The 66,902-nt window shown below is 35.3% G+C and overlaps 1 protein-coding gene across 1 annotated transcript; it reads left to right on the top strand.

The window, feature by feature from the left end:
• Positions 1-30,716: 30,716 nt before the first annotated feature.
• LOC138707965 (cytochrome P450 9e2-like) lies at positions 30,717-52,133 on the top strand. The gene is made up of 7 exons (XM_069838060.1): positions 30,717-31,308; positions 35,816-35,977; positions 38,024-38,229; positions 39,928-40,084; positions 43,045-43,266; positions 46,460-46,723; positions 51,943-52,133. The coding sequence occupies exons 1-7, from the start codon at positions 30,915-30,917 to the stop codon at positions 52,104-52,106; spliced, it is 1,569 nt and encodes a 522-aa protein (XP_069694161.1). The 5' UTR covers positions 30,717-30,914; the 3' UTR covers positions 52,107-52,133.
• Positions 52,134-66,902: the final 14,769 nt, after the last annotated feature.

The raw sequence follows: 66,902 nt of genomic DNA, 5'->3' as shown, positions 1-66,902 counted from the left end.
CTGCAGGCTCGATGACCACTATTTCAAACGGTGGACTCAATTAATGGAAAACGAATTTTGCTTGCGTGTCTGTAAAAAATGTCACAGTCGTCCAAATAAAAAAAATATAATATTCAGCAGTTAATTCTAGCGCTGTTTTATTCTCCAATTAGAGCTCAAAATAACACACGGAAAAAAGCAAACATACTTTGATTTATCTGCCAGACAGAAGGATTCGAATATTTGTGATGGGATTGAATTATGGAAGTGTACAATATTTCTGCAGATTTTAATTCAATGGACCGGTTCACATGTCACTGTTCGAAATATAATATATGCATGGAGTCATACGTTGCCCGTTAAGCCAATAATAAAATCCTGCATGTGGCATTGGTTCGGGTAAGTTTGAATCATAGCTATCTCGCATACAAACCTAATTTGAGAGACCGTATCCCAGCTGATACGCGCAGCACAATGTTTACTTAACTAATGAGTTCCACTCGCACCGGCAAATATACAGCCATTAAACATTAAACTGCTTCTGGTTTTGGGAAGAGAGCAGGCTATTTGTCCTTACTCAGCGGAAGCAGACATTTTGTGTTGGTACCATTCTAGCTGCGTTAGTCCAATCTCTCTTATTATGAGCCTATGTAACACGCCAACCTACAAAATCTGCTTTCAGAGTTTTGAGAATGGAACAAAAGGATTTTTGCTGAATACCAAGGCTGCAAGACTATTACTCCATATCACAGAGACGATGATAATAATAATAATAATAATAATAATAATAATAATAATAATAATAATAATAATGCTGTAATAAAAATAATAATAAAGTTGTAATATAAATGAAATTAATAATAATAATAATAATAAAGTAATAATAATAATAATAATAATAATAATAACAACAATAACAATAAATAATAATATTAGGCCTAATAATAAAAATAATAAAAATTAATAATAACAATCATAATCATCAAATTTTACTTGAAGCTAGTCAAGAGATAGGTTTGGAAGTAAATCCCGAAAAGACAAAGTCAAAGTATATGATTATGTCTCGTGACCAGAATATTGTACGAAATGGAACTATAAAAATTGGAGATCCATCCTTCGAAGGGGTGGAAAAATTCAAATATCTTGGAGCAACAGTAACAAATATAAATGACACTCGGGAGGAAATTAAACGCAGAATAAATATGGGAAATGCTGTTATTATTCGGTTGAGAAGCTTTTATCATCCAGTCTACTGTCAAAAAATCTGAAAGTTAGAATTTATAAAACAATTATATTACCGGTTGTTCTGTATGGTTGTGAAACTTGGACTCTCACTCTGAGAGAGGAACATAGGTTAAGGGTGTTTGAGAATAAGGTTCTTAGGAAAATATCTGGGGCTAAGAGCGATTAAGTTACAGGAGAATGGAGAAAGTTACACAACACAGAATGCATTGCATTCTTCACCTGATATACTGTAATTAGGAACATTAAATCCAGACGTTTGAGATGGGCAGGGCACGTAGCACGTATGGGCGTATCCAGAAATGCATATAGAGTGTTAGTTGGGAGACCGGAGGAAAAAAGACCTTTGGGGAGGCCGAGACGTAGATGGGAGTATAATATTAAAATGGATTTGAGGGAGGTGGGATATGATGATAGAGACTGGATTAATCTTGCACAGGATAGGAACCGATGGTGGGCTTATGTGAGGGCGACAATGAACCTTCGGGTTCCTTAAAAGCCATTTGTAAGTAAGTAAGTAAATAATAATAAGAACAATACTTACAAATGGCTTCTAAGGAACCTGAAGGTTCATTGCCGCCCTCACATAACCCCGCCATTGGTCCCTATCCTGAGCAAGATTAATCCACTCTCTATCATCATATCCCACACTCTCAAATCTATTTTAATATTATCTTTCCATCTACGTCTCGGCCTCCCTAAAGATCTTTTTCCCTCCGGCCTCCCAACCAACACTCTGTATGCATTTCTCGATTCGCCCATACGTGGTACGTGCCCTGCCCATCTCAAACGTCTGGATTTAATGTTCCTAATTACAGTATATCAGGTGAAGAATGCAATGCATTCTGTGTTGTGTAACTTTCTCCATTCTCCTGTAACTTAATCGCTCTTAGCCCCAGATATTTTCCTAAGAACCTTATTCTCAAACACCCTTAACCTATGTTCCTCTCTCAGAGTGAGAGTCCGAGTTTCACAACCATAAAGAACAACCGGTAATATAACTGTTTTATAATAATAATAATAATAATAATAATAATAATAATAATAATAATAATAATAATAATAATAATGAAATTAATAATAGTAATAAAATTAATAATAATAATAATACTTCATAAAGTTAATACCTACGTTAACAATATGTCTAAGTTATATACTATTATCAATTTCAAATATAAAATTAATTCTCCCGTTCACCATTCCTTCCAGTGCATCCTTCAGTAGGCAGTTTCTTCTCAGCCAGTGACCCAGCCAATTCCTTTTCCTCTTCCTGATCAGTTTCAGCATCATTCTTTCTTCACCCACTCTTTCCAACACAGCTTCATTTCTTATTTCTGTCTATCCACTTCATACGTTCCATTCTTCTCCATATCCACATTTCAAATGCTTCTATTAGCTTCTCTTCACTTTGTCGTAATGTCCATATTTCTGCCCCATACAGTGCCACACTCCATATAAAGCATATAAACTCTGCCATAGTTATTTTTCCAGACGTCCGCAGAAGATGCTCCTTTATATATATTAAAAGCTCCCTTGGCCATTGCTATCTTCCTTTTGACTTCCTGGCAGCAGCTCATATTACTGCTTATAGGACACCCCAAGTATTTGAAGCTGTCCACTTGCTCTACTGCCTCATTTAGAATTCGCAAGTTTATCTTCTGTATTTTTGTTCCTATGACCATGCTATTCGTCTTATTTGCATTTATCTTCATCCCGTATTGTTCACAGCTGTCATTTAGCGCCAGTAGCATATCCTTTAGTATCATTTCCTCTAAAACAATGCCATATCATCAGAAAATCTGATGTACTTTATTCTTGTTCCTCCTACTATCACTCCTCCCATGTTCTGAAAACCGTTCTTTACTAAATCCTCCAAGTAGATGTTGAACAGGGTAGGTGATAAAGGACATCCTTGACGTACTCCTCTCCCAATTTCACTTCCTTCTGACATTTCTTCTCTTATCCTGACTTCCACCCGTTGTTTCATATAAAGATTACTGATCAGCCTTCTCTCTTTTTCTCTTAAAACAGTAGTGTCAGAGTTGTAAGCCCCGAAACCGTTTGTGGAGCTAGTCGGAGCGTGAACTTACTTATGTCTGTGGAAGCACCGGAGCACGCAACGAGTTATAATGGAGCGCTCCGCTCCGTTTAGGCTCTGTCTGACAACGCTGTTCTAAAATATTAAGTTTTCAATTGTTTGGTTTACAATTCATTTTGAAGGATCAGATAAGTAAATTCTAATATTATTACTAAAAATGTTATAATTCAGTCATGTTATATTAAATTGACAAGTCATATGATTTCAGTTGATTATTTAACGACGCTGTATCAACTACTAGGTTATTTAGCGTCGATGAGATTTGTGATAGCGAGATGATATTTGGCGAGATGAGGCCGAGGATTCGCCAAAGATTACTTTACATTCACATTACGGTTGGGGAAAACCTCGGAAAAAACCCAACCAGGTAATCAGACCAAGCGGGGATCGAACCCGCGCCCGAACGCAACTTCAGACCGCCAGGCAAGCGCCTTAACCGACTGAGCCACGCCGGTGGTCGACAAGTCATATGACTGAAATATAAAATTTCTTAGTAAGAATAGCATTCAATTGCTTGGGTTGTATGAATCTGACGGAGGAATTTAAAATTTGACTGAATATGCCTAAATATTGTGCATTTAAGGGCTATTATGAAAATATCCTTGTACGAGTACTATCACGAAATTACAACAGTCCTTCTAGAGTGCTAAATTTTGTTGTTTATGTATTGTCCTATTGTTTGCTTGTAAATATTGTATAAGTAAATTTCTTTGTGGTAAAAGTGCTGACATATAACTTCCTGAAATCTAAAAATGCATTTACGTTAAAAAACACTATTTTTTTTTTAATTTGAACCTTATTTTTGTACCAAAACCTTAGTATCACGAAATTATCCAAGTCTGTCCTACTCTGGTTTTGATATTTTGTCATTAGTCGTTACTAGGGAACGGAATTTGGAGCAGTAAAAGATAGTATTTGCATCTACACAGTCATTTGTTTACAACCCTTTATACCAAGTCCTCCCCTCCATGCCATACTCGGAGCTCTCTGCACGTCAACAACAGATGAACGGGACAGTTGTCGCATAAGAACCTTAACATGCAGGTTTGCAGTTCAGAGTAGTGAAGTGCAGGTACAATGCCGAAAGTGAAACCAACTAACAATACAGTATTGAAAGACTATATTTTGGAGTATGGAGAAACTGTTTTCATTATTGCAAATGAACAACTATTCTGCCGGCCTTGTAATAGTTACGTGTCATGTGATAGGACTTTCAATGTTAAGCGTCATGTGAACACAAACAAAAATAAAGAAGCTTGTGCGAGAATAGAAGAAAGGTTACAGCAAGGTTCCAGTGCCCTAATGCACTCATTTTATGAAGAAATGCGTGATGCATTTATTAGTGCGTACATTCCCTCAGCGAATTAAAAAATAATTATTCAATTAGAAAAATCAGGAGTAGAACTAGATGAGCAAATAAATATTATGAGGACTATTGTAAATAAACTGAGTGCAGTAGAAGGTGAAGTAGGAAAACGTGTTGGTGAGAAAATGAACAGAGTTTTGATTAAAAATGATGGGTACAGTATTCTTGGTCGGATTTCAGATGTACTAACAAAGAGGTATCCCAATGATGTCATTCAACATGTGAATTTAATTGACGTATCATGTTTCAAGTACTCTCCAATTGTTTCTGCAGATGTAGAGTGGAGTTTTTCCATGTTAAAAAATTTCCTTCCTTGCAACAAAGCAAAGTTGTCTTTTGAAAATTTGAAAATGAAATTTACAATTTATTATAACAAGGCACAGCAGGAATAATTGTTTCATCACCAAAACATAGCATTAATTGAAAATGCTATGTCGTTCGTTTCTACATTTTGTTCATCATTTAATATTACTGTATTAGACTATGTTGTAAATATTGTAGTATATTGTATATATTGTAAATACTGTAGTATACTGTACGTTATATACATATTGTCATATTTCATGATATTGTAAATAAGAGTATTAATTTAACACACTCCTGACAGAAAAACACACATGTTCAGAGGCGAGTTCCATACAGAAGACAATTGTCTATCAACCATCAACATTTCCACTGACTCGCGAGGACGCAGAGATTGATATTTAATTATGTATATTTGTAATGTTGTTTATTAGTGTCTTATGCGTTGCCAAGAAAAACACATGTAGTTCAAAATGAAATGCAGATTATGTATGTGGGCCATTATATGACAAACTATTCCATATAGGTTTATAGCACGTTGCGTGTAAGTTTGTATGAAGTGAACTGTACTCGTCCATGCTCTGTTACGCAGCTCGCTTGACAGTCACTGAGCTACAAATATCTATACTACGTTTCACCATTCGTTATAATACTCCAAATCCCTTTCCCTATCATTACACACAGCCCTTACTCAGTACAATTGACGACAAAACCATACCAAGACTGTCAATAAATGGGTCGTTTATTAAGTATAGCGACACTAAAAAATCTTGGATTATTAATGGACAGAGATCTAAACTGGAATAGTCAAGTAGCTCTCATCTGTAAGAAAATATTTTCATTGCTCCAGTCTCTAAATCACTTACGAAACTGTCTGCCTCTTTCCACAAAAAGAAACATTATTCGATCGCTAGTGATGCCCCATTTTGATTACTGCGATTCTCTCTTGACAAATATAGGCTAACTGTCAATTTAGTTGAAAGACTACAACGTGTCCATAATGTGTGTGTCCGCTTCATCTGCAATACTCGTAAATTTGACCATATAACGCCATCTTTTGAAGTTCTTTCTTGGGTCCGCCTAAAGGAACGTAGAATAGCACAATTACTCACTTCTACTCCTAAATATCTGAGAACTCGCTTTGAATATCTTACAACGCTACGGAATCAACATCAGGCCTTATTATCCATTCCTCGTCTTCTATTCATCCTCTTTCACAGTGTCAGTTTGTTGCCTATGGAACTCCTTACCTCGTCATGTCAGGGATTGCCGAACAGTTAACCAATTTAAATCAAGAATTAGGAATTTTATACTTTTACATGATATTGATTTGTGAGTGTTACCCGATTTTTATAGGCATGGGTGGGCAACTCGTGCTCTCGAACTGTGAACAAACTCAGTCAGGTAGAACGAAGTCTGTGCTAGCTGCAGTGTACGAGGGCCTTGCAACACGAGTGGTTGTTGGTTCGCTTGCTTCTACAGTGATTGGCTGCTTGTAACTGCAACGGCTAAGTATGACCAGTGTTGCCAACATATAAATTGTATCCCCGTCAGCTTAACACCTGAAAATCCGTCAGAATGCGTCAAAATTAAAAAGCAGTAAATAACAGCTACTCAATATATGTATCTATACATAAATAAAAAGCAAATTTTAACACAACTTACCAATCTTGATTAAAATAATAATTCTTCTACCTCTATCTGAAACAGGGGATTGCTTAACATGGTACAGCATGGGCTGATTATTCAAAGAATAAGTAAAATCCCTAAAAAATTAAACAATTGAAAACGACACCAGCTAAAAAGTCAAAAGGCGAAGTAAATCGTAATTTCCGTCACAAAATCCGTCACCCGTCAAAGCCGTTCTTTTCTCGTCCGCTACGTTGAAATTCCGTCAATTTTGACGGAATTCCCGTCCAGTTGGCAACACTGAGTATGACTTTCCTATTTTTGTCATTGTTTCATTATGTATTTTACTTCCGGTAGTGTGGAAGACAAGGCCTCATGGCCTTAACTCTACCAGAATAAATAAATAAAACAATATAGAAATCTAGTTATTCCATGACGATCATAGAATAATTGCATAAGTTCTTTGTAATATATTGCGATACAACAATGGTAAGTGCATTATAACAGAATCGAAGAGGTTAGAAAATACGAGACGAAGTCGAGTCTTTTCTATTTCCGAGATTCTTTAACGCACCCAGCACATGTGTACCTACGCGTGATTCATGTTTTCTAGAATTTTCGAAATAAGTAATGACCCTGTTGACTATTTTCATTGAAATGAATCGATTACAGAACGGGCCAGAAAAGTACAGACTGACTCGGGGAGCAGCCTGTTTAAATATGGCCCTAGCGGACAGATTAGTTAACATTGCACACTGACATAGTTGGCAATCTGTTTCAAGTGCATCGTTTGCACTTCTCTAGTAATTACGCGAGATAATGTGCAGCATTCTTCTTAGAATTTATTATTGTGGTAAGAGGAGTGAATTATCTAGGAATAGCCGGATGTTTTCCGTCCGATGGCATTGTCTTTATTTACAGCAGCTTTATCTCGTGACCAACCCTCTGAACCGAAGCTGAACGTCCTAATGAAACACGCATGAGGTCACACTTTAATTTCCCCGATATTAAGCCGAGGTTGACTGATAACACTGTCGATAAAAGTGATTAAGCGGACATTGACTGTCACCGGAACGTCCGCTATTTGCAGATTAAGGTTTTCTATTCAATATTTCGATCCAAACATTATTTTAAACCTTTTGCGATAAGACTTAAAGCTCATTCACAATGAAAATTAAACATAACGTAAGCGTTAACTTAACATTACAGTAAAATCAAGAAGTCATACCATCATTCACGATGGGAACATAAACATAACAGCAAACATACTTGGTAACCATGGAAACATAACAACGACGCCATTTCCTCATATTCTGTCGTATACTTCAGCGCTCCACGATTGTGTTCTGTTTGTAAATCACGTAAGCATAAGCATGAAAGTTTGGAGTTCGCAAACTTTTATGTTAACGTCTTACGGTAAAGTTTATGTCAATGCTTATGTGAATCATAGTGAATGATCCCATTTGGTAGCCTGGGCGGAAACTTCTGTGTTTATGTTACGGTTATGTTTAATTTTCATTGTGAATGGACCTTTACACTGAATTATGAATTCTGTATATAGAGCTTTTACATATACATTTATGTAGTAAGTTCATACTTGACGCAATTATATAGCCTAATTTGCATAATACCCTAGTAAGTAATTTTAAAATTATTGCCAGTACTGTTCTTCACTACTCTCACTTTGAGAGAGGAACATAGGTTAAGGGTGTTTGAGAATAAGGTGCTTAGGAAAATATTCGGGGCTAAGAGGGATGAAGTTACAGGAGAATGGAGAAAGTTACACAAGACAGAACTGCACGCATTGTATCCTTCATCTGACATAATTAGGAACATTGAATCTAGATGTTTGAGATGGGCAGGGCATGTAGCACATATGGGCGAATCCAGAAATGCATATAGAGTGTTAGATGGGAGGCCGGAGGGAATAAGACCTTCGGGGAGGCCGAGACGTAGATGGGAAGATAATATTAAAATGGATTTGAGGGAGGTGGGATATGATGATAGAGACTGGATTAATCTTGCTCAGGATAGGGACCAATGGCGGGCTTTAGTGAGGGCGGCAATGAACCTCCGGGTCATGTTTGAACCATGACGTCTGTGTTGCATGAGTTAAGTTCGGATCATAATCCAGTACTATAATTACTCTTTCAGCTCACTCTGTTGAAAGGGCAACATCAATCTTTAAATTCTGGATTTTATCTAACTGCACTTGACCCTGTTACTGACACCGAACTTCGTCTTAAGACTCCACGAGATGACGTTGCAGCAGCTACAATAACAAGTATTATACAATATGTTGCAAATCTAGCTATAATCACTGCATTTCGAACTGGCGGATCAAGGTCACGTTCAAACCTCGCACGAGTCACTGAACTGAAACGCTGGTAATCTCGGCTGTCCCAGCTGACTTGATTGAGGAGAATGATCCAGGAGTGGCGTAAACAAGCGTGGCGAATACTATCCATTGCTTGACCTTGATCCGCCAGTTCGAAATGCACTGACAATAGTGAGCTTATCACTGGACACAAAACAAAGAAATATAACAAGTTTCAGACAATTCTCTATATTCATAAACTTAATCAGATAAAATCCCATTGTAAAAAATTGTGGGAGAAAATTGAGTATTCACTTCATAAAACTAATTACAACAGAACAACCAAAAAACTTAAACTTGCATTGAAGTCTTAACATTTTTATTCCTTTGAAAGCTAATTAAAAGCAGTGAATACTCGGGAGGGTTCCTTATGGAGAAAGACTAAGCAAGAGACCAAAGAAAGTGATAGACTCCACCATTAAGAGTTGATGATACAGCTGACATGAAGCTGGGCGTAATTTATTAAGTGAACAGTATACAAATTGCAGCCATGGTTAAATTTGTGAAGAAGTGTTTCGGTGCTTTAGAAAAGTCAAGGTTAATGGTTGCCCGTTTTACGATTTTACCAAAGCTTTTGACTCCATTTCTCACGATATATCTTAAAAAAACTGAAATTTTATGGTTTTAATATTTCTAGTATTATGTTTTTAAATCCTTATCTAACAGGCAGACACCAATCTGTTTATTGTCATGGTGCAATGTCTCAATGTAAATCTGTCAAGTTTGGTGTCCCACAGGGCTCTGTTCTTGGTTCCGTGCTCTTCATTGTATATATTAATGATCTCCCAGCCAGCATTGAGAATGATTGCCTAATACTTTCACGTTTGCTGACGATTTGGCACGATTTCTTAGAAAAATGACATTTTAATGAAAAAACAGCTTTACAACTCATCGTTCACGATAAAAGACTAGTGTGATGCCAATAAACTTAGCATCAACTCTAATAAGACTGGACATATTAAATTTTTGTGCTTTAGAAAAGTTACTGTTAATGGTTGCCCGTTTTACGATTTTACCAAAGCTTTTGACTCCATTTCTCACGATATATCTTACAAAAACTGAAATTGTATGGTTTTAATATTTCTAGTATTATGTTTTTAAATCCTTATCTAACAGGCAGACACCAATCTGTTTATTGTCATGGTGCAATGTCTCATTGTAAACCTGTCAAGTTTGGTGTCCCACAGGGTTCTGTTCTTGGTTCCGTGCTCTTCATTGTATATATTATGGTCTGTCCAAAACAACTTCCGACCTGACAAATGGCGCCTTTAGCATGTTACCATGGCAACCATACAAATCAACCAATCACGAGAGAGGCGTAACCATGGTAACGGGACGGTGTTGCCGTGTCTATGTTTACAAATGCACGTGAATACCACAGCGTAGTGGTAAATGCAGTGCCCGGAATGACTTTGAGTTGGCTGGTTAGTGCGTGCTTTTTGTGAATTAAAAATATTATTTAGTTGTATTATTGGTTTAGTGTACCGGTATTGATAATTATTGTTTCAATTTTATTATACGTATTATCTTCGTTGTTATTGGTCGAGTGTGTGGGTAGTTTGTGTCTTCTAGTTTCTGCGAGAGTTTCTAAACAGGTGACTTGTGCAGTATCGGAAGGAAGGACAGGCAGACAGAGAACAAGGAATATTGTACAAGGTGCCTCGCTAAAAAGTCGAGCGCGAGAGATGGTGTGTTATGTAAGAGAGTATTTTGAGAGGGAAAAAGATAATGGCGGACCTCTTTTACCTTTCGCGCAAGTCGTAACGAGAACTGCTGCTTGTGTTAAAATAATAAGAGAACTGTTATTGATATTGAAAAAGAAAAAGGCAGTGCAGATTTTTAATCATAAATATTTTTACAATTTTTTCAACGCCTTTCTAACAATATTACATTGATTAATAACGACACTCATAAAATTAGGGGATTCGAATTAAATTTGAACCTGTTTTTACAGTCTACAATCCTTTCGACGCTTTTCTAACGGTATTACATAGTAGTAGTAGTAGTAGTAGTAGTAGTAGTAGTAGTAGTAGTAGTAGTAGTAGTAGTAGTAGTAGTAGTAGCAGTAGTAGTAGTAGTATTAGTAGTAGTAGTAGTATTAGTAGTAGTAGTATTAGTATTAGCAGTAGCAGTAGTAGTAGTAGTAGTATTAGTATTATTATTAGTAGTAGTATTAGTAGTATTATTAGTAGTATTAGTAGTAGTAGCAGTATTAGTAGTAGTAGCAGTATTAGTAGTAGTAGTAGTAGCAGTATTAGTAGTAGTAGCAGTATTAGTAGTAGTAGCAGTATTAGTAGTAGTAGTAGTATTAGTAGCAGTAGTAGTAGTATTAGTAGTAGTAGTATTAGTATTAGTAGTAGTAGTATTAGTAGTAGTATAAGTAGTAGTAGCAGTATTAGTAGTAGTAGCAGTATTAGTAGTAGTAGTATTAGTATTAGTAGTAGTAGTATTAGTATTAGTAGTAGTAGTAGTAGTAGTATTAGTATTAGTAGTAGTAGTAGTAATATTAGTAGTATTATTAGCAGTATTAGTAGTAGTAGTATTAGTAGTAGTAGCAGTATTAGTAGTAGTAGCAGTATTAGTAGTAGTAGCAGTATTAGTAGTAGTAGTAGCAGTATTAGTAGTAGTAGCAGTATTAGTAGTAGTAGTAGTAGTATTAGTAGTAGTAGTAGTAGTATTAGTAGCAGTATTAGTAGTAGTAGTAGTATTAGTAGTAGTAGTAGTAGTAGTAGTAGTAGCAGTATTAGTAGTAGTAGCAGTATTAGTAGTAGTAGTAGTAGTAGCAGTATTAGTAGTAGTAGTAGTAGCAGTATTAGTAGTAGTAGTAGTAGCAGTAGTAGTAGTAGCAGTATTAGTAGTAGTAGCAGTATTAGTAGTAGTAGCAGTATTAGTAGTAGTAGTAGCAGCAGTATTAGTAGTAGTAGTAGTATTAGTAGTAGTAGTAGTAGTAGTAGTATTAGTAGTAGTAGTAGTAGTAGTATTAGTAGTAGTAGTATTAGTAGTAGTAGCAGTATTAGTAGTAGTAGCAGTATTAGTAGTAGTAGTAGTAGCAGTATTAGTAGTAGTAGTATTAGTAGTAGTAGTAGTAGTAGTAGTAGTAGTAGTAGTAGTAGTAGTAGTAGTAGTAGTAGTAGTAGTATTAGTAGTAGTAGTAGTAATAATAATAATAATAATACACTAATAAAAGTAATACTGTACACAAATTTTAATGCCTAGTGTTCAACAAATTGGTTAGAAATGTATGTGTTCATGTCAGCCGTTCATTACTGCACTCTATCGGCAGCGCGCTCGCTTACAGGAAAGATGGTAAACATGACAACACTGCTCCCCCTTCTCTGTAAACTGTCAAGTCGGAAGTAGTTTTGGTCAAGGTATAACGATCTCCCAGCCAGAATTGAGGATGACTGCCTCAATACTTTCACGTTTGCTGACGATTTGACACTTGGAATTTTTCATAATAATGACATTTTAATGAAAAGACAGCTTAACAACTCATCGTTCACGATAAAAGACTAGTGTGATGCTAATAAACTTAGCATCAACTCTAATAAGACTGGAGATATTAAATTTTCTTTTAACAGATATATTACTGATTTGTTCTCCTCAGTTAAATTCCTAGGCATTCACTTCAACGCCGGTCTGGGCTGGAGTATACACACAGACTCTTGTTAATAAAATTAATGAAGGAATTTTCATGTTACGAATCCTCAGACAAACATTAATGCTGACTGGACCATTCAGTATAACATCAGCCATATTTCAAGTTCATGATTTCTTTTAAAGAAGTACAAATAGGTCTGCCAAGTATAACTTTGTTAAAAGAATAAAACAAATTTCAATTTATTTCCATTTGTGTTGTTCTCACCTATTTTCATTGGAGTTTGAGTTATATTTCCATAGAAATATGCACTGCAGTAATTCAAGTTTGATATATACAATATTTCGACTGTGATTCCTTTAGTATCTTCGGAAATTGGATGGAAATCTAACTTCATCGTGTCAACTCTGTCGCGCGGAAATAAGGAAGACAGACTGGAATCAAATCACATCGCTTCCGCTTAAGTACGTCTCCGTCGACAATTCCTCGCGGTATTTCTGTTCGTTTCGAGTCTTTACTTAACACTTTCTTTACTGTTTAAGGAGGTTAATATTCTCTAACGGGAACGAATGTTTGTGTAAAAGCATAAATTTAAGCCTACTTCCCTTCTATAGAAGAGAAATGAATGCTTGCAGGTTCTCGCACTTGAATGTTTTTTTTTTTTTTTTTTTTTATTCTTGGGGAATTTGAATCGAATGTTGAAATTTTATAAACTGTGTTATAACTAGAACCCGGATTTCCATGTACTATCAAATGTTGAAACCTGCATGAATTCATGCACTATCATATGTCAAAACATGCACAATGAAGCGTAAAAATAGTAAAAATATGCTCTATCAAAATTGACTTCTAAATTATTTTACATTTTTATCATCCAGTCTGCTGTCAAAAAATCTGAAAGTTGGAATTTATAAAACAGTTATATTACCGGTTGTTCTGTATGGTTGTAAAACTTGGACTCTCACTTTGAGAGACGAACATAGGTTAAGGGTATTTGAGAATAAGGTGCTTAGGAAAATATTTGGGGCTAAGGGGGATGAAGTTACATGTATTGTATTGTATTGTATTGTATTTATTAACATTCCATGGTATTCATACATGCTTACAGCTAGAATATGGAACAAGTCAAAAAACTTAATACTATTATAAAATCTTAATTTATAGTCACAGTCTAGATGAAATATATACAGATCAGATTTACAATATAGTCTACTAGTACAACACATAGTTTTAGTATCAATTTCATGAAGTGTTATTGAATGTCATGAATTCACCCACAGAATAGAAGGCGTGAGAAATTAGGTACTTCTTTAATTTGGCCCTAAATAATTTTATGTTTTGAGTTTCATTTTTTATGTCGATAGGGAGGCTATTAAAAATTTTTACTGCCATATAACGCACTCCTTTTTGATAGCACGATAGACTTGCCGATGGAGTATGAAAGTCATTTTTTGACGTGTATTTATGCTATGAACTGTTGAATGAGAATGGAGAAAGTTACACAACACAGAACTGAACGCATTGTATTCTTCACCTGACATAATTAGGAACATTAAATCCAGACGTTTGAGATGGGCAGGGCATGTAGCACGTATGGGCGAATCCAGAAACGCATACAGAGTGTTAGTTGGGAGGCCGGAGGGGAAAAAGACCTTTGGGGAGGCCGAGACGTAGATGGGAGGATAATATTAAAATGGATTTGAGGGAGGTGGGATATGATGATAGAGAGTGGATTAATCTTGCTCAGGATAGGGGCCGATGGCGGGCTTATGTGAGGGCGGCAATGAACCTCCGGGTTCCTTAAAAGCCAGTAAGTAAGTAAGTAAGTAATTATCATCGTACTTCAGTCGTGGAAGGGAGTAGCAAACGGTGTTTCCGGTTCTCAACCGTTAATCCAAAGGTATAGCCAGGTTAATATTAAACATGTTAGTAAAAATAAAATGATGTCCCTGTACAAGTGGAAGCCACGAGATTCACTTACACAGAGATTAAAAACACTGTCAACACAGATCTCATGCAGTTCGACTTTTTTCACTAGGAGCGGTGCTCACAAAGGCTACTTTTCTTTAAAGTTCCGAGATCTCCCAGAATGACCCTATATTTACTAACGCTCAACTTTTAACAGAGAACACTGACACCAACTGCGATTAGGCTACACAAGGGTTTAGAGCGTTTAGATGAGGTTTCTACAGTGTCTAATATATAACGGTTATAGTTTCGAATCCCGATAAGGTATTGATGTTTTTCCATAGACCAGTCATGTCAATTGATGCCCATAGGAGCAAACGCGCGCTTTAGAGCTCAGGAGAGCCTGAGCGCTTTACAGCGGAAAGGAAAGAGACAGACGAAAGAGGTGGTATATGCCGCTTGGTCGAGCTATATTCAGGAATGGCCAGCACTGATTCAATAGATAAAGGGAAGAGAACTGATTAAAACTGTATCCATGTTAATTTTTAGATTTTCCTGAGAAGTATAAGTGCATTATAAGAATGAAATTTTAATTTTAATGCTCATTTTTCACAAGTTTGATTTTTTTTATTCAAAAGAAATATTTTCTCAACTTTTTTAATAGAAAAGTGAAATTTTCAGATATAGGCCTATTTATTTAATAGACTTACAGAATGTTTTCGTAAATCTAATAAACCTAAATACGTATTACTGAAGAGCCGACCCGGGTGGCGCAAGCCGTAGAGGCACGCAATGACTCTACGGCTTGGTCCGAAGGGTTGTGGGTTCGAGTCCCGCCTCGGGCATGGGTGTTGTGTTAGTGTTAGTTAGTAAACAGAAACAGAAAACTGAAAACCTGAAAAACAGAAATATTTCGGAAAATGGCCTCTGGCCGGATGTAGAAAAAAAAAAATAAAAATATAAAAAAAAAAAATAAAAAAAAAAAAGATTGTGTATTGAAAATTTTGAAAATATTCGCATGGTAAAATAATGTTTGTAAGGAAATTAATTAATAAAGCAACTACTGTTACATCATAAGCAAAAGATACGTGCCCATGTGTTGTAAACGTGTCAGCTCTATAGCTTCAGCAGATTTCGAGAAAATAATTTAATATTCTGATGTTAGGAAGTTGCTCACCAATATCACCTTAAAAGCATAATGCGATAAAGAGTTTTGTTATGTAATATTAGTTACACTTAAAACATATACAGCACCTAGGTAACTTTGCTTTGTACTGTAATATTGTTTTGATTAGTTTAGTGATTACTTTTATAAGGCTAAAGGTGCCATCAATATCAATTCCAACTTATCATGTCATAATCAGTTTCTTTTTTGGGATATTACTTTCTTTATGTGTTGTTTCATCCATTTAGTACAGTATAGTTGTAATACTATGGAATTTAAGTGAATATTCCTTCTTAACTCTTTATTATGTTATTAAGATTTAAAACACAACTGCAATATTAAGAAATCAGTGTTAGTACTTTTTTTTACAGACAATATAGATAATACGATTAAAGAGTAATGGAACGGAGAAAAATTCCCTCCGGCGCCGGGATTTGAACCCGGGTTTTCAACTCTACGTGCTGATGCTTTATCCACTAGCCACACCGGATACAACCCCGGCGCCGGATAGAATCGTCTCAGATTAAGCTCCAACTCTTGGGTTCCCTCTAGTGGCCGCCCTCTGCACTACGTCATAGATGTCTATGAACATAGGACCGAAGTCCACACATGTGCTGAGGTGCACTCGTTATGAGTGACTAGTTGGCCGGGCTTAGTGGATAAAGCATCAGCACGTAGAGCTGAAAACCCGGGTTCAAATCCCGGCGCCAGAGGGAATTTTTCTCCGTTCCATTACTCTTTCATCGTATGATGACGCAGAATATCTCCATGGAAATATCATATGTACTTCGGTACATTAAAATAATATATATGATATGCGTAAATCACTTCGTGATTTAAGACGGCGCTTATTCCGTCGGATCCCGGCCAACTAGTCACTCATAACGAGTGCACCTCAGCACATATGTGGACTTCGGTCCTACGTTCATAGACATCTATGACGTGGTGCAGAGGGCGGCCACTTGAGGGAACCCAAGAGTTGGAACTTAATCTGAGACGATCTATCCGGCGCCGGGGTTGTATCCGGTGTGGCTTAGTGGATAAAGCATCAGCACGTAGAGCTGAAAACCTGGGTTCAAATCCCGGCGCCAGAGGGAATTTTCTCTGTTCCATTACTCTTTCATCGTATGATGACGCAGAATATCTGCATGGAAATATCATATGTACTTCGGTACATTAAAATAATATATACAATAAAATATAGATAATATCAAACAGAAAGAAGACATATAAAAATAACGACATAAAATTTCACGTTCCGTCTAAAGTTTGTGCATCACTGTTTTCTTAATTCAACAGGCTGCTTATTCATATACACAACCCTTCCCCTTTCCATACTTAGCGCTTGATGCCCGCGCACCACGTCAAGGTCAGAAAAATGTGCCTGCTTTGACAACACTGCCATAGGCCTTTATATGTTGTGTCCAGCATTACTTTGTTGAAGTTCAGGTGTAATTCTGACCCAAACTACGGACGGGTTAGAAACCTGCCAGGGAGAGAAGGGGGACGAAAGAAAGGAGCAGTAACACACCGTCAACTGCTGTCGCAATACATTTCACACTGAAAATAATTCCCACCATGAATTGCAGGTAACGAATTCTTAGTACCCTTAAATAGCGTAGTGTGCATTCATGCATAAAATATGAAAGAAATTTACAGCGCTTTTAGAAATTTCCCCCCTAACAAAAAGAAAGGAAAGAAGAATAATGTATTCCTTAACCTACGCTTAAAAAGGCGTGCATGCATGGCGGTGAATTGCTTTTATTGCACATCTAAGTATATTGCATTAGGCTTTCAACCAAATTGGAATTTAATTGAATAAAAGAAACGTATACACTAGGAGGGAAGTTGGACTGCTCTATGCGGCTAAATACTTGGTATGAGCTTGTGCAGGCTCTCTCACATCCAATAACCGTTAACGGGATGCTACACAGAGCCATTAGGAATTAGAGTAGAAGAAGCTTCTAATGTACGATGCAGTAACAGAAACTCAGGGAGATACAGAACACGAGAATCCAACAAAATCATCGACATAAATAGTCTATACGGTAGAAGTTTTCCAGTTGTATACTAATAAGATGGAAAATTTAATATAATTATATTATATAAGGGAAAAATGTTTTCTAATTAGCTTGGTACTAGAGGCGTGTTAGTTTAGCTTTGGGCATTTCAATCCATTCCCATTCATGGCGGCTAAAACCTTAAAATTACAAAATGGCAGTTAAGTAATCTTCAAATATATTAGTACATTATGCAACGAGCCTATAATGAAGGTAATTAAGAAGTGAGTATGGATATTTATGAAACGAGCGCAAGCGAGTTTCATAATTTTCATACGAGCTTCTTAATTACCATTATAGGCGAGTTTCATACGACTTTTTATGCTCGACCATATTTCTAACTTGATATTATTAATTTTTGAGCAATGTCACGTATGTTGTGAGATGTGCGCAGACGCGAAAGTATTGATTTTTTTCCGAGGAACAGATGTCCACATTGACCTTGCTAGGCCATAAGAACCTACAGAGATAACATTGAAATTAAATTAGACATTGAAAAATGAGATGACAAATTGAATTTATTTGAATATTATTTACAATTAACGCTAATTATTATAGTAACAGAACATAACCTTCTGCGACAGTATTGGATTTCCACCCTCCGTGACTTTTCGCTAATTCTCTTTCGATTGCATATCCGAGAATAATCGATACTTGCGGTTTTATAACGGTGGAAAGCTGACCTGTCATTGGCTGAACAGTTGTAACCTGAGTCGTCATTGGCTGAAAGACCTGACGTTTAATGAGTAGGTGTACTTTAATGACATGCATTAAAGGTATGCTACCACGTGTATAATTACTACATTTCGGCATGGTCGAGCATAAAATAATTTTCAATGCTATACGGATATATACAAATTGGTGTCTAACATTTTGGCGAAGTGTATTGTGTCAGTGAAGTGTGAAGTGTGTAGTGTCAGTAAAGTCTATTGTGTAAGTGAAGTGTGTTTGTGTCAGTGAAGTTCTATAGTTCATAGTGGCTGTGCAAAGTATTTAAACAGTGAAATGGTTTTGAAGTGTTAGTGAAATCAGGACAGAATCAGTGCAGTGAGTGAGTTGACAGCGAAATAAGTGTAGTGCCGAAAGGTACTTGTACAAGTATGAACCTATCACACTCGTGGGTCTTAGTTCGAACTTAAGGTTAAGATACAAATTAGATTTACTTTAAATGTTATTTTAAGTGATCGTGCTTCATTTAATTTAGGATGCTCATTATTATTAGTATTACTATTATTATTATTATTATTATTATTATTATTATTAATTATTCATGTTTTTTATTAGTTGTGTTTATTATTAATTGTCATTATTGAGTGTAATTAGTTACCACTGGCACCAGGTATATAAGCATTTGCAGTGTGAATACATACATACATACATACATACATACATACATACATACATTCATACATACATACATTCATACATATATACATTCATACATACATTACATACACTGTTCAAAATCTACTTGGAGGATTTGGTATTCAGAACATGAAAGGGGTGATAGTAGGAGGAAGAAGAATAAAGTGCTTACGATTTCCTGACGATATGGCTTTGTTAGCAGAAGAGGAGACGATACTAAGGGATATGCTACTGGAGCTAAATGACAGCTGTGAGCAGTATGGGATGAAGATAAATACAAACAAGACGAAAACCATGGAAAAGTAAAGAAGGTGAACTTGCGAATACTACATAAGGCGGTAGAGCAAGTGGACAGCTTCAGATACTTGGAGTGTACTATAAGCAGTAACATGAGCTGCTGCCAAGAAGTCAAAAGGAGGAAAGAAATGGAAAAGGAAATTTTTAATAGAAAGAGGAGCATCTTCTGCGGACCTCTCGAAAAAGAACTAAGGAAAACACTAATGAAATGCTTTGTGAGGAGTGTGGAATTGTATGGGGCGGAAAAATGGACAGTACGACGAAGTGAAGAGATACGACTAGAAGCATTTGAAATGTGGATATGGAGAAGAATGGAGCGTGTGAAGTGGACAGAAGAAATAAGAAATGAAGCTGTGCTAGAAAAAGTGGGTGAAGAAAGATGAGAAAGAGGAAGAAAAATTGGTTGGGCCCCTGGCTGAGAAGAAACTGCCTACTGAAGGATGTACTGAAAGGAATGGTGAAAGGGAGAAAAGTTTTAGGAGAAGAAGATATCAGATAATAGACAACATTAAGATGCAAGGATTATAATTATGCGGAGATTAAGAGGAAGGCCAAAAATAAGGAAAATTGGATAATGCTGGGTTTGCAGTGAAAGACTTGCCCTCGGGCAAAATAATAATAATAATAATAATAATAATAATAATAATAATAATAATAATAATAATAATAATAGTAATAATAATATATATATACTGTATTTATTATTATTATTATTATTATTATTAAGTAAGCTTATTACATGCATTAATATCTGTTCCATTTTCAAATTATTCCCTGTACCATTTAATATACAATCCGAAAGGATGGAATGCCATTTTTCACATCTACAAATCCATGTTCAAAACTGAGCTATTCTTGCTTGATTGAATTTGTGAAGGAAAAATATGGTGCTGGTAGAAATCCAGCATATCTCCATTAATCATCCCCTTGTCTCTGTGGTTGCCATCGCAACCGAAGTTAGCGTGTTAAAAACGACCGAGTGTGTTGGATTTTCAAGAACAACAAAAACCTTATGGAAAGCGAATACAGCTGTGATGCTTTATTCTTGGATAGAAAAGGCTACAAACAAATATTCCCCGATTCAAAATTTCTGGTTCCTGCTTCACGAAGAGGCTTGAAGGTAAATGATCGGCGATCAAAACATCAGCCGTTGGTATCAATATGAAAACAAAATTATTATAGTCTAGAATACAGAATGTGAAATTTGGATAATGACGAACGCTGGGGTGAATCACTGCAAACAGTACAGGCTAAAGTGAAAGTATGTAAGAATAAAGCCTACTGCAACTAGCTACAAGTTGTGATAACGGAAAAATATTAATACTCTTGGTTTTTAGCTAATGGTATTTGCCCTTAATGACAACAAGGCTCAGAATGTTTTATTTTAGTTGCAAAGAGAGGCATATGATGATAACCTTCAACGGGTTAAACTCTTAGGTGTTGTTCTTGATTCCAAGTTAACCTGGGACGGTCATATTAAGGACCTGTGTATCAGATTGTCAAGAGTAATATATTTATTAAGGAGTCTTAGATATCTTGTACCTAAGGAATTTTTTAAAGCCTCATATTGTTATTTCTTTTTAATAGTATAATTATTTATGATATTCATTTGTGGGGAAATTATCATAAAATTGATCAAGTTCTTCTCTTGCAAAAAAAAAAAAAAAAAAAGGCAATACGAATTTTGACTGATTCTTATTTTGATGCTCACTGTAGACCTTTATTTAATTCCGTTTGATTAAAATTAAATCAAATTTAAACAGTTATTATCCACATAGTGATATTTATCATTATTCTACAAGAGCCAATTACCACCTTGTGACTTCTAGGGTTAGATTAGCCAAGTCTAAACAATGGTTTACATCAATTTCATTGCATATGTTTAATAAACTTACTTATAGTGCACATATTTTATGATATAAATTAATTTAAAGAAACTAGTGTTGATGTAATATTTCATTTTTTTTTCTTTTTCACTTTTTCTATGTATCTATTACACCAGTGATGTCAAAGCAAGCGCATTTTTCTGACCTTGACGTTGTGCGCGGGCAGCAAGCGCTAAGCATGGAAAGAGGAAGGGTTGTGTATATGAATAAGCAGCCTGCTGGATTAAGAAAACAGTGGTGCACAAACTTCAAACGGAACGTGAAATTTTATGTCGTTATTTTTATATGGCTTCTTTCTGTTTAATATTATCTATATTGTCTGTAAAACAAAAGTACTAACACTGATTTCTTAATATTGCACTTATGTTTTAAATCTTTATAAAATAATAGAGAGTTAAGAAGGAATATTCACTTAAATTCCATAGTAATATAATGTTATACTGTATTAAGTGGATGAAATACATCATTCATAAAGAAAGTGATATTCCAAAGAAAGAGATTGAGTATGGCATGATAAGTTGGAATTTATTTGGACGGTATCTTTAGCCTTCCAAAAGTAATCAATAAACTAATGCAAAAAATATTACAGTACAAAGCAAAGTTACCTAGGTACTGTATCTGTTTTAAGTGCAACTAATATTACATAACAAAACTCTTATCGCATTATGCTTTTAGGGTGATATTTGTGAGCAACTTCCTATCATCAGAATATTAAATTATTTTCTCCAAATCTGCTGGAGCTATAGAGCTGACATTTTTACAACACATGGGCACGTATCTTTTGCTTATGATGTAAAAGTACTTGCTTTGTTAATTCATTTTCTTACAAATATTTTCCATGCGAATATTTTCAAAATTTTCAATACACTATCTTCAGTAATACGTATATACGGTATATTAGATTTACGAAAACATTCTGTAAGGCTACTAAATAAATAGGCCTATTTCTGAAAATTTTACTTTTCTATACGAAAAGTTGATAAAATATTTCTTTTGAATAAAAAAATCAAACTTGTGAAAAATGAGCATTAAAATTAAAACGTACATTCTTATAATGCACTTATACTTCTCAGGCAAATCTAAAAATTAACATGGTTACAGTTTTAATAAGTTCTCTTCTCTTTATCTATTGGATCAGTGCTGGCCATCCCTGAATATAGCTCGACCAAGCGGCATATACCACCTCTTTCGTCTGTCTCTTTCCTTTCTGCTGTAAAGCGCTCAGGCTCTCCTGGGCTCTAAAGCGCGCGCTTGCTCCTGTGGGCATCAATTGACATGCATCCATTACACGAAGACTGTTTTTATCAATAAATCACTAAAAAGAAAGTGCTACTGTACAAGTTAAAGGCCTATGTACCCCCGTATAAGGCAAGAGAAAAAAAAACAAGTTTTTCATGACGTTCTATGAAAAATGAAATAGGCATATTTAGAGAAATAGTATTCATTTAAATTGAAAAAGACCTTGAAGAATGTGTCACAAATGCCACAATCACTTGATTGAAGGTTATTAATATGTTTACAGAAATAAATACAGACTTACAGAAGATACGCGGAGTGCAAGAGGTCAACGTTCATTGATAGCTTATGTAACTGTAAACAAAAAGACTGATCTGATGCGAAAGACACTACACTACAGCATATATACTGCTGCGGCTCACGAGAAGGAGAGCGGAAGGAATGCGTGACGTAATACTAGAGCCAACATTTATGGACCGTCAAATTGTTAAAAAAAAAAAATGTTATATTTTATTTAACGACGCTCGCAACTGCAGAGGTTATATCAGCGTCGCCGGATGTGCCGGAATTTTGTCCCGCAGGAGTTCTTTTACATGCCGGACAGTAAATCTACTGGCATGAGCCTGTCGCATTTAAGCACACTTAAATGCCATCGACCTGGCCCGGGATCGAACCCGCAACCTTGGGCATAGAATGCCAGCGCTATACCAACTTGCCAACCAGGTCGACCGTCAAATTGTTATCTATCCAGAGTTCATCAATATATATTATACGGCGATGTTGCTCCCTGAATCGCCGTATTGCCCTGAGATACATACAACGCCAATCAATAATATGTGGGCGTTCAATAAATATTTTCCTCCCATTCTGACATTTTTTCCATTTAAAACCCATATTTCTCAAAACCCTTCTCAAAGAATGTACCCCCCATGGAAAATTTATTTTTTCTTTCAATGCTGGCAACAGTTTTGGACATGTGGCCACCTGTTTTCTAAGTAAATTCATTAATGGTATCTCGACTAACTTTACCGAACATAGTGCCTGTAGTGTACACGCTATCCTGTATGCAGCAGAAACGATTTGGCCATATTCCTAACATCCTAACATTCTTTTGTCCTTCATGTTTTGACAACTTACTGTTGGGAATCCAGTTACCTTCAAACTCATTCAACCACAAAATATTTACAAGGAAAGTAAATCCAGAATAAATAACCGGAAGCAAACAAAATCTGTTGCCATTATTGATATAAAACGGGTGGATAATAAATAGGCCTATTTGGAGAATTTTTACAACGATTAGTAACGTAATATCTCCAAAATTATGCTTTTAAACCAAAAAATGGATAAATATGATTCAACATTAAAACATGGTATAATATGAATTTATATGACCTATAATAACAGAATCATCATGTATTTGCAGCTGCCTATTTGTAGGAGTTTCATTTTTCAAAACAAAATTAATGATTCAATAAACTTGTAACAGCCACCGCCGTAGCTCAGTCGGCTAAGTCGCTTGCCTGTTGACCCGGAGTTACGTTCGGACGCGGGTTCGATCCCCGCTTGGGCTGATTACCTGGTTGGGTTTTTCCGAGATTTTTCCCAGCCGTAAGACGAATGTCAGGTAATCTATGGCGAATCCTCGGCCTAATCCCGCCAAATACCATCTCGCTATCACGAATTCCATCGACGCTAAATAACCCCGTAGTTGATACAGCGTCATTATATAACCAAGTAAAAGAAAAAAAGAACGTGTAATCATATTTTTATATGCTTAAAATTACTTGTCCTTTGTGACAGGTCACAAATGTGAGGAGATTTCTAAAATTAAACTAAACACGAGTTTAATTTAACTTGAGTCTGTAAAAAGAGACCACCGTGGCTAACGACAAAGAGAGGCTTCGGCACGAATTGGAGTCACGTGATTATCATGGTCTAGTCACGGCCATCTGACAATCGCCTAATATAAATACATGTTCAAAGTTCTAAAAAACAAAGGAATTGCTATATTAAACGTGCATTTATATACAAACTTGTTCAATGTTGGCCATGTTATGACTAAGAATGTGACGTGCCGCCATAGCCTGTCTTTCTCGTTAGCCACGAGAGACCACAATATGACGTCACAGAAATCCGAGTCCTAGCGATCTGTATGATTCCAGGATTACATCAGAGATTGCCGTGAATTACATACAAAACGAAAAAAATGTGTTCACATAAATTGCCACATGACTTAAGGTCCATACTTAATACTGATTACAGAGCGTGTTTATCAATAATTAATTTAAAGAGCAAGATCACATTATTACCGCTTCTAATATGTTTACGTCAACAAAGAAATATAATTCTCTGGAAAGTGGAATATCAACAAAACATACACTAAGAAAATCCTTTACAGATACTCAACAAACAACGTCTCTTGCAGCATTAAATTATTTTCCTTTGCCTGCCGGAACCACAATAACCGCCATGCCCAGAAAAACTATTACGTGCCAAGTGGCCCATCATTTATTTGTGTTCCCCTCAGAAAAACACTACATATCCCAGCCGTCGGACGCAGCTAAACCCGGGGTGAAATAACACACAAAATCCCTGGCAGACATTCCTCTCCGGCAAATCTTCAGTCTGTAAATGGATACAAGGGGCGAGATTCCTGAGCGAAGTTCCTCGGGGATTACAGCTGCACGCACGGGTGCTTCCAGGAGCAGAGTCTGCAACCTGCAGCTTTAGACCGTCACGGCCAACTATGCAAACTTCCGACGCCAAGATGTGAAAAAGATAAGACGAGGGCAGACGTCTTTAATAAACATATCTTTGTTAATCCAGACTAAACAGAGACATAAGCCTACTGCACGTTGGCAGTAATCGCGGCAGCAGTTTGGAAGGATATAAAGGATGTCATTAATTTATACGGGCTATTCCATCTCAAATCGACCGAAATATAGAGAAAATTGACCTTGCAATTTTTAAATACAATGAAACTTTTTCTGTCCGTTGACAACTGTGATACAATGCTTTGTGCAAAGTTTGAGGCATCAGAACTTCATAGTGTTTAAATTAAAAATATTTTAATTTATCGTATTTTCATAAAATTAGCAACATTAAACTGTTGTGGCTCCGAAACTCTTTCACCCAATGATCAAAATCTTGATTTATTTCCACGCTGAGAAATTAAAGTTTATATTGACATGTAAACAGTTTTTCTTACTTTTTATGGAAATGGAGAAATTTAGATTTTTCTTTATTAAGACACCTTTGGCCACGAAAAAATATTTTAAAAATATATGGTTAGATTCCGCATTGAAAGTACAAACAAACATATATTTTTTACTGGTGCAACGTTGATAAGAAAGTATTGAAAATATCAAATAAAGAAAATAAATAGTACGCGCGTGAGCTAACCAGCTGACTGTTAGGCGGGAGCTAGACGAGGCAAGCAAGGCCAGGAGACAAACACGTGATGTTTCGTCTAGTAGCGCGTAGCTGGGCTAGCTTTATCACAAGTTTTCATAAACACAGGAATAAAATGACGCCCAGCGCTCGCTTATCTTCATCTCTCGGCCAGTGCGTGCTGTACTGCGCCGTTGAAGTCTAGGCGTGTGAAAATAATTTATTTAATACCCTCGAAACTTATTGCCGAGCCACTAAGCAAACAATGCCGAATCCCTCTTAATAATGCAAGGTTTTTTCTCAATATTTTTTACATTTTTACGAATGGGCAAAAAAGAATAAAAGTAAGTAAAATCAGATTATCTGTCTCTCTGTGTACAATAAAAATAAGGATTAATTCTTATCATAACCTACTAAATGTCAGCTTCAAAATGAGCTCCCGTTCAATGTTCTGCAGTAAATGGTTCCAGAGTTCTGAGCGCTGAAAGAGGCTTGTTTTTCTAAAATACGCTAAATTTGTCGCTCAATAGTACGAAAAGCGTTTGACTTTCGTAGGGAAAAAATTTGAATATTAAAAAATGCGAGTTTTTTTACTGATCGATTTCATATGGAATAGCCCATACATGTTTTATCATTACATTCTCCGTATTCGATGGCTAAGTGGTAACTATGCCAGCCGTCGGGTCAGAGGTTTGTTGTCAAATTGTTAAGAGAGTGATGGCTTTTGAAGTCGATAAATATTTAGTGGGGCTTCCTCCGAGCTGTGGATCTCATGTCGTAGAAATGCGACACATAAAAAAGCACTTCCTGTTAAAAATAAAATTGTTCCGTCATTTTTCGCTCGCGTCGATTTTGGATTGTGAATAACCTCCAAGTTGAAAGTGTCGTTCAGTGAACCAGCACCACCACCGTAATGCTTAGTTCGGTATAAGCATGGATGGGCAACTCGTGCTCCCAAAGTGCTAAAAAACCTTGAAAGAGAGAAAGGCAGACGGAGCCAGCCGCAGCCGTTACAAGTTGGTTGTAGTTTCGCTGCAAAAGCCACGGTGCGCTCTGGCGGCTCATGCAGGTGGTCGTGATATCTATTCCAAGATTTGAATTTCAGAATGACGCAGGATACAACAATTATAGTAATTATAGACAGACTATACCTGAACACTTAACAAACTTATATTATTTTGTAGCTTTAAATTAGTTTAGTACTGGAAACACAAACTGAATACAACATTTTCAAGATACAACAAATATAGCTGCAACACTTATTTATTATTACACTATTTGTTAATATTTCTTATTATATGTCTTATTTGAAACGTAGAACGCTAGAATTTACAAGTATTTATACATTAAAGAGTATTCCTCTGTTCTCAGAAAGGTAATAGTCTGTATTCGCAAACAATAACAAATTCAAGGAAGTATTTTTTACATGTCACGGCAGATGAAATAAGCTTACTTCCGAGCTCTTTCTTTACTTTGAGAGCTTTTACACTTCTTTCTTGTATTAAACTCCGCCTCGAGCACATACAGTATATATGGAAGCAAAGAGTATATTTGGAAATTCTGACTTAGGCAACATTACGAACAGTTCGATTCCTGATTTTGCTGGAATCTGAGTGGCGTGATGTTCTGTAGATTTATTAATTCAAGCTATAAATTTTCAGGATTTTCTATCGGCGTAAGCCAAAAAGATTTCTGAAAAATTTCGATTCCTTGTCAATTGTCACTGTTTCTCCAAACTTAGCAGTGAATTCTGCTGTAGGTCTTGAAGTAGGGTCCTATATTTGATAATATTTTCTTATCACTCTTCAAGATAGTTTATAGTGAAAGAAAGTGAAGTTTTCTATGTTCTACATGATACTACCACATTTCAAATTTATCCATAAATGTCCTTAGCTAGTGGATTATATGTCGTGCAATTCTGTAACTCGCACGCACAACGTGCTAATGATATTTGATATTAGTCTCACCTTGTTGATATCTCATTTTTACCTTTAACTGTTCTAAAGCAGATGCAGACAGTATTCTTTACTAAAACCTTCACTGTTTATTTTTAACATAAAATGTCATGTGTAAGAAAGTGTAATAGAATACAAGCTTTACCTCTCTTCTTAATAAAAAAAATTCTCTCTTTACTCGTAACTAAAGGGAAATGATCTGGGAATTATATTGTTTCTCACTTAAAACGAGCCGCCACTTACTGCAGACGCGATCGAACTTGTGTCTTGAAAGAACCGCACACAGACAGTACAGCTAGTACAGAGTCCGTTCTACCTGCACTGAGATTGTGTTGACACTTTGAGAACACGAGTTGCCCAACCATGGGTATAAACGATCGATTTTGCACTCCCTTAAAAAAATAAAAAATGTTTAATAGGCCTAGGCCTAAATGGTAAAAAATTAAATATTATAGAACTTTCCCGGTCTACAAGGACTGTGAAATTTGCCTGTGAAATCATTAGCTACTGGAATACAAACATTTAAATTTTGTGAATTTTTTGGCTCACTGTGAATAATGCAATACGAATTGAAATGTGTTGTGGCTGTGACGAAAGTGTTGAAAATTGCTTTATAGCACCACATTGGCAATGATGAAAGTGTGCAGTATTCGTTACCTTGTCCCATACATGAAATAGATTTCTCATACGGCATATCTTTTCCGTAAAGCGGACTAAAATATGAAATCTTCTATATATATAATTTGAACTGGTAATGGAAATTACGGGAAAACGGCTGAACGGATTTTAATAAATGGCCCCTCATTTTGAAGCTTGGAACCCAAAGTTTTTCGAAAACATAGTACTTTCAGTGAAATGTCAATTTTACTACACAATTTTCCTATTTTCCAAAATCCATCTGTCGTCAGTTTTGAGAACTAGCTAATTGCATTCAGGAGAAGCGAAGCGAGCATCAAGTCGGCCGTGTTGCATTTCAGAATAAAACAAAACACACACTACAGTAAACAATATTACACGAAGGCCATGATCTGCAAGATGCTGACATATTATTTAGAGCTCAAATTAAATTGGTTATTAAAAACTTAACTTACTAAAATTAATTTACAGGTTCGATTCTGAGGTGTGTAATTTTCTGGGTACAGCTGTGTATTGGATATTAAAAACTACAAAACTTGAGGTGGTTTGTTGACATTATTACTATTAGAAATGAAATATTATTGTAGTTAATGCCGTGATGTGAACATTTTTAATTAATTATACACTTTAATGCTATATTGATGATATGAAAGTGAAACGTTTTGGGGTTATATAAGTAGATGTAGAGAATAACTTAAATTAGATTTTTATTTCTATATGTTACTGAGTGGCGGCTATATAGTATATATGGTATATGTTACTGAAAGCTATAAAACTTACGTAAGATAATAATATTATTAAAAATCAAATATTTTTATAGTTATTAATCAAGTGGGGTTGGGTCTTTTTCATATATTTAATGGCGGTGTGGTGTAGATATTTATATGCGTGGTTCTCTTCAGTATTGGCTCGAGAGAGCGCAAAAATTACAGTTCCTAAGGAAAGACCAAAAGATATTACTTACTGATAAAATAAGAGGCCTACAAAATTTTGTAGTTTCCCGATCATTTCAGCAAGATCTCTTAGCAGGATAAAATGATTCTATCCTCTACATTTCAAGCTCTCCATGCAGCAGCAATACCAAGATGCTATGTGTATTGTTCGAAAGCATAGCAAACTTGACATTTTTTAAACTTTCGCGTACAATATGACCTGAAATAGCTATTGCTTTACTCCCACATGAAAAACCCACTGATCGTCCTGACATTGTTACTTGCGTTTTCGCGTTGAAACTCAAAACCTGAAGGTGGATAGGTTCAAGAAAAAGTATTTCGTATAAAAACCCATTCAGAGGGAGTATGTTTCATTATGTCTGGTTTTCTTTTGAAAATAAATCTGAACAACTTTTATTTGAACTTCTTATGGACTTAGTTTGCAGTATTTGCTGCACAAGCCATTAGTATGCTATAATTTTAATAGCACAATAGAGAAAAAATTGGTAGGAAAATTAAGTTTCACGATACTATTATATTGTACAACATATAAAATATGGACATTGCGATAGTTGTTTTCTTTACAGTCCGACACGGTTTAATAAACTAGTGTGAGAAATGAAGTTTTGCCAATTTAAGGATTAAGGCCGGTATTCATGGTCAAGATATGTCATACTTATATATAAGTCGAACTTAAATCTCGTCTCAATTGCAGATTTCGGTCCAAATAAGTAGTGCTTATTTTATAAGCTTTACTTTACAAAGTCTGACTTCATGAAGTTGAACTTATTGCAATTCATAGTGACTCAAGTGCGACTTATGTTATGAAATAAGTTAAAAACCATTCAGAGAGAGTATCTTTCATTATTATGGAAGCAAATAACTTTCAGAATGTCTGGTATTCTTAATTGAAAATTAATCTGAAAAATGTTTATTTGAAGGTCTAATGAACTTAGTTTGCAGCATTTGCTGCACAAGCCACTAGTATGATATAATTCAGCTAACAAATAAACGTAAAGAAATTGGAACATATAGGCCTACACTAAAGCAAGGAAAAGAAGAACCGGAACATTAAGATATCAAGTAATCGGTTCACCTTTTGTCTCCAATGCGGATGTATTATGAGCTGATAAAATGTTCCTTTTATCAATACAGTTCAAAGGTTTGTCATATTTACAGATGTGAAGTAAAAATATATTTATTTAATGAATCCTTTTACTTGCTACAACGCCAATGGAATGCCTCCTGATAATAGAGGTCGACCTAGATTAGTACAACAGATTGCAACACACCATTCTGGAAGTTTTTATCCTTGTTTCAGTAAACAAGTCCAAGGAAGAACAATTTCTACAAAACAAGTTTAGTATTCAGTTAATCATAAATCTATGTGCGTGTTTTAGAGTGTCAATTCCAGACTAGAATTTAATTAATTAATGTGATATACAATAAAATATTTATTTTAGCACGTTACTAGTTATATACTAATGTTAATATGTTTGCAGTATACGAATTTTTGCCGGTGATCTCTACTTGGATTTTAATTTCATTAGCTGTTCTCGTTTTGTACTTGGTCGGTACCGTAAACCATGATTTCTACAAGAAAAGAAATATTCCTTATATAAAACCGTTACCATTCTTGGGAAACATTTCGCCATTGTTATTCAGACAAATGTCAGCGTGTGATTTCGTTCTTCATTTGTACAACGAGCTCCGAGGACATCGATATGGAGGATTCTTCACTTTTTCAAACCCTAGATTCATGCTGAGGGATCCAGAGCTGATCAAGGCTGTATGCATCAGGGATTTCGACCACTTCACTGACAGAAACACACTGCTGAATGCAGACATGGAGCCAATAGCCGGGAGGGTACTGGCCTCTCTTAACGGTGAGTAACAACTTGGAATAGTAACAATGTAACTGGTGTGTGTTGAAGTCAGAAATCTTTCCATTTATAAATGCAGATAAATTTACTTGCTTAAAATTAACATCAACGTAAAAAAATAAAAATAATGACGGATAAACAATAAAATATGTAAGTTAGTTAAAGATCATCATCAACATCACGGGTTCAGCCGGTAGGCCCGTTCCGTCCCCATTAGAATTGTTCTCTCCAACGAAACTTAGGACGTCCAACGTTTCTCCTTCCTCTTGGAGCATACTGGAAAGCTTTCTTGGGAATTCTGTGATCCTCCATTCTTTCTAGATGTTCCATCCACCTATTTCGTTGATTTGTTAACTTTTGTGTTAGTCCCTCTATCCCTAATTCTTTTCTGATGTCTGCATTCCTCTTGTGTTGTAATAAAGAATATCCCGCCACTGATCTTAGGAATCTCATTTCTGAGGCTTCTAGTCTCTTTCCGTTAAGGTCCATGTCTCTGCTCCGTAAAGTAGTACTGGAAGGGCTACTGTTTTGTAGAGTTTTAACTGTGTTTCTTTCGTTGTTCTTTTTTCTAAGCTCCGTCTAATTGTTCAACATATACCTTGAAATCTATGCATCTTTTCTTCCATATCTTTTTTTTTCCACATAAGAAATGTTGCATCCTAAATATTTAAAATTACTAACTTGCTCAATAATTTTGGAGTCAGTAACTATTTTCGACCTTTTATGCTGGGTCCCTATGAAAGCCACTGTTTTTGTTTTAGTGTGTGATATTTTTAAATTATAGCTTTTGGTTATTTGACTCAGTTTATAAGCTGCACCTTGGAGGTTGTATTCTGTATCAGCAATCACCACTTGGTCGTCTGCAAAAAGTAGGCAATTTACAGGTGTTTCATCTAAGATAAAATCACAGTTTAAAATATTCAGCCAGTCATCAATGGCTTCGTTAAGATATATATTAAATAAAGTGGGTGATAGTGGGCACCCTTGTCTAACACCCGCATTAATTTCTGTTGTTAATTTACCTGGACTTTTCCCTTTGTCAATGCAAATATTGGTATTAAGATACATGCTACATAATGTTCTTATCAGATGTTGTGGGTATCCTCTTTTCTCCATTATTTTCCATAATTTTAGTTAAAGATCCGACTTATAACACAGTACACTGCTCAAAACAGTCTAAGGAACAAGTACAGCATTTGCTTCAGTTTATTATTCATAGCAGTGAAATGAATATTACCTGATCTAAGAAATAAACTACACATCTTGATTACACAACTTTTAACACTGTATCACTTCGGAATATGTATGATAAGAACTTTGTGTTAAATTTTAATGTACCTTGTTAACATGTTTCGACCTATTTTCGGTCATCTTCGGAACTGGTCGTTGTTGGTCTTGGCGCCTCTTGTTTCCTGTGAGGGTGCGTTCGTAGTGTAGAGTCAAAGAGTGTATGTGTTTTGAAATTGTGTTGTGTGTTGAGAATATCGTTGGGGTGTGTTTTCGTTTGTCTGTATATTTCATATTGTTCTAGTGTGTTGAGTTTCTGGCTTTTTGATTGGATGTGCAGTATTTCCATGTCTGTGTTGATGTCTCTGTAGATGTGGTTGGCATTTGTGATGTGTTCTGCATATGTGGAGGTGTTTTGTAATTTTGTTATGGCTGTGATGTGTTCTTTGTAACGTGTTTGAAATGATCTGCCTGTCTGTCGTATGTAGAAATTGTTGCAGGTGTTACATTTGAGTTTGTATACGCCTGTGTGGTTGTATTTGTTTGTTTGTGTGTTGAGATGTTTTTGTAGAGTGTTATTTGTTCTATATGCGATGTTTTAGTTTAATTTATTGAATGAGGTTGCAATTTGATGTGTGTTTTTGTTTTCGTATGTTAGTGTGATGTATTTTTTGTGTTCTTGTGTTTGTGTTGTATTCTTCTGTTTTTTTTTGTGGTTTTGTTTGGTCTTACGTATTATGTCGTCTATTAAAGTTCTAATCATATATATTCCGAAATAAATTCCCTTGACTAACAAACAAATCAAGTAAATTTAAATGATTAGTTTTCAACAACAAAAAAAAAAAAAAAAAAAAAATCAAAATAAACAATACCGGTAACTGAAATTCTGCACGTTGAGTAAAATGTTAAAAACATTTTGACAGGAAAAAATTGAATAATACCATACAAATTGAAATGAATCCAATTCTAATTGTCCCTTAGACCATTTTGAGCAGTGTATTAAGGTTGATTCCATTCGAAATATTAGGTAATTAAAAATGAAATCATTGTATTTGTGGAAGTCTTTTTTAGACTACTCCTACTATCCTTGCCAGCATCGAACTATTTCTACACCACCACCACCACCACCACCACCACCACCACCACCACCAATATCCAAATCTGGCTTTCTGGTATAGCCCCCTGTGAAGCTGGCTCGAATAATTTCAAGGGAAAAATTGTTCCGGGGCCGGGTATCGAAACCGAGACCTTTGGCTGAGCGCGCCAACCCTCTACCGATTGAGCTACCCAGGAACTGTGTCAGACACCGGCTCAATTTTTACCTTTATAGCTACATACCTCAAATGGGCTGACAAGACATCAAAGACCCAACATTAAGTGCACACAAATTCTGTGTGTGACTTGAATTGAAGAGTTCAGAACCATAGTGGGCCAAGCGCCACTTACTAAAACCGTAGAAAACTAGAGTTAAAATGAAGTTATTACCATAATTCAATGGAAATGTACAGCAAGTAATATAAAGTATACACATTAAAACTAAATGATATGTCAATCTTCATTAAAGTATGGTATTCACTTAACTGTAACCCTTGCTTTCTCCGTTTTTAATAAATGGTGCTTGGCCCACTACGGTTCTGAACCCTTCAATTGTGGTTTTCTGTTAACAATTAGTGACTATATTATGCACATCTCACTTTCAGGTATAGTTAGCTCCCTTTGAAGCTGACTTGAATAATTTCGAGGGAAAAATTATTCATTATCAATATCATCATCTTTATCAATGACAATGGGCAACGTCTTTAATAGTGTTGTCAACTTTTGTTTGCTGGAATACCGCACAGAAAATAATATTCCTAGAATGCGGGAGGGGTGGATCAGTATTATCAGTGTCGTAGTAACATTAATAGCAAATTTGTAACATTTAAAAATCAAATCCATGAGTCTAATTTAGAACTGTGTCAATTGAAGAATCCAACCGTTAAATAATAGAGATTTATTACTAGTTCTTAGCATTTCCTTCTTGTTTCACGGGACTGCTGCTGTATCTGTGCTCGAAAGGGGAAAATAGAGAAACCGATTTATTTATTTATTTATTGATTTATTGATTTTTTGATTGATTGATTGATTTATTTAATTTTATTTTATTTATTTTATTTGATTTATTTATTTAATTTGATTGATTGATTTAATTTAATTGATTTATTTATTTAATTTGATTGATTTATTTATTTCATTTGATTGATTTATTTATTTCATTTGATTGATAGATTTATTTATTTATTTATTTAATTTGATTGATTGATTTACTTATTTATTTAATTTCATTATTGGTTGATTGATTGATTGATTGATTTATTTAATTTCATTGATTGATTGATTTATTTATTTATTTAATTTGATCGATTGATTGATTGGTTTATTTAATTTTATCGATTGATTGATTTAATTTGATTGATTGACTGATTGATTTAATTTGATTGATTGATAGATTGATTTAATTAGATTTATTTATTTATTTAATTTGATTGATTGATTTTTTATTTAATTTGATTGATTGATTGATTTTTTATTTAATTTGATTGATTGATTTATTTAATTTGATTAATTGATTGATTTATTTATTTAATTTGACTGATAGATTGATTTAATTTGATTGATTGATTGATTTAATTTGATTGATTGATTGATTTAATTTGATTGATTTAATTTGATTGATTGATTTAATTTGATTGATTGATTTAATTTGATTGATTGATTGATTGATTTAATTTGATTGATTGTTTGATTGGTTGATAAATTTATTTATTTATTTATTTATTTATTTATTTATTGATTCTGGTGTAGTTAAGGCCATCAGGCCTAATTCGGAACACTTCTGAAATAGTGACAACATTTTTGAAAAGGCATCGTTTTAAAAGTCACGGTGAAATATTAAGAAGTCTTTTTCTGAGCAGAATCAGTGTGAAAACAAAAGAAGTCTTACGGTTAAAAACATTAGTTATCGGAAAATAGGGGTCTAGGAACACTGGGGAAGTTTTGACTGAAATACTCTGAGTTAACTTTGTTCACATCTAAGTCTAGTATAATAATCCCGAATATATTGAAGTATTCCAATAAGAAATCATTATTATATTTTTAATTTCATACAATAGATTCTATCAAAGATTGAGGAATGTATCGTAAGACTCTCTTGCTCTCTCCGATACACTGCATTTCATCACAATTATTCATTTTAAGTAATTATTTACATGTATATACATAAAACTATAATTACATGTTACAGGGGAGGAATGGCGTTACTTGAGATCAATAGTCTCTCCGGCATTCAGTCCCAGCAAGATAAAGGATCTCTGTCGGGATATGAGTGAGCGGTCACAGAGATTCTTTGATTTTCTGGAGAAACAAGATGGTCAATCTGCTAAATCCGGCCTCAATATTGAGAATGGTATGTTATTATTGTTCTCACTTTTCAGATAAGTAGAATTAGGATATACATTGTAATTTACTTCATTATGTATCATGTTTAGTCAATATAATCAGACGCTTTTCCAATTCACTGCGGGTTAAAGCAAGGAGATACACTATCACCTTTACTTCTTAACTTCGCTCTAGAATATGCCATTAGGAAAGTCCAGGATAACAGAGACCGTTTGGAATTGAACGGGTTACATCAGTTCCTTGTTTATGCAGATGACGTGACTATGTTAGGAGAAAATCCACGAACTATTAGGGAAGACAAGGAAATTTTACTTGACGTAAGCAAAGAGATAGGTTTGGAAGTAAATCCCGAAAAGACAAAGTATAAGATTATGCATCGTGACCAGAATATTGTACAAAATGGAAATTTAAAAATTTGGAAATTTATTCTTTGAAGAAGTGGAAAAATTCAAATATCTTGGAGCAACAGTAAACAATATAAATGACACTAGGACCTCCACGATCTCCAGATTTCAATCCGGCCGACTTTTGGTTGTGTGGTCGTCTTAAAGAACGAGTTTTCCTGACACATCCGACAACTCTACTGCAACTGAAAGATGCCATCTCGCAAGAAGTTGCCAATATTCCAAGACATTATCTGCAAAATGCTGTGCATGGTGTCGCAGACAATGCTGTACGTTGAAGAGAACGACGGACATCTTCCCAATGTTTTGTAAACCTCGTTGTTTGCCCGACACTGTGATGATTTTGTTTTTTTTTCCCCTATCTCAAATATTATAATATTTATAGCGGTTTATTGTTTGAACTGACTTTTGAAATACCCTATATTTTAGAACAGCTTAGCTGCAAGAAAATTATTAATTTTGGGTTAGTTTTATCAACGATGCCTAACGAAGAATGTGCTAGGAGTGTACAGCTTAATCAGTGGGTTGAAGAACATGCAAATTTAGCAACTGATGGTGTCTCATTATTCATATGTATAACAGAAAAACCATCAATAATAGTAAATTGTTTTTTTTTTTTTTTCAATTTTAAGAGTGCATAATTTGTTATTCTTAATGCATATATAGGCCTAGTGATTTTTAAGTTAATACGTGCATGCATATTTTGCCTTTTTTTCAGTGCATATGAATCCGCCTTCTTTATGTTGAAACTGAAAACATCGAATACTCACAGCTATCTTAGGCTTATTTAGCTCAGTGAAGTACATGAGTCAGACAGAGAGAGAGACAGTGACCGGATGTTTTTAATTTCAGCAGTGTGAAGGATTTGTTTTCACACTGATAATGTCTCCACACTTAAGGCCCATTCACAATGAAAATTAAACATAACCGTAACATAAGCACAGAAGTTTGCGGCCAGGTTACCAAATGGGATCATTCACAATGATTCACAATAAACATTGACATAAACATTGCCGTTAGACGTTAACATGAAAGTTTGCAAACTCCAAACTTTCATGCTTATGCTTACGTGATTTGCAAACAGTACACAATCGTGGAGCGCTGATCCATACGACAGAATATGAGAAAATGGCGTCGTTGTTATGTTTCCATGGTTACCAAGTATCTTTGCGGTTATGTTCATGTTTCCATCGTGAATGTTCTTGATTTTACCGTAACATTTACATTTTTAACTTAATGCTTAAGTTATGCTTCATTTTAATTGTGAATGTGCCTTTATCCTTCTTACAAGTCCTCTTCCACGAATCGAAATCATTATCGTAATGGTCTTCAGGATAGGAGATATTCTGTGACCAGTGTACAAGGAGAGTATTGTGGGAATTCAGTTTACTGTAAAAATCAGCCAAAGTTACACTAAGATGATCTGTGCTAACCTTCAAAAGATTTTTAGTTCGCATCAGATTAATCTAATTCACTATACACACAATAGGCCTATTTGGGGGGGGGCGTATTCACAGTGTTATAAGGAGATCAATAGTAGGTCTAATGACACCAAAACGTAAAAGTAGTGTTGGATATCCACTGACATTTGCTAGGTGTAGACGTACTTTTTACCACACTTTCAATAAAACGTATATTCTTCCAAACAGTTGATGGACTACTCCAAGTGGAAATGACAGATTTGGCGAGCAGATATTGCACTGATATTTTGGCAGCCACTGCACTAGGCGTCGATTCGGACTCGTTCAGAAATCCGCACAATGAGCTCTACAAAATGGGTCAACTCATCGGCAACTTCGAGGGAAACGGAGCTCTTATGCTACTGGGGCATTTGTTCAATCCTAAACTTATGAAGGTAAATCTTATTACTAAGAGTAAAGATGCGAATTGAAGAGTTAATGCCATAATATATTATCTGTCAAAGATCTGGTTTGCTGTAATTAAAATACTTTCAAATCAATGGCTGAGGTGTAATATGAAGGCGTCAGCTTGTTTCGCCTCGCATTTAACCAGTATTACGAGTAGTCTGTTCATATGAGTAGTTTGTTCGCACGAGTAGTTTGTTCGCACGAGTAGTTTGTTCGTACGAGTAGTTTGTTCGTACGAGTAGTTTGTTCGTACGAGTAGTTTGTTCGTACGAGTAGTTTGTTCGTACGAATCGTTTGTTCGTACGAGTCGTTCGTTCGTACGAGTCATTTGTTCGTACCAGTAGTTTGTTCGTACGAGTAGTTGTTCGAATTGGTTTTCATAGACATTTCTTACACTTTTTTCTATGAGAACACATCAATTACAAAAATTCTTGTGCAAATGTATTTGAAAATGGGTTTCGAGGAAAAATATTGCTCAGAACGATCAAGAAGATAGATTTGTCGATGGAGTATTAAAGTTATTCTTTTGACGAGTATTTAAGCGTTGATTTAAAATATTTAGTTTTTGTTCGGGTTTAACGAATGCGGATTTCACTAGTTTGTTGATACTTACATATGACTTTTAGAGAACCCGGAGGTTCATTGCCGCCCTCACGTAAGCCCGCCATCAGTCCCTATCCTGAGTAAGATTAATCTAGTCCCTACCATCATATCCCACCTCCCTCAAATACATTTTAATATTATCCTCCCATCTACATCTCGTCCTTCTCAAAGATCTTTTTCCCTCAAGCTTTTCAACTAACACTCTATATGCATTTCTGGATTCGGCCGTAAGAGCTACATGCCCTACCCATCTCAAAGTCTGGATTTAATGTTCCTAATTATCTTAAGTGAAGAATATAATGCGTGTAATTCTACGTTGTGTAACTTTCTCTATTCTTCTGTAACTCCACCCCTCTTGGCCCCATATATTTTCCTAAGAACCTTATTCTCAAATATCCTTAACTTCTGTTACTTAAAGAGTGACAGTCCATGTTTCACAACTATACAGAACAACCGGTAATATAACTGTTTTATAAATTCTAACTTTCAGTTTTTTTTTAGAGCAACCGAACAATAACAGGCATTTTCCAAATTTATTCTGCGTTTAATTTATTTTCGAATGTAATTTATATTTGTTAATGTTGCTCGAAGACATCTGAATTTTTCCACCTCGTCAAAGGATAAATTTTCCATTTTTATATTTACATTTCGTACTATGTTGTCACGAGACATAATCATATATTTCGTTTTTTTTTCTAGACTTACTTGCTTTAAGTGTAATTCCTTTGTTTTCTCTAATAGTTTGTGGATTTTCTCCTAATAAATTCACATCATTCACTAGTTTGTTGATACTGTTGTTTAAATCACTAATGGATTATTTTCTTGGTATCTAGAATTATTTCATCCTTAAACGATACACCTGAGAGTTGCAAAAGTGTAAGCGAAACTCCTTAACTTCACCTCATCTCGCCAAGAAATTATGTAACTCTTGACTTGTTCCGCATCTTATCGTTTTAATGTTAATGTAAGATCTATGTAATTTCTTCATTTAGTTTCATACAGCCATAAATCGCAGTTGTTATATTTATCCCTTATTACTAGCTATGTAAATGTAAGAAGCAGACGTTCTTTTAATATTGCAGTTCCTGGGGCTGCCAATTGTACGGACACGTGCACTGGATTTCTTTCGGGCGCTAACGCAAGATCTGATGTCTTCAAGAAGAAAAGAGAACATCATCAGGCAAGACGTGTTGCAGCTGCTGATACATGCTAGAAACTCTGATGAAGAAAACGCTAAAGGTACCAGAGTGCGATGTAACTTACGTAGGCCTAGTAAATACGCCATGTCTCAAAAAAGGACTTTAAAAATTTATACGTTTATAGAAATATATCTTTAAGAAATGTTCAAGGTGTCATTTTAAAGCAAAACAAATCTAATTTCGACTCACGTAGTGCCGTAGTACCAAATTCAGACACAGGAGCGCCACATCAGTTTCAGTACAAAAAAGGTTACTTTTACTGGTGCGGAACGTGTTTGCCGTGTTTTGGTTTCACTTCCAGAAGATGGAGCACCACCTCACTACCAGTACGATGTTCTTGAGCTACTTTATCGGCGTTTCTCCAGGTCGTTGGATTGGTCATGCAGGACCAACTGCATGGCCACCTCGCTCACCAGATCTGACCCCCCCTCGATTTTTTCCTGTGGGTATTCGTCGAAGATCTTGTGTACGTTTCTCCTTTACTGCCGATCTTGCTGAGCTGAGAACGCGAATTACAGCCGGAGTTGCAGAAGTGACTCCTGATCTGCAGGCTCGTGTGTGGCAAGACATTGGCTTTACGTTGGAAGTCTGCCATATCGTAAACGGAAGTCACATCAAACCAAAATAACTGCTTGGTAGAAACTCGATGTGTTTTTCTTTAAAGTAACACCTTAACCATTTCTGTAAGCTATATGGATAAATTTCTATAAACTTATAAAGTGTGCGTGTGTGTGTGTGTGTGTGTGTGTGTATGTATCCAATGCCCACCCAATTCACTTGCGTGATTCGGGCTCCGCATACTGCGGATAAATAGCAGAACTGTGACCCATTTTCTAGTTGTACACCACTTCGGCGGGTCATGCTGTACATGATGTGTATCTGTGGAGTGTTATGTCGTGTACTATGGTAAGTGTATGTGTAGGTGCTTGTGTAAGTGTAGTGTAGGAAATGAGTGAATATGATGAAGAAGGGAGAAGGGGAAACCCGGTCCCGGCACGTAACCTACTCCTGTCGAATAGCACGAAGGGGGCCGCCAGGCTTAACGTCCCCATCCGACGGACGAATCACTATCAACAGTAACATATGCCTTCTCTTCATATGCACTGCGGAGAGATTTGGGATTTAACCCAGGCATATTGGTGCACAGTCTAGTCATTAGAAGTTGTCCACCGCCATCTCTCCTAGTCCCGAGGAATCGGGAAACGAACCCGGGCCGGCTAGTCTGGAGGTAGACACGCTACCACAGAGCTAACTAAGCTTATAAAGTTGTAAAGTCATTTTTGATACACGGTGTACAGTTCTAAAATGTTACGGAATATGTAATGTCAAGAAATAAAATCATTATGGTTGCTTTTCGTCGTTTAAATCCCTACTGGTCACTGTGAGTTTAGGCTGAGGTATGATCATTTTATGGATGCCCTGGAAACACCATTACGGCATAATTAATTATTCCAAATGTATTGTTTTCATGATCTACTTTTTAACATATATTATTTGTTTGCTTTTCGAAAGGTGAGCATTAACTTTATATGCATTTCTAAATGTTTACTACTCTGCCATTATTTAATGGTAGAACAATTGAAGGAGTCCATAATTGTACCTATTTTTAAGAAGGGGAACAAAACCAACTGTGGTAATTTTCGAAGAATATCACTTTTGTTGACGTCGTACAAAATTTTGTCCAATATTCTTTTGAGAAGATTAACTCCGTACGTAGATGAAATTATTGGGGATCATCAGTGCGGTTTTAGGCGTAATAGATCGACTATTGATCAGATTTTTTGTATTCGACAGATAATGGAGAAAAAATGGGAGTATAAGGGTACAGTACATCAGTTATTCATAGCTTTCAAAACGGCATATGACTCGGTTAAGAGGGAAATATTATATGATATTCTTATTGAATTTGGTATTCCCAAGAAACTAGTTCGATTAATTAAACTGTGTCTCAGTGAAACATACAGCAGAGTCCGTACAGGTCAGTTTCTATCTGATCCTTTTCCAATTCACTGCGGGCTAAAGCAGGGAGATACACTATCACCTTTACTTTTTAACTTCGCGCTAGAATATGCCATTAGGAAAGTTCAGGATAACAGAGAGGGTTTGGAATTGAACGGGTTACATCAGCTTCTTGTCTATGCGGATGAAGTGAATATGTTAGGAGAAAATCCACAAACGATTACGGAAAACACGGAAATTTTACTTGAAGCAAGTAAAGAAATAGGTTTGGAAGTAAATCCCGAAAAGGCAAAGTATATGATTATGTCCCGTGACCAGAATATTGTACGAAATGGAAATATAAAAATTGGAGATCTATCCTTCGAAGGGGTGGAAAAATTCAAATATCTTGGAGCAACAGTAACAAATATAAATGACACTCGGGAGGAAATTAAACGCAGAATAAATATGGGAAATGCGTGTTATTATTCGGTTGAGAAGCTTTTATCATCCAGTCTGCTGTCAAAAAAATCTGAAAGTTAGAATTTATAAAACAGTTATATTACCGGTTGTTCTGTATGGTTATGAAACTTGGATTCTCACTCTGAGAGAGGAACATAAGTTAAGGGTTGTTAAGAATAAGGTGCTTAGGAAAATATTTGGGGCTAAGCAGGATGAAGTTACAGGAGAATGGAGAAAGTTACACAATGCAGAGCTGCACGCATTGTATTCTTCACCTGACATAATTAGGAGCATTAAATCCAGACGTTTGAGATGGGCAGGGCATGTAGCACGTATGGGCGAATCCAGAAATGCATATAGAGTGTTAGTTGGGAGACCGGAGGGAAAAAGACCTTTGGGGAGGCCGAGACGTAGATGGGAAGATAATATTAAAATGGATTTGAGGGAGGTGGGATATGATGATAGAGAATGGATTAATCTTGGACAGGATAGGGACCGATGGCGGGCTTATGTGAGGGCGGCAATGAACCTTCGGGTTCCTTAAAAGCCATTTGTAAGTAAGTAAGTAACAATAATAATTTAAACATTTCCGTTTCTTAGTGTTGGATGACGACACCATAGCTGCGCAAGTGATGTTAGTGTTCATGGCGGGAGTTGAAACCGTGTCCACACTGCTTTGCTTCGTGACTAACCTCCTGGCTGTGCATCAAGATGTACAGGCACGTCTCAAAGAAGAATTGCAATCGTTGGCTGAGAATATTGGACCAGAAGTGGGCTATGAGGACCTCCACAATCTGAAGTATCTCGACATGGTGATCGCAGGTAAGATAAAATCTAGCTTCAAAGATCTTGTACCAACGTTGTAAACACTTTCGATGACGACAAGAACCATTTGTCTTCTTTCCCCGACTCGAATATCAAAGACAGTTGCACTCTATCAGGCATGTAGACACATTTGTGAGCAAAGCAGGGAACTTGTGAGACTAAATGGATGGTGAATGTCACGTGAAGTCCTCGTTATCCGGGGACAACGTTCTTTTACGTGCCGTGAATATACAGTACAAGGAGCGCTCAGATTTACTTCCTTTTTCAAGGAAACAATCTTAATGATTTGTATCGTAGTGGACACAATGCCTAGCACGACAGCCAGACCGTCTAGAGTAGCTAGTTAAGAGAATAACTAAAGAGTGGAATATTCCAGGATCTATTACAGGAGGGAAAGAGCGATTTATTCTTTATCGATTGATAAACAGAAAAGAGAAACAAGGGTATATCACAGTCTAGTATATACAGTCGCGAAGCTCAATACGTAGTAAATATGCAAACATTAGATAGTTGCTCGCCACTAGGGTCGCTAATATCGCCTCATTACAGGCAATGCAAAATAGAACCGTCACAGTCTATTGTTTCTAGCACCCTCAAAACTCAAGCTTCGTGACTGCATATAGTAGACTGTGGGTATATAGTTAGGGTCACATAAGAACAGTTCCTAAACAGCAAATATTGCCGTCTTGTCAGTGTTGCCAACTGTTACCAGATATCATACGATCCTACGTACTAAATTACTTATTTACTTACCGTACTTTATGTTGGAAGGTTATTCTAAATAATTAAAAAATTTGTAACATATTTTCGTAGACAAACTATACGGAAAAGGGATCAACATGTCAAGTATTTTGTCTGGCAATACGAAATTCATTTGTTTGACTAAACAATTGACTCACGAGACCTAACCTAAAAATATATTTTGACCACTTGAAATTATTAGTACTAACTCCGGAAACTTACCTGACTATAGTCTTGAATTATAACCACAACCCAACACATAAAATAACTATTATGTATTAATATTAATACTGATATTAATTAATTATTAGTATGTGCAAATTTCTTTAGCTTCCAGTAACTGGCTCAGAAATCTAGTACAAATTTAATTTCTTGGAACTCCAGTACCGACAAATTTAATATTGTCGATATTTGTCTCGACTACCAACATACCAGTTACAAAATCACTACCATTTCTAGTATTTGTCTGTATCGAAATTCGAAACGAAGTTGGTAAAAGACATTTTTAGCTTCAAAACACTAGCCAATTAAAGAACTGATACTTCTGAATAATTGATTCTGTATTTGTAATACTCTTTTACCCTTAAAACTAAATAAAAAAGTTAATTTACTAACAATGTCAAATTAATGTAACCCTGAAAGTATTGAGATTAGGACAAATGTTTATATGATGGTTTTTGCTCAGAATGTCTTCGGAAGTAAGCTCCGTAAGTGACGGTAAATCCTCGTGAATCACCCTGTATAAACCTTCACATTAAGTTTATCCGCCATCTGCGTAACACGTTAATTTTATTTCCATTTTCTTAATTTGAACTTCATAGCGATTATCTTCTTATATTACATTATCCAACGCAATTAGTTCTAAATTACTTTAAGGTTGTTTATACAGGGACATAATTTTATTTTTACTTCAATTTTTATTGTACCTGAGTTTTTGAATGTACTTCACTCCCACCCCTTCTACTAAGGAAGTTCCAACTCCACACAGAACCAAGACCGCAGATAGTAAGCAGTACTGAGTTACTGAGTATAGTACGTTCCAGAAATATGTTCGCGTTTTCCAGTGACGAAAGAGCTTTCAATATTGAATCATATTTTCGCACAGGTACTGTCCGTTTGCCTACGTCGCATCCCGATTTCCCCCACCTGCTTCTGCTCGCCCCTCTGTAATAGCTGGGTTGTCTTAGCTCTTTTCTGAAAACATTAATTTCTCTTAGGAATTGGACGTTTACGTAATATTATACAGCTGTTTAATTTAACTTAAATAAAAGGGCCTCGTTAAGTAATTAACTGTCACGTGATTTCCTCTCTTTCTACAATCCTGCGGCAAAACCACTTTGACGGACAGTAGATAGCATGTCTGAGTAATTTTATATTTTCGGGTCGGGCAGAAGTGAAGATTGAATTCACAGTACGTAGAGTAGGTACAGAATTATTTCAACATGAGTTACTAGTACGAAGGACGAAACTTGCAATTGGAATTAGATGCAATAGTCTATAGTGCGATAATATGCACAAAAGTACTGAAGCCTGTATCGAAATGAACGGCCACCATTTTCAAAATTGTGTTTAAATATTCATATTATGATTATTTTCCAATTTAACTTCTTTCTCTATATTGTATGCTAATGTGCTGTAGACAGTATAATATACACTGCATAATGAATACGTTCGCATGGATAACTCACTTCGTGAGTAAAAACACTTATTCTTAATACAGTACTGTACTTTGATTAAAGAAAAACCTAATGAAAATTATCAAACTCAAAATCGCGATATTTCCTAGTTTACGTAAACGGATGAACTACTTTTCTTCCTTCCTATACCTAGTAGAGTGATTTGTGTTTTACGCCAGTATCATCGAACTCCAGTCTTGGAGGGGGGAGCAAGCGGTGTTTCCGGTTCTCTAAAGGTATAGACAGGTTAATATTAAAAATGTTAGTAAAAATAAAATGATGTCCCTGTATTTGTCTGTATCGAAATTCGAAACGAAGTTGGCAAAATACATTTTTAGCTTCAAAACACTAGCCAATTAAAGAGATGTTACTTCTGAATAATTGATTCTGTATTTCTAATATTTTTTTACCCTTAAAACTAAATAAAAAAGTTAATTTACTAACAATGTCAAATTAATGTAACTCTGAAAATATTGAGAATTGGATCCATGTTTATATGACATCTTTTGCTCAGAATGTCTTCGGAAGTAAGCTCCGTAAGTGACGGTAAATCCTCGTGAATCACCCTGTATAAACCACATTAAGTTTATCTGCCATCTGCATAACACGTTAATGTTATTTCCATTTTCTTAATTTGACCTTCATATCGATTATCTTCTTATATTACATTATCCAACGCAATTAGTTGTAAATTACTTTAAGGTTGTTTATATAAAGCTAATGCCATCAGTAACGTTAACCAGAATAAAAGTTATTATCTCCCAATTTTTCAGAAACCTTAAGGCTGTACCCTCCTGTCGAAGTAATAGACCGCAAGTGCGTCAAAACCTACACGATTCCAGGAAGCAAGACGTGTGCCGAATTCACATTCCAAGAAGGAGAAGGCCTGATTATTCCAGTGTACTCCATCCAACACGACCCGGACTATTTCGAGAATCCGGGTCGCTTTTTCCCGGAGAGATTCAATGACAAGAACAGGAACCGCATCAGGCCGTTCACTTACTTGCCATTCGGGGTTGGTCCCCGCAACTGTATAGGTATGCACCGTGGACAGGATTTTATACGTTGGAGAACGGCTAGAACAAGCCATTCATTTTTATAACTAGCCATGTAAGACATCCTGACATTTCACCGTAATCTTTCGTTCAGACTACTTACTTACTTACTTACTGGCTTTTAAGGAACCCGGATGTTCATTGCCGTCCTCACATAAGCCCGCCATTGGTCCCTATCCTGAGCAAGATTAATCCATTCTCTATCATATCCCACCTCCCTCAAATCCATTTTAATATTATCTTCCCAACTACGTCTCGGCCTCCCTAAAGGTCTTTTTCCCTCCGGCCTCCCAACTAACACTCTATATGCATTTCTGGATTCGCCCATACGTGCTACATGCCCTGCCCATCTCAAACGTCTGGATTTAATGTTCCTAATTATGTCAGGTGAAGAATACAATGCGTGCAGTTCTGTGTTGTGTAACTTTCTCCATTCTCCTGTAACTTCATCCCTCTTAGCCCCAAATATTTTCCTAAGCACTTTATTCTCAAACACCCTTAATTTATGTTCCTCTCTCAAAGTGAGAGTACAAGTTTCACTACCATAAAGAACAACAGGTAATATAACTGTTTTATAAATTCTAACTTTCAGATTTTTTTGACAGCAGACTGGATGATAAAAGCTTCTCAACCGAATAATAACAGGCATTTCCCTTATTTATTCTGTGTTTAATTTCCTCCCGAGTATCATTTATATTTGTTACTGTTGCTCCAAGATACTTGAACTTCCCCACCTCTTCAAAAAATAAATTTCCAATTTTTATATTTCCATTTCGTACAATATTCTCGTCACGAGTCATAAACATATATACTTTGTCTTTTCGGGATTTACTTCCAAACCTACTTGCTTCGAGTAAAATTCCCGTGTTTTCCCTAATCGTTTGTGGATTTCTATACTGTTTGTAAATGTGAGTTAGGTCTACGTAGTTATCTATGTTTGTTGCATTTGGCAATCTTGCGAAAAAATTTTCTTTAAATTTTTATTTTAAGCTTACATCTATTGTTTAGTCAACTGCCCGAAGACAGGTTTGAACCTCCAACCAGAATGGAGGTATCGTGTGGTTAGCACGATGAGCCCCCCAGCCGTTATAGCTGGGTTTGCGTAACCGGATTTCGCTACGTAACGTAGCTGCCCAAGTCCATCACGATGCTGGATGGGCACCGGTTCCATACACTTCCGTAAGAAAATTTCTTCCCCCATGAGGACTCGAACCAACGCGCATTCCGTAACACGAGTCCTAGGCAGGATGCCTTAGACCACGACGCCACGGCGCGGGACGTAGTCAGAAAAAGTGGTGTTTAATTTTAAATAGAATATATAGCATTAACATCAGTTTGGATTTGTGTCACATTGTTTTTCATTAATTTTTGTGTTAAATCAGATATTCGGATATCTTTTATGCGATTTTATTTTTTACGTAAAAATTTAGGAAATAAACAAAACTCGACTTTGTTTCGTCTTTTCTAAATTTTCCTTCGTTCTGCATCACAGTATACTACGCTGTGTTCACAGAAACATTCCGTGATTATAAACTGTATAATTTTGTAACTATGAGTATTACGAAATTCATACCAGTGACATTAGAAAGAACGGTTCAAAGAATTTCAGAGAATGTGTAATTGTAATTGTTGCCGGAAAACAATAGATGGCACCGTAAGAAAAAAAATCAGAGCAGTGAAAAAAGTAGGGCTCAGAGTTCTGAATTCACAACTGGCCTGCGTCTGTGTTCATTATAGAACGGAGTGGCCCATGAAAATTTTAGCTCTCCTTGGCAACGGTTTGTTCACAGTATACAGTAGAGACAACTCTTGTCGGCACCTTTGATGTTATTGGTACTAAAATCAAGCTCAGGGAAGTCTAGTTCTCAATGAATCTAACCATGTCGCTAGTATCGGCAGAGCTAACAGCTGATTTTAGCGATCAGCTGTTCAGACATGCTAAACTTTCAGATGAAACTTTGTATTAACTGTTGTAATTATTCCTTTGTTCTGTAGTGATATTTGTGTCTTATTTTGTAGGTCTAATGAAAATTCACTTTTTCTTTTCAAAATACATATAAAATTGCAGTGTTCATGATTGACGTAAAACATACTATTAGCGAAGTGCTACCGTTTTATTCTGTTTCTTCATATCCATTGCATTTCATCTTGGAGCACAATATGTTGTAAAATACATACATCAGGGAAACATTTAATAAATAAACAAGAATTCTAGGTAACCTGTTATAATTAAAAATGTGTGTTCACTATATATCCGATGTAGGCTACTAATTGTAGGCCTAACTACCTAGGTGTACAAAGAGGGTCTAATAATTATCTACTGCAACTTTTATCACATAACTACGTACGTAATCCTTAAATAATTATGGATTGCTGCACTTTGTGGACAATTCTTAACTGGCAACAGTTAAATCCCGGTAACTTCTTTCACTTTTCCTTTACAATATTAGGCTACGTTTGAATTACAATATTCTTACCTTCTTCCATTTTCGTAAAATATATATTGCAGTAACAACACATTTGAATTAACAAATTCTTACCTTCTTCCATTCTCGTAAAGGATTTTTTGTAGTCAGTAATACAAATTCTTAACTCCACTCCTAGACACAAGAGCCTACACCAAACCCTAATTACGTCTTATAATTTTGTAATAGTCGAACTCAGAAAATAATTGTCTTGCAAAGTTGGGTTATTACTATGGGCAAAAATCATTATGTATGTAAATTTTGACACTTTTTAACTCCTTCATACGTATACTAATTACTTATCTCTATACAAGCCTCGAATCAGGAAATAATGCATTCACGGAGTTCAAACTACGGCATGTTACTACACTGGCAAGGGTCATTGCTCATATGAATTTTTGTACCTTTTCAACCGCTCTTTCATAGCTAGATCCAAGAGCTAGCTGTACACCAATGTAATCGGGTAATTATTATGTAGCCGAGGTTATGTTTTCTTTCACTTATTTAGAGACATTCTATTCAACCGATACAGTTAGAAATTTTAATGTGTACGTTAATTCCAATTTGGAAACCAAAATCAATATCAATGTACAAAATATTACTGTCAATAATAGGAACACTCATGTAGGTCTAAGCATAACGTTACTGGTATGAAATAATATCCATCACTAATATAATGTTATTAGCTAGACAACAAAATTTTATTATATCCATTGTTGACGTAACTTCATCGAAACGAATGTCGTGATCTATGTAGCTAATGATTCAATACTACGTTACGAGCATAAGCATCTACCAGTAACTAAAATTAGCATCAATTAGTGAATATGTTCATGATGTATACACACGGAAGTAGTTATTATTATGATTATGTTGCCATTCCTTTGCCTCATGTCTTTCAAATTGTTAAAAGATGAGTAATAAATCTTTTCAGTTAATATTAAATTATGCCAGCCTGTCGTAGATGGAGAACCATCTGGTGGAGGTTCCAGACAATACACCCGGTTTCGTGACATGCGCTCTCAGAATTTGTTCCCACGAAATGGGCTAGTTGACCTTACTGTATCTTCTTTATACTGTGGTTTGTTGTTAATTGATTTGTATCTTTCTGACTAGAAATAAAACTTTCTTGAGTTTGATTTTCTTATTATATTGTATTCGCGCTACAAAAAGACGTTGTTCCTGCTCTTTAGTTTGTCGTTATGGCACTGTTGGATAGAATCAAATTCTGTTAAATGGTGTGAATGTTTACATTCCAACTCAGTGTGAATTCTGCAGCATTTAGAGAGTTATGGCGAATCCACATGAACGTAGTTGGTGTGTATGGTACCACCTCAGAAACGTGTTGGTCAGTGTTGCCAAGTCAGCGGTTTTGTAGCTAAATCTGGTGTTTTTAGGACTATGGTCAGCTACAGAATTTTACCGTCAGCGGCTAGCTATTTATTTGTTTTTTTTTATGATTCCAGAGAGATATGTTAAAGTTTTTTTCTGTAAAGATGTTATAATTCTTTATATGTACTTGGGGACAATGTTAGTTAATCATAAACAAGAGTTTAGTATGGTATTAACACACTTTTTCATTGTGCGAGTCTAAAATATCAACTTTTTATGTGAACTCGATTTGGTGCAACCACGTCATTTCCTGCTTCAACCATTGTTGTACAAATAAGGTTATTCGTTAACCTCTTAATCTAATGAATGCATTGTTTTTGTAAATGAATTGATGTATTTAATCATGAAGAATAGATAATGAACTGAATTATTATTTTCATTTACGTGTATTATTCAATTTATCATTTCGCATTACAGTTTATGTACTGGTAACAAAGATATACTTAAAACTTAAAACCGGATTCATTGTTAGCAGGCGCTTCTCCAGCTCAGTGTGAAATCAGATTTCGAACCGACTGGTTTGACTGTGAATGTGATTATTTCCGAAGTGTCCAGTATATTCTTGATCTACTTCATTCAATTTTGAAGAAATATGCCTCATAAGACTATATACGTACAAAAGTTCAGAGATGTGTGAAAAAAAAAAATCTGTTGAAAGATTCGGTGGAAGAAGTTACCGATGATAGTTCGAAAGCTCGGTGTAAATGGTGTTAGGTTATATTAAATGCAAAACATTGGGATTTAATTAAACATGCTAATTATACACACAAAAAAGAGTACCGAGTGTTTTTCTGTTGTTCGACAACATAATATTTCCATTCACAACAAGCTTCTGGGCAGAGGTGAGTGTTACTTCAATTTCCAGAGTATTATAAATATTACAATTTTTTTAAATTTGGAAGCTAAAAATCTCCAGTTCCTATAAAACTATACAGTTTATATTTCAAATTTGAAAATTATGTGTTAAGAAAAATCTGGAGTTTTTTAAGTATACTTTAGCGGTTTTTTTTAAGCTTGTGCAGCGGTAAATGGAATTCTGAGTTGGCAACACTGGTCTTGGTAGTTGGTGCCGCATGTTGAAACTCCCGTCTGAATGCACGCTGAACTTTCATTACACTCCGTGTACTATGGTATTGCAATACACTACGTGAAGTTAACGAACTACTTTTACTTACGGCAGAATAAAATTAGGATGACGCATAAAGAAGCTTAAGGATTGTGATATTAACGACATAATTAGAAATATAAAATAATTTATGGTACATGTATGATTATGTAATTATGAATCTGCTGTGATATAATTACGACTTCAATACAGTTTAAGCAAAATGTCTGTACTTACAGGGATGAAGTTCGCCTTGACTCTCACCAAGCTCACCCTCTTCAATTTATTTCTGCGGTATGATCTGCACGTGGTGGATAGAACTCCGAATCCAATTCGTCTGGCCAAGATGTGCTTCAATAAAAGAGTCGATGGTGGATTTTGGTTAGGGATGAATGCAAGATAAATAAGTACAATAACTCATTTTTTTTTTTCAAATACAAGGTTTCTACTAAAGAACTCCGGGGTTTTAAACATAACATGAGAAATAAGTGAGGTGAAAGCATCTTATGTTTCACGCCTGTTCAGCAACTCAAAATGTTTGGTGCAGTATGAATGGATCGTTAGTTGGCACAACTGGAACGGAAATGTAGAGGCATTTGTTTGTTTTTACATTTCACTGTTCACGATGACAACGCCACAGCAGAAAGAACAGGCTGTAATTTGGATGATTGAAACTTATTGTAACAGTTCAACGGAATTTTCGTCGAGAATACGATGGTGATGCTCCAACTGATACGACTATTCATCAGTGGCTGAAACGTTTCAAAGGAACAGGAAGTGTTTGCAAAGGGAAATCGATCGGCCGGCCACGTGTATCAGAAAAAGGTGTGGAAAGGATTCGTCCTTTTTTGATAGGAGTCCGAAGAAATCATTAAAACGACGCAGTTTAGTGCTGTTAAGTTTCGTGACCTTCTTCAGGATAATTTCAGACATAGCAAACATAACTGCCAACATGCTGGAGCCCACATGGGAAGCGATTGAATATCATTTGGAAGTATAGCTACAGAGCTACGAATAGAGGGCATACTGAAAACTACTAAATGCCAAAAAGAAAAACTTCTGTATGTATACTTTCATGTCATCCATATACAGTAATATGTCTTCTTCTTCTTCTTCTTCTTCTTCTTCTTCTTCTTCTCCAAGCTTTAAGCCTTTTAAGGGTTGTTGCGGCTCCAAATTAATTACACTCATTGATTGAGCCATCTTTACTTAGGTCTACCGATGTTTCTCCTCCCTTTAGGTATATAATGCAATACTCGTAAATTTGACCATATAACATCTTCCCTCCAGTTACTTTCATGGGTGCGTCTGAAGGAACGAAGAACAATACATTCACTGTCTCTTCTATTTAGAATCATGCATACTTCTACTCCGAATTATCTCTTATCGCGCTTTCAATTTCTTACAACTCTTCGAAACCGACATCAAGCACTTCTTTCTATCCCTCATCATAGAACGTCTATATACTCATCCTCCTACACTATAGAAATACCTCGTCTCTGGAATTCGCTACCTAATGATGTCAGGGACTGCCGGACTTTATCACAATTCAAAATTAAATTGGAAAATGTTGTCTTGTTTAATGTTTTTAGATATTGCTAGAAGTGTTGATTTGTGTTTCTTTTAATCCAGATTAAAATCGCAAGTTTCTTGTTTATGTTAGTTAATTAGGATTCAATTAATTATACTTAATCACTCATTTAAAGTTTGTGTGACTGCAACCTGTGTATATTTTTGTGTGACTTTACTTCGTTTATAGTGTTTTTTTTTCCTTTTTATTTCTGTTATTGTATTTGTATTCCTGGTGTTGTGGAAGAGAAGGCCTGATGGCCTTAACTACACCAGAATAAATAAATAAATAAATAAATAAATAAATAAATAAATAAATAAATAAATAAATAAATAAATAAATAAATAATGCATAATTTGTTTGGGATATCTATCTTCGCCCATTCTCTCTACGTGTTCCAGCCATTTTTGTCTATAATTTACTGCCTGTTCATTTATATTATAAATTTGTAATTGGTTTCCTATATTTTCATTTCTAAGTCTGTCTCTTCTTGTTACTCCCAGTACCGACCTCAGAAACCTCATCTCTGTTGCCTGTAATCTACTTTTATCTCTAGATGACATTGTCCATGTCTCACTGCCATATAGCGCTCCCGGGATTGCCATAGTTTTATAGAACTTTATCATTGCGTCTTTTCTGACTTTGTTCCTCAGAGTCCTCTTAATTGTACCACACATTCTCGAAAATTTTTCAATTTTGTTTTCTGTATCTACTTCTTTAATGGATGATAACGAGCAACCCAGGAACTTAAATTTATTTACTTGTTCTATTGGCATATTATTTAGTACAAATTTACATCTTATAGGTTGAAGTCCCTGAAATGCCATCGCCTTACTTTTACTTTTGGAGATGTCAAATAATATGTAAATTGACGTTTTTATTGTTGGTGTAATAAACTTTGTCTGAAACATCGGAGTTATTTTGTAGAAACCTTGTATAATTAAGTGTCAAAACTTCTTGAAATGAACTAACAAGATGAAGCAACAAGATGTCGAAATAACAAGGCGCAAATGCTCAGTAGACAGAAAAGAGCCGAAACTAGTCACAAATGCATTGTACCTTTCGAAGTTTCAATATTTAAAACTGTACATCATTTATTAAGACTTGTTAGTTCACTTTACTAAGTTTAAACTGTTTATTACATTTTACATAATAGTAGAAGAAGTGTTGTGAATAAAAAACTGAATACAGTCGAACCTCACTAATTCAGAATAATTATGGAAAAATGTGCTTTGAAGTGGTGAAAGTCCGAAATACAGAGAATTTTCTGGAACACATTTATTTGGACAATAATGATAATGTACAGTTGTATAATTACTAACATTCAGGCACTGTGCATCAGTGGTGGATTTTAGGCAACCAGCGAGAGCCAAAAGCTATGATGTATGCATTAACAATCCGTCACTCAGCAATTCTTGCCTTCAGGTTCTACTCGTATAGGTTCGATACATTACTGTCTCTGTCGGGAAATGTGGAGTAGGGGGGTTAGGGGGTAGTCTACAATACCTCAATTGAGGTATTAACGCCCAAGCTTGCTTTAGAAACAGGTAATTATAACAACAGCAAAGGAGTCAATTAGGAACTTTTAGCAAAGTGACGCTGTAGATGGCATCCGTCGTCTTCCTCTACTCTACTGTCTACTCTGTAGGAGGTTTATAAAATCAGATGTACAATTCAAAAAGTGTTGGTGGTGCAAAGTTACACTTATTCTGCAAAGTTGCCCAGTTTTATGGTAATGATTATGAGGCTGTGGTGGAGATTATAATTATTATATTAATCAGCAGGTGGCAACATTTGTGAGTCTATAATGCGGTCTCTTTAATATTTAATGTAATTTATATTTTAAATAATTTACAGAGAGGGAGAAATAAAAAAAATCGAGCCTATTTTTAACTGGCACTTCGTCTAATCCTTTAAATGTGGAAACACATGAAGACTTGCTAATAAAGTAATTTTGTTTAAACATATACTGTACATAACACCAGAAAAAATGTCCCAACTCTTTTGGCAGAACCTAAATGCCACACTACAGCTGGATTAAGACACAGTAGGAATTATGGACCAAGACTATACAATTCAATAATGAAAAATAATCCAGACCTAAGCAATTTACACATTCTCAAGTTTAAAAATAAAGTGAAAATGTTTGTATGATATTTTATAAATTTTATTATGTTTTTTAAGTGTTACTAGTATTATGTGGAACTAATTTTTATTGTATTTATCTGATGCATGTAACCTATAAGATAAAACATTGTAATAATTATAAATAGATCATTTTCTTAATTAATAACAGTGTATATCTCCAATAAATGATTTCTTAGCATCGCCACAGATACACTTGATTGTACTTGTCACTATCTCTGTCACTAGGGAGTTCTTGAAATTTATATTTTCCCCGCCATTCATAAAATATTTTGATATGATACCTCTTGCACAAAAGGGGAGATCTATAACTGAAACTAGATTAATATATTTCAGTATTATTTGTATTTATCCTTGTAATAATGAACAGTTTGACTCGTAGACATTTTGTTTTTCAGCATTAAATTCCCATGATTATATGAGAAGATTCGAAGAGAACGGCAGTTACGTAGACTTTCAGCTCCCCCCTACTACCATTAATGCACAACACAATGTCAATACGGCGGTTGCTGTCGTCTGCGATACAACGAACTTTTCTATTGATTTTCGAGTTCGTCATTTTTTCCGGTTATTATATGCTTATTTAAGTTGTGTTAACTCTCGCTAGTGGTTTTATATTTTATTTTATCCGTCTGAGTATTTATTTTATTATTGTAAATATTTTTGTTTTATCACTAATATTATTATTATTATTATTACTATCTTTGTATCATCTCCATCACGGTTATTCTATTATCATTATTATTAGTATTATTATTATTACTATTATTATTATTATTATTAATGAATTATTTTGTATTACTATCTTTGTATCATCTTCATCACGGTTCTTCTATTATTATTATTATTATTATTATTATTATTATTATTATTATTACTATTATTTCTAACATCAACATTATTATTGATCTCTGTAAAATTTATGTAGACTACTGGACTGTACCCGAGCACGAGCATATGCTCATTTCGGGTATCTATTCATATGTATTCATTTCAAATGTAAATTGTGAATAAATTTGAATTTGAATTTGAATTTGAATTTGAAACGTAGGTAACATATTTTGTTGTAGTTCTTGGAATTCAATATGGTGTTCATTAAAGTTGATCATTATCTCAAGAAGGGTCGACCTGGTTGGCAAGTTGGTATAGCGTTGGCCTTCTATGTCCAAGGTTGCGGGTTCGATCCCGGGCCAGGTCGATGGCATTTAAGTGTGCTTAAATGCGACAGGCTCATGTCAGTAGATTTACTGGCATGTAAAAGAACTCCTGCGGGACAAAATTCCGACACATCCGGCGACGCTGATATAACCTCTGCAGTTGCGAGCGTCGTTAAATAAAACATAACATTTTCTCAAGAAGGATTAACAAGAAATTGCTGGAGCTTATCCTCTTTAACTGCAAAAAAAAAAATACTACTGTATGACGGATCAGGACGCTAAATATGTCTGACTCTAACCAAGCACTACTGCATAGCCAGACAGTTTATTATTTAAGATGTCGGTCAATGCATCTTGTATATGAGCGGAGGGCTCTGTTGAACCACATGCTAGTATTCCCGATTCCCCTTTTAAATTTGAAGAAGCAACAGAAAACTGCATCAACTATTCAGTGTCGAATTCGCTCGCTTTACTTGAAAAACAAGTCGATAGTAGTGCGGTACTCGAAAGGCTGCTAAACTACATTCACCATCAAATACTGATCATCGGGAAGTGAATTATTCTTAACCAGAGTTGTTAAGTAATATCATGTGAAATATCCTTCAATATAAGCATTTACATTTGTAAAAAAATTGGAATTATAAGAATTTCGAAGACAAAAATGCTAATGACAACTGTCCAAAATCACATAATGTAAGGAAATCAACAGGGTGACAAAAATCATTCAATATTCTGAGAGATGGCAGTATTAATGAAAACAAGACAAAAATTCTAGTAAACATGGTTCCCAAAATCAATACCTTCCTTGTTCATAGATGCTAAATATGACTTCCATTCATTGTAACACATTCTTCTGCCCTACGTCACACCTTATCTTGTTTTTAATTGGTTGTTTAATGACGATTTATCAACTACTCGGTCAATGCGAGATGTAATTAGCGAAATGAGGCCGAGAATTCGCCGTATGTTACCTCACGTCAGCCTTAAGGTTGGGCAAAACCATGGAAAAAGCCTAGCACATAATGAGCACAAGCGGGAATTGAACCCATGCACGAGCTGAACTCCGAATCAGCAGGCAAGCGCCTCAGCCGACTTTGTTATCCTTTTGTTTATTTACTTATTTACGTACTTATTTATTTACTTATTTACGTACTTATTTTTTACTTATTTACGTACTTATTTTTTACTTATTTACGTACTTATTTTTTACTTATTTACTTATTTACGTACTTATTTATTTATTTACTTATTTACGTACCTATTTTTTACTTATTTATTTATTTACTTATTTACGTACTTATTTCTTTATTTATTTACTTATTTACGTACTTATTTATTTACTTATTTACGTACTTATTTATTTACTTATTTACGTACTTATTTCTTTATTTATTTACTTATTTACGTACTTATTTACTTATTTACGTACTTATTTTTTACTTATTTACTTATTTACGTACTTATTTTTTACTTATTTACTTATTTACGTACTTATTTATTTATTTACTTATTTACGTACTTATTTCTTTATTTACTTACTTATTTACGTACTTATTTCTTTATTTATTTACTTATTTACGTACTTATTTCTTTATTTATTTACTTATTTACGTACTTATTTATTTACTTATTTAAGTACTTATTTATTTACTTATTTACGTACTTATTTTTTACTTATTTACTTATTTACGTACTTATTTATTTATTTACTTATTTACGTACTTATTTTTTACTTATTTATTTATTTACTTATTTACGTACTTATTTATTTATTTACTTATTTACGTACTTATTTATTTATTTACTTATTTACGTACTTATGTTTTACTTATTTACTTATTTATGTACTTATTTTTTACTTATTTACTTATTTACGTACTTACTTATTTATTTACGTACTTATTTTTTACTTATTTATTTATTTACTTATTTACGTACTTACTTATTTATTTACTTATTTACGTACTTATTTATTTACTTATTTACGTACTTATTTATTTACTTATTTACGTACTTATTTATTTACTTATTTACGTACTTATTTACTTATTTACGTATTTACTTTTTACTTATTTATTTATTTACTTATATACGTACTTATTTCTTTATTTATTTACTTATTTACGTACTTATTTATTTACTTATTTACGTACTTATTTATTTACTTATTTACGCACTTATTTATTTATTTACTTATTTACGTATTTACTTTTTACTTATTTATTTATTTACTTATTTACGTACTTATTTCTTTATTTATTTACTTATTTACGTACTTATTTATTTACTTATTTACGTACTTATTTACATATTTATTTATTTATTTATTTACTTATTTCTACTGGCAGAGTTAAGGCCATAAAGCCTTCTCTTCCACTCAAGCAGTATTAGAACATTAGCAAATATAAAGATGGCAGAAATACAGCAACAATATACATTTAATAATAATAATAATAATAATAATAATAATAATAATAATAATAACAATAATAATACCTTTGGAGAGGACGAGACGTAGATGAGAGGATAATATTAAAATGGATTTGAAGGAGGTGGGATATAATGGTGGAGAACGGATTAATCTTGCTCAGGATAGGGGCCGATGGCGAGCTTATGTGAGTGCGGCAATGAACCTCCGGGTTCCTTAAAAACTATAAGTAAGTAGGTAAATAATCCACAACGGTAACAACTTCAGATATTCTACAATGTGTATTCAGCATATAAAATTTCAAGGTTTAAATATGTACTCATTTCTGACGGGAAGAACACTAAATTTCGCAAATTTTTCAGTACCTAGAAATATTTAAGAGAAGATGGCCCAACTTAAAAAATTCTATCGAGGCCAGTCAATGTCTCATTCTGAGATCGTAACTTGTGACTAAAAATTGATTTCGTATTATGAGCCAGAAAATAAACGGAAATCGGCACAATGGATATTTCCAGGGGAAGATAATCGAAAGTTAGGTTTCGTCTCCACGGCAACGTAATTTCACAAAATTTTCTCTACTGGTCCACTGAAAAGGAGAGACATTATTGACGATGTTCCTCTACATGACAAGAAAGTTGGTGTAACCAAGAAACAATGCGAATAAGTGAATTTGATTTATTTTATTTTTCCCAGAGTAGATTATAGTAGAGCTTGGACTCTCGCTTTGAGAGAGGAACATAGGTTAAGGGTGTTTAAGAATAAGGTTCTTAGGAAAATATTTGAGGCTAAGAGGGATGAAGTTACAGGAGAATGGAGAAAGTTACACAACACAGAACTGCACGCATTGTATTCTTCACCTGACATAATTAGGAACATTAAATCCAGACGTTTGAGATGGGCAGGGCATGTAGTACGTATGGGCGAATCCAGAAATGCATATAGAGTGTTAGTTGGGAGACCGGAGGGAAAAAGACCTTTGGGGAGGCCGAGACGTAGATGGGAATATAATATTAAAATGGATTTGAAGGAGGTGGGATATGATGATAGAGAATGGAATAATCTTGCTCAGGATAGGGACCAATGGCGGGCTTATGTGAGGGTGGCAATGAACCTCCGGGTTCCTTAAAAGCCAGTAAGTAAGTAAGTCAGTAATATTATAGTAGAGTGAAATTACGCATTATTTTAACAAAATTCCGCCACTGCTCTTTCTCAGCGTGTGTTTCTCTACGAAAATTAATCAAGTGTTCCAGGACAGAACAATTAGAATTATAAATTAGAAAGAATTTCTTTTGTGCTTTTATGAAATCCCGTTTTAACAGATTCTCAATGCAGCCAGCGCCCATTATGCAAATTGCTTCATTTTTAAGTTTCTTCTGATACGCATTATGAAGCTCACGAAAGCTTCCGTATCTACTTGCTCCATCAGTTGCTAACTTGGACGAAGAACTCTTAATGTTTGCAGGAAGAGTGGCTTAAAGTATCAAATAATCTGATCAGCACACTTAATTACTTCAGAGCGCTCGTGCAAGAAGGCGAGAGTAATGCGTGCAAAAGACAATTTAGAAGAAACAAATTCTCAAACTACTTTTGTTCTTATTGCAGGAACTTATTAAAGAGAACATTGGCTATCTAGACATTTTCGTTTAACTCGATAATAAGCAATGCCTTAGTAAATGACACATACTTTCCGGGTAATACAAGTTTTATACAATAAAGAAAAAAGATTATTTCAGAAAAGTCCTAGAACATGACTTGCATATTTGAGCTGGATCCATTTTATCTCTTTCCAGAGAAAGAATTGTCCCACGTACAAATATTTGTACAATTATATTACAAAAATTACAGTGTCACAGGTTTCTTCACGGCAGAAAGTAACGTTACTTTAATCTGATATCTCAAGATGCTGAATCTGAAAGCAAACGAGGATGCAAGACCAAGCAATAAAATCCAGTCTAGTTCATGCTGTTGTCATGGTTATTATCGTCTTTAAAATGTAATATATTTATACATTTACAGAGTGTACGAAAAGTCTCTTTCCCCAAACACTTCCTTACATTTAATTACCGTATTTGATGAGACGTTTTTGTTTACATTCTCCTCTCGCAAGTTTTTCGGGGTGGATGTTTGCAGTTACAGACCCACACTATGGAGCTCTGTGTGTGTGAATGTGAGAGTGTGTGGGTGTGTTTGTGTGCGAGTGTGTGTATTTTGTACTATGCAAGATTTTTGTAGAGGTTTTTGAATGTGTTCTTAAAAAGCTTAGTATCAGGATTATACCTAACATTCATATTGTTTTTAATATTAATTTTTCTTTATGCTCGAGTTGAATTTTTTTTCTGTTTTTACACTTCAGTGCATAAAATATTTTAAATATTTTTTAATTAAATAAAAATAAAAATTGTATAGTAAGTTTTTTTTTTCTGACGGTCTGACAAGCATGTAGACAAAATTTTAGATCAAAATATTTGAATTTGTGGGGGGGCGGAGTAGCAATTTATGAAAAGTTAAATATACACTCTTTTAAATTACTAAATTGTTAATAATTCATACATTTCTGCACCAAAGGAGATGGAAATTTGTACAGAGACTATTTATATGCAGCAGGACAACTGTACAAAATTTCAGAGATCTGCATAGAATAGTTTAGAAAACTGAAATTTCACATCAGTCTACCATTAAAATGGCTCACATTATATCCATTTTAGTGAATTGCCGTGTACTTACTCACTTACTGCCTTTTAAGGAACCCGGAGGCCCTCACATAAGCCAGCCATCGGTCCCTATCCTGAGCAAGATTAATCCAGTCTCTACCATCATATCCCACCTCCTTCAAATCCATTTTATTACTATCCTCCCATCTACGTCTCGGCCTCCCCGAAGGTATTTTTCCCTCCGACCTCCCAACTAACACTCTATATACATTTCTGGATTCGCCCATACGTGCTACATGCCCTGCCCATCTCAAACGTCTGGAATAAATGTATACCTAATTATGTCAGACGAAGAATACAATGCATGCAGTTCTGTGTTGTGTAACTTTCTCCATCCTCCTGTAACTTCATCCCTCTTAGCCCCAAATATCTTTCTAAGCACCTTATTCTCAAACACCCTTAACCTATGTTCCTCTCTCAAAGTGAGAGTCCAAGTTTAACAACCATAAAAAACAACCGGAAATATAACTGTTTTATAAATTCTAACTTTCAGATTTTTTGACAGCAGACTGGATGATAATAGCTTCTGAACCGAATAATAACACGCATTTTCCATATTTATTCTGTGTTTAATTTCCTCCCGAGTATCATTTATATTTGTTACTGTTGCTCCAAGATATTTGAACTTCTCCACCTCTTCAAAAGATAAATTTCCGATTTTTATATTTCCATTTCGTACAATATTCTCGTCACGAGATATAATCATATACTTTGCCTTTTCGAGATTTACTTCCAAACCTATCTCTTTACTTGCTTCCAGTAAAATTCCCGTGTTTTCCCTAATCGTTTGTGAATTTTCTCCTAACATATTCACGTCATACGCATAGACAAGCAATATTTGTTATTAACAGTAATTGATTTCTATTGTGGAAATATTGGTGGGAATATGCTCGCCTTGATATTCTCTTTCCTTCTGTCTACCCTGTTTCTCTCTGTATCCCTCTTCGCAAGTGTAAAGTATTACGGATGGCCGCGGGTTGTGCCCTGCCTCGAGTACATTCAGCGCGGCCCGGCTTCATCTCACGTACTAGAAAGTGCTGACGTATTTTCATTATTAGGTTTCGGAACGAACAGGATTCAATTACCGGGAGCGGCCTCATTTTTTTGTGAACTTGGACCCGAGAATTTTTTGTATTTTTTACGAGGACGATATTTTATTTAATTTTTTTACTGTAGCAGACCGCACAAAACGAATATTGGGTTTTTGGATATGAAGCCGTGAGAGAGAGACTGCAAGCGAAGTTCGTACTGCCGCCCTCTGCCGGGGAGGCGGGGGAGGGGGTGTTCCATACAATGCGATATAAGCCTTATAAACTAGCTCAAATTTTCAGACCGTACAGTACTGCTGCTGTTAACACTGTACCAGGATGATAAGACTCATACTTACTTACTGGCTTTTAAGGAACCTGGATGTTCATTGCCGCCCTCACATAAGCCCGCCATTGGTCCCCATCCTGAGCAAGATTAATTCATTCTCTTTCATCATATCCCACCTCCCTCAAATCCATTTTAATATTATCTTTCCATCTACGTCTCGGCCTCTCCAAAGGTCTTTTTCTCCTCCGGCCTGCCAACTAACACTCTATATGCATTTCTAGATTCGCCCATACGTGCTACATGCCCTGCCCATCTCAAACGTCTGGATTTAATGTTCCTAATTATGTCAGGTGAAGAATACAATAAGTGCAGTTCTGTGTTGTGTAACTTTGTCCATTCTCCTGTAACTTAATCCCTCTTAGCCCCAGATATTTTCGTAAGCACCTTATTCTCAAACACCCTTAACCTATGCAAATCAAGATTTTCAGGTATAACTCCCTGTAAAGTTGATTTGAATTGGATCGGTGTCGGTTAGAGTTCCCGAGTAGCTCAGTGGTAGAGCGTTGGTACGTTAAACCAAAGGTCCCGGGTTCGATACCCGGCTCCGGAACAATTTTTCCCTCGAAATTATTCAAATCAACTTTACAGGCAGTTATACCTGAAAATCTTGATTTGCATAATACGCGTTACTGTTCGTTAACAGAAAACCACAATTTAAGTCACACGGAGTTAGTGTGCACTCGAAGTTGGTTGCTTGACGGTTGTCAGCCCACTTTGAGGTCTGTGGATATAGAGGGAAAAATTGGATCGGTGTCGGTTAGAGTTCCCGAGTAGCTCAGTGGTAGAGCGTTGGTACGTTAAACCAAAGGTCCCGGGTTCGATACCCGGCTCCGGAACAATTTTTCCCTCGAAATTATTCAAATCAACTTTACAGGGAGTTATACCTGAAAATCTTGATTTGCATAATACACGTTACTGTTCGTTAACAGAAAACCACAATTTAAGTCACACGGAGTTAGTGTGCACTCGAAGTTGGTTGCTTGACGGTTGTCAGCCCACTTTGAGGTCTGTGGATATAGAGGGAAAAATTGGATCGGTGTCGGTTAGAGTTCCCGAGTAGCTCAGTGGTAGAGCGTTAGTACGTTAAACCAAAGGTCCCGGGTTCGATACCCGGCTCCGGAACAATTTTTCCCTCGAAATTATTCCCTTAACCTATGTTCCTCTCTCAAAGTGAGAGTCCAAGTTTCACAACCATAAAGAACAACCGGTAATATAACTGTTCTATAAATTCTAACTTTCAGATGTTTTGACAGCAGACTGGATGATAAAAGCTTCTCAACCGAATAATAACAGGCATTTCCCATATTTATTCTGCGTTTAATTTCCTCCCGAGTATCATTTATATTTGTTACTGTTGCTCCAAGATATTTGAACTTCTCCACCTCTTCAAAGGATAAATTTCTAATATTTATATTTCCATTTCGTAAAATATTCTCGTCACGAGACATAATCATATACTTTGTCTTTTCGGGATTTACTTCCAAACCTATCTCTTTACTTGCTTCCAGTAAAATTTCCGTGTTTTCCCTAATCGTTTGTGGATTTTCTCCTAACATATTCACGTCATCCGCATAGACAAGCAGCTGGTGTAACCCGTTCGTGATAAGACTCATAGCAGAAATAATATAAATCCGTTGTTAGCTGTTCATTTACCATAATTTTTACGCCTTTCTTGAAGGAAATTGAGTGCTACTAAAAAAAACACTAACGAGTGTTTCTTCGAATCCCTACCATTGCGTGTAACGTTCATGCTGTGTTTGTTATTGTATTCATGGTTAGAGTTGTAACGATGTTTGAGTTTTGAAATACAAATTTGATATTTCTTTTCGTATCAGTCTTTACACTCCACGTACTTACGGGGAGGAGGTACTGAAATTTGATTTATTTTTCCTACTTGATTCACAATTTTCCTTTTTTTATTTGTAGAAATATTATGCTGCAAAAATTTAAATCCGTTTTGCAAAAAATTGGGACTAAATTTAAAAAAAAAGTAGTATACAGCAATTCACTAAAATGGATATTATGTGAGATTTTTGGGTAGACTGATTTGGAATTTCAATTTTCTAAACTATTCCATGTGGATCTCTGAAATTTTGTACAGTTGTCCTGCTGCATATAAATAGTCTCTGTACAAATTTTCATATCAGTTTTTCAAAACAAAATTTTAAGATTCATCACAGGACTTCCTAGAGTAACTCCTGTTAGATTGATTCATGAAGAACTAGAAATTCCGACAATTCAAGAACATATTTCAAATCAAGCCTTCTGCACGTACACCAAGACGTTCAGCAACACAAACCCACTAATTTCTTCACTAGGAAATTACAATCCTGCATTAGATAAACATAAAAGACCTAAGAGTGTATTCCACCCTCTAGCTTGGAACGACAACGTACAAGACGAATACCAACTTGAACACTAAATAACCACTTGACTCTACACACAGACAAGGCTATCAATGCACTAATAATGTTATTTCTCTGTTTCAGGGTCATTACTTTATTGGCAGCATAGATGCATTGTTCTTATTGTAAACAATTTTTTATGTACCTTTAATGTATTTGTACTTTGAATAATGATTAAACCAAAACCTCCCGCCTGAACATATTCCGACCCCACTATAGCCAATTGGCTTGTCGTCAGCACGACATCTCATCCTGCTCTAGGTTTTTCCGTGGTTTCCCTTGAGCAATAAGACAAATGTCGAGATGAGCCCTAAAAGAAATGGGCCACGGACCACTTCCCTTCCCCCACTCTTTCTCTTCTACTATCACAAAGAACTTGCTAATTTCTTAGATAACAACCCTGTATTATGATAATAGGGGAACATAATTATACTGTAAGTTCACAGGGCTAACGGCTTCGAAGCTCGGTACCTGGTTCTAATGAAGTGCACTGGAAGCAATTTAAAACATGGGGGCATGAGATAGTTACTCTGCCTGCCATAAAAATTCACTTCAATTAATCCCCAAGGTAAATAAATAAATTTCATCTCATTTGGTGCACAAATGTATGAATTATTAATAATTTTGTAATTTTAAATGAGTGTAAATTCAACTTTTCAGAAATTGCTACTCCCCTCACAAATTCAAATATTTTGTTCTGAAATTTTGTCTACATACTAGTCAGACCGTCAGAAAAAAAACTTACTATACAATTTTTGTTTTTATTTTACTAAAAAAAATGAAAATATTTTATGCACTAAAGTGTAAAAGCAGAAAAAAATTAAACTCGAGCATAAAGAAATATTGATATTAAAAACAATATGAATGTTAGGTATAATCCTGATACTAAGCTTTTTTAAGAACACATTCAAAAACCTCTACAAAAATCTTGCATAGTTAAACACAGAATAAATATGGGAAATGCCTGTTATTATTCGGTTGAGATATTTTTGTCATCTAGTCTGCTGTCAAATAACCTGAAAGCTCTAATTTATAAAACAGTTATATTGCCGGTTGTTCTTTATGGTTGTTAAACTTGGATTCTCACTTTGAGAGAGGAACAGTGGCTAAGGGTGTTTGAGAATAAGGTGCTGAGGAAGATATTTAGAGCTAAGAGGGATGAAGTTACAGGACAATGGAGAAAGTTACACAATCCAAAACTGCACGTATTGTATTGTTCACCTGACATAATTAGAAACGAAGTCCAGATGTCTGAGATGGGCATGCCATGTAGCATGTATGGGCGAATTCAGGAATGCATATAGAGTGTTAGTTGGGAGACCTGAGGAATAAAAGTCCTTTGGAGAAGTCGAGACGAAGATGGGAGGATAATAATAAAGTGGATTTGAGGGAGGTGGGGTATGATG

This window comes from Periplaneta americana, chromosome 1 (genome assembly GCF_040183065.1).
Source record: "Periplaneta americana isolate PAMFEO1 chromosome 1, P.americana_PAMFEO1_priV1, whole genome shotgun sequence".
In the NCBI taxonomy this organism is placed as follows: Eukaryota; Metazoa; Arthropoda; class Insecta; order Blattodea; family Blattidae; genus Periplaneta; species Periplaneta americana.
The sequence above is the reverse complement of the archived record's forward strand: the minus strand, read 5'-3'. Positions and strand labels throughout refer to the sequence as shown.

Coding starts and splice junctions, on each gene's coding strand:
- LOC138707965 (XM_069838060.1), top strand. CDS start 30,915: ATGTTTGCAGTATACGAATTTTTGCCGGTGATCTCTACTTGGATTTTA. Junction 31,309..35,815: donor GGTACTGGCCTCTCTTAACG/GTGAGTAACAAC, acceptor TACATGTTACAG/GGGAGGAATGGCGTTACTTG. Junction 35,978..38,023: donor CGGCCTCAATATTGAGAATG/GTATGTTATTAT, acceptor TCTTCCAAACAG/TTGATGGACTACTCCAAGTG.